At 39.0% G+C, this 72,089-nt stretch overlaps 3 protein-coding genes across 13 annotated transcripts in view; 1 reads left to right on the top strand and 2 right to left on the bottom strand.

Annotated features, from left to right (window-relative positions):
* The window catches only part of ddx27 (DEAD (Asp-Glu-Ala-Asp) box polypeptide 27), a 16,578-nt gene extending 8,272 nt beyond the window's left edge, over window positions 1-8,306 (bottom strand). Inside the window, exons 1-12 of one of the 2 annotated variants that reach the window (XM_044182169.1) lie at window positions 8,061-8,306; window positions 7,212-7,361; window positions 5,478-5,537; window positions 5,203-5,395; window positions 4,900-4,952; window positions 4,729-4,815; window positions 4,331-4,436; window positions 4,060-4,233; window positions 3,787-3,937; window positions 3,573-3,672; window positions 3,031-3,172; window positions 2,757-2,910 (exon numbers count right to left, since the gene is read on the bottom strand). In XM_044182169.1, the coding sequence (XP_044038104.1) occupies window positions 2,757-2,910; window positions 3,031-3,172; window positions 3,573-3,672; window positions 3,787-3,937; window positions 4,060-4,233; window positions 4,331-4,436; window positions 4,729-4,815; window positions 4,900-4,952; window positions 5,203-5,395; window positions 5,478-5,537; window positions 7,212-7,361; window positions 8,061-8,144 (1,454 nt within the window). In that variant the 5' untranslated portion in view covers window positions 8,145-8,306. The remainder of the gene's footprint in view (window positions 1-2,756; window positions 2,911-3,030; window positions 3,173-3,572; window positions 3,673-3,786; window positions 3,938-4,059; window positions 4,234-4,330; window positions 4,437-4,728; window positions 4,816-4,899; window positions 4,953-5,202; window positions 5,396-5,477; window positions 5,538-7,211; window positions 7,362-8,060) is intronic. The other variant, XM_044182158.1, reaches the window with a different exon arrangement.
* A 25,407-nt stretch (window positions 8,307-33,713) lies between these two features.
* On the top strand, window positions 33,714-55,610 carry LOC122862904 (phospholipid transfer protein). 5 transcript variants are annotated; one of them, XM_044168793.1, is made up of 15 exons: window positions 33,714-33,838; window positions 39,518-39,656; window positions 43,824-43,923; window positions 44,012-44,140; window positions 45,866-46,021; window positions 46,456-46,519; window positions 47,867-48,022; window positions 48,101-48,277; window positions 48,547-48,606; window positions 49,684-49,848; window positions 50,480-50,547; window positions 50,924-50,966; window positions 51,131-51,194; window positions 51,427-51,503; window positions 51,652-55,610. In XM_044168793.1, the coding sequence occupies exons 2-15, from the start codon at window positions 39,524-39,526 to the stop codon at window positions 51,748-51,750; spliced, it is 1,491 nt and encodes a 496-aa protein (XP_044024728.1). In that variant the 5' UTR covers window positions 33,714-33,838; window positions 39,518-39,523; the 3' UTR covers window positions 51,751-55,610. The 5 variants fall into 5 exon arrangements, with proteins under 5 accessions (XP_044024728.1, XP_044024732.1, XP_044024723.1 ...); XM_044168788.1 differs by lacking the exon at window positions 45,866-46,021 and adding an exon at window positions 44,974-45,129 and having other exon boundaries at window positions 33,739-33,838; XM_044168770.1 differs by lacking the exon at window positions 33,714-33,838 and adding an exon at window positions 33,845-33,962.
* A 2,306-nt stretch (window positions 55,611-57,916) lies between these two features.
* Window positions 57,917-69,907, bottom strand: khk (ketohexokinase). 6 transcript variants are annotated; one of them, XM_044168804.1, is made up of 9 exons: window positions 69,693-69,907; window positions 68,899-69,015; window positions 68,341-68,475; window positions 68,000-68,134; window positions 65,288-65,360; window positions 64,949-65,095; window positions 64,763-64,851; window positions 59,197-59,354; window positions 57,917-58,526 (listed from the first exon to the last, which is right to left on the bottom strand). In XM_044168804.1, exons 1-9 carry the CDS (start codon window positions 69,791-69,793, stop codon window positions 58,423-58,425), a joined length of 1,059 nt encoding a protein of 352 aa, XP_044024739.1. In that variant the 5' UTR covers window positions 69,794-69,907; the 3' UTR covers window positions 57,917-58,422. The 6 variants fall into 6 exon arrangements, with proteins under 6 accessions (XP_044024739.1, XP_044024778.1, XP_044024748.1 ...); XM_044168843.1 differs by having other exon boundaries at window positions 69,658-69,791; XM_044168813.1 differs by lacking the exon at window positions 69,693-69,907 and adding an exon at window positions 69,116-69,199.
* Between the last annotated feature and the right edge of the window lie 2,182 nt (window positions 69,908-72,089).

The following is a 72,089-nucleotide window of genomic DNA, read 5'->3' as shown; positions in this document are numbered from 1 at the left end:
AGGTTCTCCAGTCTCTGTTACTGTGTGTGTACCTGAGGTTCTCCAGTCTCTGTTACTGTGTGTGTACCTGAGGTTCTCCAGTCTCTGTTACTGTGTGTGTACCTGAGGTTCTCCAGTCTCTGTTACTGTGTGTGTGTGTGTACCTGAGGTTCTCCAGTCTCTGTTACTGTGTGTGTACCTGAGGTTCTCCAGTCTCTGGTTCTGTGTGTGTGTGTGTACCTGAGGTTCTCCAGTCTCTGTTACTGTGTGTGTACCTGAGGTTCTCCAGTCTCTGGTTCTGTGTGTGTGTGTGTACCTGAGGTTCTCCAGTCTCTGTTACTGTGTGTGTACCTGAGGTTCTCCAGTCTCTGGTTCTGTGTGTGTACCTGAGGTTCTCCAGTCTCTGTTACTGTGTGTGTACCTGAGGTTCTCCAGTCTCTGGTTCTGTGTGTGTGTGTGTACCTGAGGTTCTCCAGTCTCTGGTTCTGTGTGTGTGTGTGTACCTGAGGTTCTCCAGTCTCTGTTACTGTGTGTGTACCTGAGGTTCTCCAGTCTCTGGTTCTGTGTGTGTGTGTGTACCTGAGGTTCTCCAGTCTCTGTTACTGTGTGTGTACCTGAGGTTCTCCAGTCTCTGTTACTGTGTGTGTGTGTGTACCTGAGGTTCTCCAGTCTCTGTTACTGTGTGTGTACCTGAGGTTCTCCAGTCTCTGTTTCTGTGTGTGTGTGTGTGTACTGAGGTTCTCCAGTCTCTGTTACTGTGTGTGTACCTGAGGTTCTCCAGTCTCTGTTACTGTGTGTGTGTGTGTACCTGAGGTTCTCCAGTCTCTGTTACTGTGTGTGTACCTGAGGTTCTCCAGTCTCTGGTTGTGTGTGTGTGTGTGTACCTGAGGTTCTCCAGTCTCTGTTACTGTGTGTGTACCTGAGGTTCTCCAGTCTCTGGTTCTGTGTGTGTGTGTACCTGAGGTTCTCCAGTCTCTGTTACTGTGTGTGTACCTGAGGTTCTCCAGTCTCTGTTACTGTGTGTCTGTGTGTGTGTGTACCTGAGGTTCTCCAGTCTCTGTTCTCCAGTCTCTGTTTGTGTGTGTGTGTGTGTGTACCTGAGGTTCTCCAGTCTCTGTTACTGTGTGTGTACCTGAGGTTCTCCAGTCTCTCTGTTGTGTGTGTGTGTGTGTGTGTACCTGAGGTTCTCCAGTCTCTGTTACTGTGTGTGTACCTGTGTGTGTGTGTGTGTACCTGAGGTTCTCCAGTCTCTGTTACTGTGTGTGTGTGTGTGTGTGTACCTGAGGTTCTCCAGTCTCTGTTACTGTGTGTGTAGTCTCTGAGTGTGTACTGAGGTTCTCCAGTCTCTGTTACTGTGTGTGTGTGTGTGGTGTCTCTGTTACTGTGTGTGTACCTGAGGTTCTCCAGTCTCTGGTTCTGTGTGTACCTGAGGTTCTCCAGTCTCTGTTACTGTGTGTGTACCTGAGGTTCTCCAGTCTCTGGTTCTGTGTGTGTGTGTGTGTACCTGAGGTTCTCCAGTCTCTGGTTCTGTGTGTGTGTGTGTACCTGAGGTTCTCCAGTCTCTGTTACTGTGTGTGTGTGTACCTGAGGTTCTCCAGTCTCTGGTTCTGTGTGTGTGTGTGTACCTGAGGTTCTCCAGTCTCTGTTACTGTGTGTGTACCTGAGGTTCTCCAGTCTCTGTTACTGTGTGTGTGTGTACCTGAGGTTCTCCAGTCTCTGTTACTGTGTGTGTACCTGAGGTTCTCCAGTCTCTGTTACTGTGTGTGTGTGTGTGTACCTGAGGTTCTCCAGTCTCTGTTACTGTGTGTGTCTGTGTGTGTGTGTGTACCTGAGGTTCTCCAGTCTCTGTTACTGTGTGTGTACCTGAGGTTCTCCAGTCTCTGTTACTGTGTGTGTACCTGAGGTTCTCCAGTCTCTGTTACTGTGTGTGTACCTGAGGTTCTCCAGTCTCTGTTACTGTGTGTGTGTGTGTGTGTGAGGTTCTCCAGTCTCTGTTACTGTGTTGTGTGTACTGAGGTTCTCCAGTCTCTGTTACTGTGTGTGTGTGTGTGTGTGAGGTTCTCCAGTCTCTGTTACTGTGTGTGTGTGTGTGAGGTTCTCCAGTCTCTGTTACTGTGTGTGTGTGTGTACCTGAGGTTCTCCAGTCTCTGTTACTGTACCTGAGGTTCTCCAGTCTGTGTGTGTGTGTGTGTACCTGAGGTTCTCCAGTCTCTGTGTTACTGAGTGTGTCTGTGTGTGTGTGTGTGTACCTGAGGTTCTCCAGTCTCTGTTACTGTGTGTGTGTGTGTGTGTGTGTACCTGAGGTTCTCCAGTCTCTGTTACTGTGTGTGTACCTGAGGTTCTCCAGTCTCTGTTACTGTGTGTGTACCTGAGGTTCTCCAGTCTCTGTTACTGTGTGTGTGTGTACCTGAGGTTCTCCAGTCTCTGTTACTGTGTGTGTGTGTGTGTACCTGAGGTTCTCCAGTCTCTGTTACTGTGTGTGTGTGTGTGTGTACCTGAGGTTCTCCAGTCTCTGTTACTGTGTGTGTGTGTGTGTGTGTACCTGAGGTTCTCCAGTCTCTGTTACTGTGTGTGTGTGGGTTCTCCAGTCTCTGGTTCTATGTGTGTGTACTTGAGGTTCTCCAGTCTCTGGTTCTGTGTGCGTACCTGAGGTTCTCCAGTCTCTGTTACTGTGTGTGTGTGTGTGTGTGTGTGTGTGTGTGTACCTGAGGTTCTCCAGTCTCTGTTACTATGTGTGTGTACTTGAGGTTCTCCAGTCTCTGGTTCTGTGTGCGTACCTGAGGTTCTCCAGTCTCTGGTTCTGGCTCAGTTCTCCGTGCAGTTCTCCAACGTTCAGTCCCATCAGTCCCAGCAGGATGTGCAGTCTGTGAGCCTGTTTCCTCGTCTGAGTGAAACACATCACGTGATCCTGGAACGTCCGAGTCAGCAGAGCTAACACAACACACAACAGCCAGTGTTGGTACTGCAGCATAAGTAGTCCGTTATTAGTACGTTATTAGTACGTTATTAGTACTGGCACTGCAGTGGTACTGCAGTATTATCAGTACCTACCGGCCACCACGGCCTCTCTGTCTCCCTCTCTGTTTGGTCGGATTCGGACGAACTCTTGTCGCAGAAACGGAGCCACGTCAGTGTTGCTGTTAACGAAGATTCTGATTGGTTGCTTCAACGAGACTGCCGCCAGGTCCTTTACCTGGAGACAGAAGTCACATGACCCACAGTGAAACACCTGGAGACACAGGTCACATGAGAAACACTGAAACACCTGGAGACAGAAGTCACATGACCCACAGTGAAACACCTGGAGACACAGGTCACATGAGAAACACTGAAACACCTGGAGACAGAAGTCACATGACCCACAGTGAAACACCTGGAGACACAGGTCACATGAGAAACACTGAAACACCTGGAGACAGAAGTCACATGACCCACAGTGAAACACCTGGAGACACAGGTCACATGAGAAACACTGAAACACCTGGAGACAGAAGTCACATGACCCACACTGAAACACCTGGAGACACAGGTCACATGACCCACACTGAAACACCTGGAGACACAGGTCACATGACACAGGTATGTGCGTATACCTCCTCTGTCATGGTGGCGGAGAACAACATGGTCTGTCTGTTGTAAGAACACAACCTGATGATCTCCTTCATCTGTTCCTCAAAGTACTCGTCCAACATCCTAAGAAACAAACAGAGACACAAAATAGAACCAAACAGGTGAGTTTCCCCGGCTGTGTTTATTGGCAGCTTGTAGTTTTTCTGTGACGCCTCCTCCTCAAATACAGGTGTTTACCTGTCAGCCTCGTCCAGGATCAGGATCTCGATGTGAGTCAGCTCAAAGCTCGGCGTGTTGTGAAGGTGATCGATCAGTCGGCCAGGTGTAGCTATCAGAACGTCTGGCCCCGCCCTCAACGCCACCTCCTGAGACTTCAGGTCCAACCCACCTGGAGACACGAGACAGATTAGCTGAGGTCCAGAGTCAGACTGAGTCCAGAGTCCAGCATGTTTCTACTATATTCTACATTTTTACAAACACAGACAGTAAACAGTCAGTAAGCAGTCATACCAACAGCCAGGCAGGTGGTGATGGAGGTGAACTGGGCGAGCTGACGGGCCACGGAGTGAACCTGGATCCCCAACTCCCTGGTAGGAACCAGAACCAAGACCCGGGTCACCTGGGACGCCCTGGGCTTATAAACCAAACGCTCCAACACAGGCAACATGAAGGCTGCCGTCTTCCCTGAGGAGAAGAGAGGAATTATTTAATTAATCTACCTGGTTCCAGTATTTTAAATTGGTCCCAGTATGATGAACTGGTCCCAGTATATCAGTGTTACCTGTCCCAGTAGCAGCGCAGGCGCACAGGTCTTTGCCCAGCAGGCCGACAGGAACACAGGCCTTCTGGATGGGAGTCGGCTGCTTGAAGCCCAGAGCCGTGATGGCCTGCAGGAACACAACAGGAGGTTACAAACAACAACCAATCCAGGGCCCCTCCTGGAGCTGGGGCTGGGGCTGGGAGGGGGGCCCACTGGGGAGCACTTGGTGGCGGGGCCTTCAGGTTCAGCCCAAAAAAGCAACATAGAAACAGCGGCATGAGGGCCAACCAGCTGCAAGGGCAGGAACAGATCTCAGGTTTGCTGGAGCAGGTGTAGTGATACTCACCATCAGTCAGCTGAACTCCAGTCATTTTCCTTCTGATTTAAGAGACACTCAAAAGGTCAGAGGTCGTGGTTACCTTCAGGATGGGTCGGGACAGGTTCATGTCATCAAAGGTCAGCTGATCATTGTACTGAGAGGCATCTTCATAGAACGACTCTGGAGCCTGAAAACACACACACACTGTTACCATGGTAACCCCGTACAAACTGTGCATGAACCTGCATCGTCATCAACTCTTCTTCCTCACCTCCTCTCCCGCCTTCCTCTTCCTCCGCCGTCGTTCTTTGTCTCTCAGGGTGTCTGACAGGAAACAGGAAGTCAGTCCACAGAAGTCAACAAAACAAAAACACTGAAGTCATACCGTGAAAATGTTTTACATGTTAAAGTTTAGTCTTTATTAAGTTTTCTGTTCAGAGATGCAGTTTGTTTTATTTTCATTTTCACTTAGTTTACTGAGTCTCTTGTTATTTAAACATCAGAATCCATCAAAATAATTTAAATGTTTCTGCTTCCTGTCAGAAATCAAAATAAAAGCCTCTGCTGGACTCACCTGATTTGGTCAGAATCTCCTCATCACCCGAGTCAAACTCATCTTCATCTTCTTCATCCTCCTCCTCCACCTCATCATCATCACCTCCATCAGCCTCTCCTGCATGAGGCTTCACATCCTCCTCTTCATCATGTTCATCCTCCTGGTTCGTCCCTGCAAAACCTTCAGCAGCGTCGCTCTCAGCTGATTTCTCCTGCAGATCAAAACAAACTCCACCTTGAACACAGGAAGTAGAACCTGACCAGACAGGAAGTAGAAAGTTAAAGTGGACTCACCTCAGCTTTCCTCTTCTTCCTGACTTTCTCTATTTTCTGGTCCAGAGTAGTCGCAGTTCTCTGCAGACACAGAACACAGTTAAAAAAACACTGCAGGAGAAAGTCAGAGAACCAAAAAACTTCAGAGAACCAAACCACTGCAGGAGAACGTCAGAGAACTAAAAAACTTCAGGAGAACGTCAGAGAACTAAAAAACTTCAGGAGAACTTCAGAGAACTAAAAAACTTCAGGAGAACTTCAGAGAACCAAAACACTGCAGGAGAACGTCAGAGAACCAAAACACTGCAGGAGAACCTTCAGAGAACCAAAAAACTTCAGGAGAACTTCAGAGAACCAAAAAACTTCAGGAGAACGTCAGAGAACCAAAACACTGCAGGAGAACGGCAGAGAACTAAAACACTGCAGGAGAACGGCAGAGAACTAAAACACTGCAGGAGAACGGCAGAGAACCAAAACACTGCAGGAGAACGTCAGAGAACTAAAACACTGCAGGAGAACGGCAGAGAACTAAAACACTGCAGGAGAACGTTCGAGAACCAAAACACTGCAGGAGAACCTTCAGAGAACCAAAACACTTCAGGAGAACTTCAGAGAACCAAAAAACTTCAGGAGAACGTCAGAGAACCAAAACACTGCAGGAGAACGTCAGAGAACCAAAACACTGCAGGAGAACGTTCGAGAACCAAAACACTGCAGGAGAACGTCCGAGAACCAAACCACTGCAGGAGAACGTCAGAGAACCAAAACACTGCAGGAGAACGTCAGAGAACTAAAACACTGCAGGAGAACGTCAGAGAACCAAAACACTGCAGGAGAACGTCCGAGAACCAAACCACTGCAGGAGAACGTCAGAGAACTAAAACACTGCAGGAGAACGTTCGAGAACCAAAACACTGCAGGAGAATGTTCGAGAACCAAAACACTGCAGGAGAACGTCAGAGAACTAAAACACTGCAGGAGAACGGCAGAGAACTAAAACACTGCAGGAGAACGGCAGAGAACCAAAACACTGCAGGAGAACGTCAGAGAACTAAAACACTGCAGGAGAACGTTCGAGAACCAAAACACTGCAGGAGAACGTTCGAGAACCAAAACACTGCAGGAGAACGTCCGAGAACCAAACCACTGCAGGAGAACGTCAGAGAACTAAAACACTGCAGGAGAACGTTCGAGAACCAAAACACTGCAGGAGAATGTTCGAGAACCAAAAAACTTCAGGAGAACGTCAGAGAACCAAAACACTGCAGGAGAACGTCCGAGAACCAAACCGCTGCAGGAGAACGTCAGAGAACTAAAACACTGCAGGAGAACGTCAGAGAACCAAAACACTCCTGCGTCATTCCGTGTCAAATCAGATGCTATTTGAGACAAACAAATAAGTTCTGTAAAATATTTTGGCAGAATTTAGAGAACTGCAAGTTTTTTTGCACCATCTAAGGCCGGAAGCCATTTTTAGGGTCAATATCTTCAGAGTGTTACAGACTTCATGCAGACTTCGTGCTCACTTATTGCTCACATACGAAACTAAAACAATTAATATCAGCGAGCTGCTGCAAGTTCACAAACCAGCAAGTTACAAGCCCCGAAGCTTCAATACGGCTCCATCCGTCCAACTAACTAACCAGCCAGCCAACTAACCAGCCAACCAACTAACCAGCCAACTAACCAGCTAACTAAGCAACCATCACACTGCAGTGGAAACAGGGTTCTGCTGCAGGTTCTGCTGAGTTCTACCTTGTTCTTGAGCTGTTTCATGATGTCGGCCATCACCCAGTCGTCGTCATGGTTCAGCCCGTCTCTCTCTCCAAACTCAAAGTCGGTGTTAAAGTCTCTCGCCCCCCGACTCCCAAACTTCTTCTTCCTGTTCAGGACGATGGGCTCGTCCTGAAACACACACACAAGAATTAATAAACAACAACAACAACACCACACACCAGCCCCCCCAGCTTACAGGTAGCAGATCTGGGGTTTGGAGGACTGAATATACTGACCGTGACGCGGGTTAGGGGAGAGTTTTATGAACATCCTGTAATGTTGTTCTGTGGCAGATCTGTCAAATATAACTTTATTTAAACCTCCACGTGACGCTTTAATCACAGTAACATGAAATTAAAAACAGTTTATATTTTAGATCACTGATGTCAGATCAGCTCTTTGTGTCAGCAGATATATAACAATATACTAAACATCAGATTATTGTGCATTTTGTTATTGATCCCCTCAGACTGCCGTCCTGATAATTATGTCATTTTATATTTCGGAAACAATTCAGTGAGAAATGTTGTCGACTGTTTATTTCTAATCCTATAATGTGATTGTGTGAATACAGACTTACAGGTAAAGCTCTTCCTCGTGGTTTTCACAGAGGAGGGCGAACAGGAGGCTGGTTCTCTGTTCACTTTATAACTTTATGGACTCTGTTTGTAAAAACCGGGTGAATTTGTTCGTTTACTTAAAGAGTTAAAAACCTTCTGGATCAAACTGCGGTTAATCTGCTGTTTTGCAGCCGGGCTCTGGTTCACCTCCGCCTGGCAGTGTCGTTTCTCCGGGGAGAGTTTCTGCTGTGTGGCCGGAGAGACTCACCTCCTGGTCGGACTCGGTGTCGGGTTCCTCGGGGCTCTCCTCCTCGTCCCGGATCGTCCCGATCAGACCCAGCTGCTCCAACATGGCGGACTGCGCTCCGGTACCGGAACACCGGACGCTAGACGGACTGTGGACCGGTTCTAAACGGGTTCTGTAAAGGTCTTCTGCCGCTTTCTCTTCACACGTGTATTGACGGTAACAGGAAGTGGGAGCGGTGTGCTTCCGGTTTACGGACCTTTAAAAAAACAACAACTTTATTTACACAGTTGAAGTTACAACAGCGCCATCCAGCACAGGGAAACAATGCATACAGAGAAAGAGACGAACAGAAACTAAACTTCAGATTGAATTCATTACGTAAAGCTCCAGTTTCCACAGCTTCACTTTGTGCTGTACAGTGTGTCCAGCAATTTAAGTAGGACATGAAGACTGTAAGGTGTGTATATGGATTTGTTCTAATAAAGAAATAAGATTAATAACATACATTGACAGATATTAATCAGCAAAAAACAAACAAATAAAATAAATTCTATTTTGAGTTGAGTATCTAATTTTCTGTTTAAAAAAAGATGAAGGTCACTGAAGGTTCAAAAAGATGCGTTGTCATTTCATCTTTGTGGTGGTAGAAGGAAAGAAGAGGGTCAACATTTATCACATTTTACAGTAATTAATTCATTAACATTAATTAACACCTGTGCAATATTTTCAGAGACACATCTTGCAGCTTATTTGAAACAAAACAAATCCTGGGTAACAACCATATTCAGATTCTTCCAAACAAACACAGACGCATGTTTAGCTAATTGTGCCCCTGTGGATTATTTCCCTTTTACATTTATTATGAGTTTTTATACTGAAAAAATGTATAATTCTAGTGATGGATAATATCTCTGGTTGCAGATGACAACAAAATAGCAAATTCTCTAGGGAGTACAGGAATGTTATATTCTGATAAGAATCCATTATATATTACATTATATTATATTAAGTAATATAATTATATATAAGTAAACATATGACATATATGTCTGTTAAACAATTGATAGACAAGTAGTATGCCATTATCAACCTGCTCATGTACTAAGGACCAGCATAAGACTAGCTGTTTATGAGTTTTACAGGAAGCTTTTCAATATTGTAATTACATTTTATTAAAAAATGCAATCCTAAGGCTTCAAATACATGTTGAAATAAACTTCCACGAGTACCTTTTGATCCACTTAATTTTAAAAGCGTGAAAGTTTAAGACAGTAAGCTTGTTAATCATTAAATCTTTCCGAATGAGATGAGGTTTCCTTTTCCAGATAAAATCTTGTCAATTTTTGTGCAGCCGTCTTTTGAGACATCAAGAGCTGAGCTCGTCACAAGCGGAGATGGGCCCTCAGCGTTGGAGAGCAAGACTTGACCAGTTATGGTGCAAACTTTCAGCAGTAGTGAAAGAATTAGTGGAGTAAAGTTTTCACTCGTTATTGAAATTTGGTCTTTATCTGTGGTTTGATGAGTTTTTTTCTGGCAACTAGGCTGCTTATAAATGTGTGTTTTCCCCACTAAGTACCACTATACTGTTGAAGCCACCAGTGTATTTACTGGGTTCATTTAGTCTGTCAGTCTGTCATGATTTGGTACCGTGAACGGTTTCAATTCAGCATCAAAGAGAAGAAGAAGAAGAAGAAGCGGTCAAAGGTTCCAATCATCATTTCTGGTAAGTGCACAACAGCTGATCTGACACTACCCGGTGCAAATAAGTACACAGTGAACACATGGAAGTGTACTGACTGAAGAACCTGAGACAGCATGGGGCTGGGCTGCCAGGTGAATGAGGGGAACTGGAACAGAACACAGCGCCCCCTGCTGACCGGAAGAACTAATACAACCAAATGCACTGAAGACGGCAGCTGCTGTTACCATGGAGACGGTCTGTCTGTCTGTCTTTTTTGCTCAGAATCAGTTTCATTATGTACACACACATACAAGGAATCAGTTACAACGACAACAAAGCTGAAAGAAGCAAACAAACATGGAACTATCGTGTTTATACAAGTAGGTGAGAAAATACACTGTACCCAGATGTGTGTACAGATGTGTGTACAGATGTGTACTCAGATGTGTGTACCCAGATGTGTGTACAGATGTGTACTCAGATGTGTGTACCCAGATGTGTGTACAGATGTGTACTCAGATGTGTACCCAGATGTGTGTACAGATGTGTGTACAGATGTGTACCCAGATGTGTGTACAGATGTGTACTCAGATGTGTGTACAGATGTGTGTACAGATGTGTACTCAGATGTGTGTACAGATGTGTGTACCCAGATGTGTGTACAGATGTGTACCCAGATGTGTGTACAGATGTGTACTCAGATGTGTGTACAGATGTGTACCCAGATGTGTGTACAGATGTGTGTACAGATGTGTACTCAGATGTGTGTACAGATGTGTACCCAGATGTGTGTACAGATGTGTACTCAGATGTGTGTACAGATGTGTACTCAGATGTGTGTACAGATGTGTACCCAGATGTGTGTACAGATGTGTACTCAGATGTGTGTACAGATGTGTACCCAGATGTGTGTACAGATGTGTGTACAGATGTGTGTACCCAGATGTGTGTACAGATGTGTACTCAGATGTGTGTACAGATGTGTACTCAGATGTGTACCCAGATGTGTGTACAGATGTGTGTACAGATGTGTGTACCCAGATGTGTGTACAGATGTGTGTACAGATGTGTGTACAGATGTGTGTACAGATGTGTGTACAGATGTGTGTACCCAGATGTGTGTACAGATGTGTACTCAGATGTGTGTACAGATGTGTGTACAGATATGTACTCAGATGTGTACCCAGATGTGTGTACAGATGTGTACCCAGATGTGTGTACAGATGTGTACCCAGATGTGTGTACAGATGTGTGTACAGATGTGTGTACAGATGTGTGTACAGATGTGTGTACCCAGATGTGTGTACAGATGTGTACTCAGATGTGTGTACAGATGTGTGTACAGATATGTACTCAGATGTGTACCCAGATGTGTGTACAGATGTGTGTACAGATGTGTGTACCCAGATGTGTGTACAGATGTGTGTACAGATGTGTGTACAGATGTGTGTACAGATGTGTGTACAGATGTGTACCCAGATGTGGTCATGTAGAAAGATCAATGTTAGGAATAAACTAAAACAGTAGAGAAAAGTAAATATAGCTGTAAAATTATAGTTCCAAATATGAATTAAAAATCAACAGTAAAACTTTCCACATGAACAGTGATGTTTCCGTCCATCTGCACTTTGGGCTTTTAGCCTCCTGGAGGCGCTACAGGCGAGTACGAGCCATTAAAACTGTTCAGAAAGTCTTTCAGTCAAATGTAATTATGATGCTGAATGCAGTTTATTTTAATTATCTTATTTATTATTATATTCACTGTTTTTATGTATTTAAATCCTGCTGTTTGTCCTGTTTTGTTTTTAACACTGGGGTGAAGCTAAGTGTGTGTGTGTGTTTCTGATTCAGCCTGATAGCTAACAGCTGGAACAAACAGTTACTGTGCATGTGAGGACTTTCAGGCTGACCCTTAAACACTGGAACTTCCTGGAAAGCATCTTTTTCCAGGAAGTGGCTTCACAGTGACCTCACAGCGACCTGACGAGGTCATCAAACAGGAAACATGATGTATAAGGATGTTTACATACAAAAATCCTGCAGATGCAGACACAGAGTATCAGCTCACACAGACCTCAGATCGCCTGATTTATACAGCCATATGAGGAGATAAACTTCAGACTGAATCTGAATAATTAATTGTTTGTGGTCAGTTTTTTGTTACACATTTGTCTATAAAATCTCACATTGTTGAGTTGTGTACTTACATTATCCCAGATGTTTCTAGCGATGTTCAATCCCAGAGAAATCTGTAATTTAAAAGGTAACTGTGCATTTCATATGGTCCCCTTTACCCCCTCTAGTTGGTTTAACTTCTGTGGGAAACACGGGAAACACCAGATGATAGAGTGAGGAAGGAATTCGGCAACCGTGAATAAAACGTTAATACATTACCTCATCTGCGATATTGTTTTGATGTGAGAGACCCCCCCATACTGTGTGTTCTGACAAACAAACAAAACAATAAAACTGTCCTGTTTGATCAGTTTTATCAGTCACGTGATTAACAGTGAAGAGGTCTTTCTATTTTTCTGTTAATTTGATTGTTTACTGTGAAGCGGAAGTCTGTTTCAACGCTATAAATCATTGATTATCTCTATGTGTTACGGACAGACAGGCAGGGGACACTGAGATGGAGATAGATGGTTCTTTATTGGATTACAGCCAGAGAGTACAGGTGTACAGGTATGGAGATGGGGAAGTCAGTAGGAGGGAAGATTCTCTGGTGTGGAGAAGGCACTAGGCGTAATGCAGAGTAGCACGGGAGTCCTAGTTGCAAACGAGGTCGGACACTGGCTGAGGTGAGTGCAGGGCTTTTATGCAGGCTGTGATTGGGAGCTAATGTGGAGCAGGAGTGGATGATTAGTAGATGGTGGAGCCTGGTGTATCCGTGACACTATGATGTTCAATAATAATGATTAAGCTGTGACTGCTGAAGATGTTCAACAGCTACATGTGATAGATAGATAGATCAATAGACAGATGGCATTTATAAAAACCACACGCCATGTTTGATTGATTTGACGCATATTCCAGTGGGAGGCGTCTGTAAACCTAACTACATGAACCATTTTCCATCCAAAGCCATCAGCAGAGTCCTGCACTGAAACTCTATACACATAAAACTGATGAGCAAAGTATTGATCACACTCTGACAAACATCTGCACATTTCGTTTAAACAGCCTTAAACCCACAGTAACAGTGTAAAAATATCCACCACCTCATTAAAATCCAGGTCTCTGAGCAGCTCACTAGATGCTAACAGCTAATTCTGCCCTCTGAGCTAACAGGCAGGTTTCCTTCTTGAAATAATGAACCTTTTTTCATTTGTTACTTCTGTGATTCGTTCAGTTTAAGGAACAAAAACAACTTCACATGTTGATCCTCTCATAAACTCTCTTTAAAGTATGGACATAATTCAGAAGAAGATTTAAACTTACAGACTTGTCAATGCAAAGCCACATCTGCAATAATCACCTATTTGCTGCAAAACGGATCATACATTTAAAAGGGTAAAGAGTTGGTCTCAGCAACTTTGAGGATATTTACATTGATGGTCTATTTGCCAGTTTCAGTTCCCTCTCAAAAAAGTTTAAACTGAAACAATCAGATCCATTCTGATACTTCCAAGTCTGTCACTTTATCCAAACCTTGAGTCCAACTTTTGCCACCTTGCCGTCAGCCTCTGGCTGAGACAGTATTTATCTCGGTGCAACGAATAGGCAAAATTTCAAACATATCAAATATAATAATCTCCCTTAAAAAAGGGTCACTACATAAGATCGGAATGGAAGGGGATGAAGAACTTGGAATAGAAATATCTGACCTGGCCTGGGAATGTGCACAGAGTAGAGTCGATGGAACCAATTCAATTGAATTCAGTTTTATTTATATAGCGCCAATTCATAACAGAAGTTATCTCATTGCGCTTTTCCTATAGAGCAGGTCTAGGGGATAGGGTTGGCACAATGCAAAGACCACGTAGAATTTATTTATTTATTTTTGTATAGTAGAATAGTAATTATAGTGTTAATATTAATAAATGAGTAATAATAGGAATGACAGCTATAGAAATAATAATGACAGTATTAGTAACAGAGCCAATAACAACAACTGTAGCAGCCGTTGTCGAGCAGGAACACGAGGGCAGCAAGTGGCCCACAACCACAGATCCAGACTCTGCAGGAACACGAGGGCAGCAAGTGGCCCACAACCACAGATCCAGACTCTGCAGGAACACGGGGGCAGCAGGTGGCCCACAACCACAGATCCAGACTCTGCAGGAACACTGGGGCAGCAGGTGGCCCACAACCACAGATCCAGACTCTGCAGGAACACGGGGCAGCAGGCGGCCCACAACCACAGATCCAGACTCTGCAGCTCCGGAGGCAGAAATACCTGCTGAAAGCGACAGAAGGAGAGAGGAGAGAGACGAAAAAGCACAGAACTACGGGGCCGAGCGCAACTCAAAAGTTCCATATATTGTGTATTAATGTCTGTATGCCCACTGTGTGAACAGGTGCACTGTGACTTATGGAAATGTTGATGAGAAGAGTTGTCACACTGCTAAAGCAGACATGGCCCATATGTTTTGGAATTGGAGAGACTTCTAGTCATCCATTTGTGAAATTTTGAATGAAGCGTTCAATACATAATATTTTACATATATTATGTATTGAACACTTCAATTCTGAACTAAACTTAACAGCCCTTTCTGCGCTGCGTCAAGCGCAGAAAGGGCTGTTTAGTTCAGGAGGTGGACCCAAGAGCAGACAACACACAGCGACTGGTAAAAAAAAACAAAAGATGACTTTACTTACAGAAACAGAATATAACACAACAGAGGGTGGCTGACAATCCAGGTAAAAATCCAACAAAGTAAAATCCATAAAAGAATGCAAGAACAATGGGCTAACGCAGGAACATGTGGAGAAACAGAGGCACGACGGGATCCAACGCAGACGGCCTGCCAACTGAAAAAGGGAAGACACATGGACTAAATACTCTAATGAGGGAGATAAGAAGACAAAAGGTGAAACATAAATAGACACAGATGCAACTAATCAGGACAGAGCAGACAATCAAAACTAGAGGGAAAAAGAAATGAAAGACAGGAAAATTATTAGACACGAGGGGAGGAGAGTATTTCGAAATAAAACAGGAAATAACTATACACAAACCCAAAACCATAACAAGGGCAATCTTTTTGGTACACAAGTTGTTCTTATTAAGCTATAAGAAAGAAGCTTTCGCCGACTTCTTAGCTCATAGAAGAATATTGTTAGATTGGAAATCTCCTAAGTCACCAGAGGCATCACTTTGGGAGATAGGGATATGATAGAAAAAGGTATTTATATTAAAGGCTGGGAAAAGGGAATGCAAGCTTGGGCTGGTAGATGAGAAACTGGGGTTGGGGCGAGGGCTGGAGGCTGGGAACAGGGAGGGTCCAGGGCAGGGCTGAGGAGACGAAACGGGGGGCTGGGGACAGAGCAGACAGGACTGTGGGGAAACAGGACATGGGTTAGGCTCATCACATATCATACATCATACATCACATATCATACATCAAATATCATACATCATACATCACATATCATACATCATACATCACATATCATACATCACACATCACATATCATACATCATACATCACATATCATACATCATACATCACATATCATACATCACATATCATACATCATACATCACATATCATACATCACATATCATACATCATACATCACACATCATATATCATACATCGCATATCATACATCACACATCACATATCATACATCACATATCATACATCGTACATCACATATCATACATCACCCTAACCCTAACCCTAACCCATACATCATACATCACATATCATACATCGTACATCACATATCATACATCACCCTAACCCTAACCCTAACCCATACATCATACATCACATATCATATATCATACATCACATATCATACATCATACATCACATTTCATACATCACATATCATACATCACACATCATATATCATACATAATACATCAAATATCATACATCATACATCACATATCATACATCACATATCATACATCATACATCACATATCATACATCACATATCATATATCATACATCATATCATACATCATACATCACATATCATACATCATACATCACATCACACATCATACATCACATATCATACATCATACATCACATATCATACATCATACATCACATATCATACATCATACATCACATATCATACATCATACATCATATATCATACATCATACATAACATCATATCATACATCACATATCATACATCACACATCATATATCATATCATCATCACATATCATATATCATCATACATCATATCATACATCATCATATCACATATCATACATACATATCATACATCATACATCATACATCATATCATACATCACATATCATACATACATCATATATCATACATCACATATCATCATATCATCACATCACATACATCATACATCATACATATCATCACATATCATATATCATACATCATACATCATACATCATACATCACATATCATACATCATACATCATACATCATACATCATACATCATATATCATACATCACATATCATACATCATACATCATACATCACATATCATACATCATACATCATACATCATATCATACATCATACATACATATACATCACATATCATCATACATCATCATATCATACATCATATCATACATCATACATACATCATATCATACATCATACATCACATCATACATCATATCATATCATATCATATCATCATATCATATCATACATCACATATCATACATCATCATATCATATATCATACATATCATATCATCATACATCATCATATCACATCATACATCACATATCATATCATATATCATATATCATATCATCATATATCATATCATCATACATCATATATCATATATCATACATCACATATCATATATCATACATCACATATCATACATCATCACATCATCATATCATACATCACATATCATACATCATATCATCATATATCATACATCACATATACATCATATATCATACATACATCATCATATCATACATCATACATCATATATCATACATCACATCACATATCATACATCATCATATCATACATCATATCATACATCATATCATACATCATATCATATATCATACATACATCATATATCATATATCATACATCATATCATACATCATATATCATATCATACATCATACATCATATATCATACATCATATATCATATCATACATCATACATCATATATCATACATCATACATCATATATCATATATCATACATCATATATCACATCATACATACATATCATATCATATATCATATCATACATCATATCATATATCATACATCACATATCATATCATCACATATCATATCATATCATATATCATACATCACATATCATATATCATACATCACATATCATATATCATACATCATATATCATACATCACATCACATATCATACATCACATATCATATCATATATACATCATATATCATACATCATACATCACATATCATACATCATACATATCATACATCATATATCATACATCATATCATCATATCATACATCATACATCATCATATCATACATCATATATCATATCATACATCATATATCATATACATCATACATCATATATCATATCATATATCATATCATACATCACACATCATATATCATATCACATATCATACATCATACATCACACATCATATATCATACATCATCATATCATACATCATACATCATATCATATACATCATACATCATCATATCATATATCATCATCATATCATACATCACATATCATATATCATACATCACATATCATACATCATACATCACATATCATACATCATACATCACATATCATACATCATATATCATACATCATACATCATACATCATACATCACATATCATACATCATACATCACATCATACATCATACATCATACATCATCATCATATCATACATACATATCATACATCATATATCATATATCATCATCACATATCATATATCATACATCATATATCATACATCATACATCATATATCATACATCATACATCATATATCATATATCATATACATCATACATCATACATCACATATCATACATCATACATCACATATCATACATCACATATCATACATCATACATCACATATCATACATCATACATCACATATCATACATCATACATACATCATATATCATACATCACACATCACATATCATACATCACATATCATACATACATCATATCATATCATATCACATATCATACATCATACATCATACATCATATCATCATCATATCATACATCACATCATCATATACATACATCACATATCATATATCATACATCACATATCATACATCATACATCACATATCATATACATCATCATATCATCACATATCATCATCATATCATACATATCATATCATATATCATATCATATATCATATCATATCATACATCATATATCATACATCATATCATACATCATATCATATATCATATCATCATCATACATCATATATCATACATCATATCATCATCATACATCACATATCATACATCATATCATCATCACATATCATACATCATATCACATATCATATATCATATCACATATCATACATCATACATCATATCATATCATACATCACATATCATACATCATACATCACATATCATACATCATACATCATACATCACATATCATACATCATACATCATATCATACATCATACATCACATATCATACATCACATATCATACATCATACATCACATATCATACATCACACATCATACATCACATATCATATATCATACATCACATATCATACATCATACATCACATATCATACATCACACATCATCATCATACATCACATATCATATCATCATATATCATACATCATATCATATATCATCATACATCATATATCATATATCATATCACATATCATCATCATACATCATATACATCACATATCATATATCACATATCATACATATCATATCATCATATACATCACATATCATATATCATATCATCACATATCATATATCATATATCATATATCATACATCATATATCATATCATCATATCATATCATACATATCATATATCATATATCATACATCATATATCACATATCATACATCATACATCATATATCACATCATATCATACATCACATCATATATCATACATCATCATACATACATCATACATCATACATCATATATCATATATCATATATCATATCATATCATATCATATATCATCACATATCATACATCATACATCATATATCATACATCACATATCATATCATCATATATCATACATCACATATCATACATCATACATCACATATCATATCATACATCACACATCACATATCATATCATACATCACATATCATACATCACATATCATATATCATATATCATCACATATCATACATCATACATCACATATCATACATCATCATATCATACATCACATATCATACATCACATATCATATATCATATCATAGATCATACATCATATATCATATATCATATCATACATCACATATCATACATCACATATCATACATCATACATCACATATCATACATCATACATCATACATCATACATCATATCATACATCATATCATCACATCACATATCATACATCATACATCACATATCATACATCACATATCATATATCATACATCACATATCATCACATCATATATCATATATCATATATCATATATCATATATCATATCACATATCATCATATATCATATCATATCATACATCATACATCATATCATACATCATACATCACATATCATACATCATCATATCATATATCATACATCACATATCATACATCATCATATCATATATACATCATACATCATACATCATACATCATCATATCATCATACATCATATATCATATATCATACATCACATATCATATATCATACATCACATATCATATCATCACATCATCATATCATCATATCATCATATCACATATCATACATCATATATCATACATCATACATCATATATCATACATCATACATCACATCATATCATATATCATACATCATATCATATCATATATCATATATCATCACATCATATATCATCATATCATACATCATCATACATCATACATCACATCATCACATCATACATCATATATCATACATCATACATCATATCATACATCACATCATACATCATACATCACATATCATACATCATACATCATATCATACATCACATATCATACATCATACATCACATATCATACATCACATATCATACATCACATATCATATATCATACATCACATATCATACATCACATATACATCATACATCACATATCATACATCATACATCACATATCATACATCATACATCACATATCATAGATCACATATCATACATCATACATCATACATCATACATCATACATCATATCATACATCACATATCATATATCATACATCACATATCATACATCATACATCATACATCACATATCATATATCATACATCACATATCATACATCACATATACATCATACATCATACATCATACATCACATATCATACATCACATATCATACATCATACATCACATATCATACATCATATATCATACATCACATATCATACATCATATATCACACATCATATATCATATATCATACATCACATATCATACATCATATATCATATCATACATCACATCATACATCATACATCATATATCATACATCATACATCATATATCATATATCATATCATACATCACATATCATACATCACATATCATATATCATACATCACATATCATACATCACATATCATATATCATACATCACATATCATATATCATACATCACACATCACGTATCATACATCATACATCACATATCATACATCACATATCATATATCATACATCATATACATCACATATACATCACATCATACATCATATCATCATACATCATATATCATACATCACATATCATATATCATCACATATCATACATCACATCATATCATCATACATCATATATATCATACATCATACATCATATATCATACATCATATCATCATATATCATACATCACATATCATATCATCATATATCATACATCATATCATACATCACATATCATACATCATACATCACATATCATATATCATATCATACATCATACATCACATCATCATACATCATATCACATCATATCATACATCACATATCATACATCATACATCACATATCATATATCATACATATCATATCATACATCATACATCATACATCATATATCATATCATCATATCACATATCATACATCATACATCATATATCATATCATCACATCATATCATATCATATATATCACATATCATCACATCATACATCATATCATCATATCATCATATCATCATCATATCATACATCATACATCACATATCATACATCATATATCATACATCATATATCATACATCATATATCATACATATCATATCATACATCACATATCATATATCATACATCATATCATACATCATACATCATACATATCATATCATACATCATATATCATACATCACATATCATACATCATACATCATATATCATACATCACATATCATACATCATATATCATATCATCACATCATATATCATATATCATCATATATCACATATCATACATCATACATCATATATATATCATACATCATATATCATATATCATACATATCATACATCATATCATCATATATCATACATCATATCATCACATATCATCATACATCACATATCATATCATATATCATATATCATACATCATATCATATCATATATCACATCACATCATATATACATCACATATCATACATCATACATCATACATCATCATACATCATACATCATACATCACATATCATACATATCATATACATCATATATCATATATCATCATATCATACATCATACATCATATATCATACATCACATATCATACATCATACATCATATATCATATCATATATCATATCATCACATCATACATCATATCATATCATACATCATATATCATACATCATACACATATCATATCACATCATATATCATACATCATCACATATCATACATCATACATCACATATCATACATCATACATCATCATATATCATACATCATACATCATATATCATACATCATACATCACATATCATATCATACATCACACATCACATATCATATCATATCATATCATATCATATCATACATCATACATCATATATCATACATCATACATCACATATCATACATCATACATCATACATCACATATCATATATCATACATCACATATCATACATCATACATCACACATCACGTATCATTCATCATACATCACATATCATACATCACATATCATTAATCATACATCATACATCACATATCATACATCACATATCATGCATCATAGATCATACATCACATATCATACATCATACATCATATCATATCATCATATCATACATCACATATCATAGATCATACATCACATATCATAGATCATACATCACATATCATATATCATACATCATATATCATATCATCATCATATCATCATCATATCATATATCATATCATATCACATATCATATCATACATCATCATATCATACATCATACATCATACATCATATATCATATATCATATCATCATACATCATATCATATATCATACATCATATCATACATCACACATCACACATCATATCACATATCATACATCATATATCATATATCATATATCATATATCATATATCATACATCACATATCATATATCATACATCATATCATATATCATATCATATATCACATATACATCACATATCATACATCACATATCATATATCATATATCATATCATCATACATCACATATCATACATCACATATCATATATCATACATCACATATCATATATCATACATCACATATCACGTATCATACATCATACATCACATATCATACATCACATATCATATATCATACATCACATATCATACATCATACATCACATATCATACATCACATATCACATCATACATCACATATCATACATCATATATCGCTATCATACATCATATACATCACATCATACATCATACATCATACATATATCATATCACATACATCATATCATATATCATACATCATCATATCATACATCATACATCACATATCATACATCATATATCATACATCATATATCATACATCACACATATCATACATCATACATCATATCACATATCATATATCATATATCACATATCATACATCACATATCATACATCATACATCACATATCATACATCATACATATATCATATATCATATATCATATCACATATCATCACATATCATACATCACATATCATCACATATCATACATCATATATCATCATACATCATCATCACATACATCATATATCATATCATACATCATCATACATCATACATCATACATCATATCATACATCATCATCATATCATACATCATATCACATATCATCATATCATATCATATCATCATATCATACATCATATCATATATCATACATCACATATCATACATCATATCATACATCATATCACATATCATCACATCATACATCATATATCATATCATATCATATATCATACATCACATATCATATATCATATCATACATCATCATCATACATCATACATCATATCATATCATATATCATATATCATACATCATATATCATATCATATCATATATCATCATACATCATATATCATACATCACATCATACATCATACATCATATCATACATCATATCATATATCACATATCATACATCATACATCACATATCATATCATACATCATACATCACATATCATACATCATACATCATATCATATATCATACATCATATCATCATCATCATATCATACATCATCATACATCATATATCATCATATATCATATATCATATATCATACATCATATATCATACATCATATATCATACATCACATCATACATCATATATCATATATCATATCATATATCACATATCATACATCATACATCATACATCATACATCATACATCATATCATATATCATACATCATATCATACATCACATATCATACATCATATATCATATATCACATCATACATATCATCATATCATATCATATCATATATCATACATCATATCATATATCATATCATCATATCATATATCATACATCACATCATACATCACATATCATCATACATATCATACATCACACATCATACATCATACATCATATATCATACATCATATATCATATATCATATCACATCATATATCATACATCATCACATCATATATCATACATCACATATCATACATCACATATCATCATACATCACATATCATACATCATATATCATCATACATATCATACATCATACATCACATATCATACATCATATCATATATCATATCATCATATCATCATATACATCACATCATCATACATCACACATCATATATCATACATCATATATCATCATACATCATACATCACATATCATACATCATATATCACATATCATACATCATATATCACATACATCACATATCATACATCATATCATATATCATCATATCATCATATCATACATCATCACATATCATATATCATACATCATACATCACATATCATACATCATACATCATATATCATATCATATCATCACATATCATACATCATATATCATACATCATATATCATACATCACATATCATATCATACATCATATATCACATATCATACATCATCATATCATCATATATCATACATCATATATCATATATCATACATCACATATCATATATCATACATATCATATCATACATCATACATCATCACATATCATATCATCATATCATACATCATATATCATACATCATATATCATATCATCATATATCACATATCATATATCATATATCATACATCATACATCACATATCATACATCATACATCATATATCATCATACATCACATCATCATATACATCACATATCATATCATATATCATATATCATACATCACATATCATCATCATATCATATCATACATCACATATCATATATCATACATCACATCATACATCATACATCATACATCATATCATCATACATCATACATCATCATATCATACATCATACATCATATCATACATCATATATCATATATCATACATCATCATATCATATATCATACATACATCATATATCACATCATCATCATACATCATCATATCACATATCATACATCATATATCATATCATACATCATATCATATCATATATCATACATCATCATATCATACATCACATATCATATCATCACATCATCATATCATACATCACATATCATATATCATACATATCATATCATATATCATATATCACATATCATACATCATACATCACATATCATACATCATACATCATATATCATATCATCATATCATATATCATACATCATACATCATACATCACATCATACATCACATATCATACATCATACATCATCATATCATATCATCATATATCATATCATCATCATATATCATACATCATACATCACATATCATACATCATATATCATATATCATACATCACATATATCATACATCATACATCATATATCATATATCATACATCATATATCATACATCATATATCATATCATACATCATACATCATATCATCACATATCATATCATACATCATACATCACATATCATATATCATACATCATCATATCATATATCATACATCATATATCATATATCATATCATCATATCATATATCATACATCATCACATATCATACATCATACATCACATATCATCATACATCACATATCATATCATATCATACATCATACATCATATCATACATCACATATCATATATCATATATCATACATCATACATCATATATCATATCATACATATATCATACATCATATCACATATCATACATCATATCATACATCATCATATCATCACATATCATATCACATCATATCATATATCATATATCATATCATCACATATCATACATCACATATACATCATATCATACATCATACATCATATCATCATCATATATCATATATCATACATCATCATCATACATCATACATCATACATCATATATCATATCATCATCATATCATATATCATACATCATACATCATATATCATATATCACATCATACATCATACATCATACATCATACATCACACATCACATATCATACATCACATATCATACATCACATATCATACATCATCATACATCACATATCATACATCACATATCATACATCACACATCATACATCACATATCATACATCATACATCATACATCATACATCACACATCATACATCACATATCATACATCATACATCACATATCACATATCATACATCACATATCATAGATCATACATCACATATCATAGATCATACATCACATATCATAGATCATATCATATCATATCATCATATCATATCATATATCATATATCATACATCATATATCATATCATCACATATCATACATCACATATCATACATCATATATCATATATCATATCATCATAATATCATACATCACATCATACATCATACATCATACATCATATATCATATCATATCATATCATACATCATATATCATACATCATACATCACATATCATACATCATATCATACATCATATATCATCATATCATATATCATATCATCATCATATCATCACATATCATACATCACATATCATATATCATACATCATATATCATATATCATATCATACATCATATCATATATCATACATCACATATCATACATCATATATCATATATCATACATCATACATCATATCATATATCATACATCATACATCATATATCATCATATCATCATATCATACATCATACATCATATATCATACATCATCATATCATATATATCATACATCACATATCATATCATCACATCACATATCATACATACATCATATATCATATATCATATCACATATCATACATCATATCATCATCATATCATATACATCATACATCACATATCATATCATATCATATCATATATCATACATCACATATCATATCATATATATCATATATCATATATCATATATCATACATCATATATCATCATCATATCATCATACATCATACATCATATATCATATCATCACATATCATACATATATCATATATCATACATCATATCATCACATATCATACATATCATACATCATATATCATATATCATACATCATATCATATATCATATATATCATCATATCACATATCATACATCATATCATACATATACATATATCATACATCATATCATACATATATCATATACATCACATATCATATCATCATATATCATACATATATACATATCATCATATATCATCATATCATACATCATATATCACATATCATACATCATATATCATACATCATATATCATACATCATATATCATACATCACATATCATACATCATATATCATATATCATACATCACATATCATACATCATACATCATATATCATACATCATACATCACATATACATCATACATCATATATCATATATCATATATCATACATCATATCACATATCATATCATCATCACATCATATATCATATATCATATATCATACATCATACATCACATATCATATCATCATATCATACATCACATATCATACATCATACATCATATATCATATCATACATCATACATCACATCATACATCATACATCATATATCATACATCATATATCATATATCATACATCATACATCATATATCATACATATCATCATATATCATACATCATATCATACATCATATCACATATCATACATCATATATCATATATCATACATCATATCATATCATACATCATACATCACATATCATCATCATATCATATATCATATATCATATATCATACATCATATCACATATCATATATATCATATTATCATATATCATACATCATATATCATATATCATATATCATACATCATATATACATCATATCATTCATCATACATCACATATCATACATCACATATCATATATCATACATCATATATCATACATCATACATCACATATCATACATCACATATCATACATCATATATCATATATCATACATCACATATCATATATCATACATCACATATCATACATCACATATCATATCATCATATATCATACATACATCATATATCATATATCATACATCATATATCATACATCATCATATCATATCATACATCATATCATATCATCATCATATCATCATATATCATATATCATACATCATATATCATACATCATACATACATACATCATACATCATACATCACATCATCATATCATATATCATATATCACATCATATATCATACATCATATATCATACATCATATATTCATATATCATATATCATATATCATATATCATATATCATATCATATCATCATCATATCATATATCATATCATATATCATACATCATACATCATATATATCATATATCATATCATACATCATACATCATATCATACATCATACATCATATCATATCATACATCATATCATCATATCATCATCATCATATCATATCATATCATCATATATCATATATCATATCATCATACATCATACATCATATCATCATCATACATCATACATCATACATCATATCATATATCATATATCATACATCATATATCATATATCATATATCATATATCATCATATATCATACATCATATATCATACATCACATATCATACATCATATATCATCATATCATACATCACATATCATATATCATATATCATATCATATATCATATATCATATCATACATCATACATCATACATCACATATCATACATCATATATCATACATCATATATCATATATCATACATCATACATCACATATCATACATCATATATCATATCATATCATACATCATATATCATATATCATACATCATACATATCATACATCATACATCATATATCATATCATCATATCATACATCATATATCATATATCATACATCACATATCATATATCATATCATACATCATATATCATACATCATATCATATATCATCATATCATCATCATATCATACATCATATATCATATCATCATACATCATATATCATACATCACATCATATATCATACATCACATATCATACATCATACATCACATATCATATCATATATCATATATCATATATCATATCATACATCACATATATCATACATCATACATATCATACATCATACATCATATATCATACATCATATATCATATATCATACATCACATATCATATCATATATCATACATCATATATCATATATCATATATCATACATCATATCATACATCACATCATATATCATACATCATATATCATACATCATACATCATATATCATATATCATACATCATACATCATATATCATACATCATATATCATATATCATACATCATACATCACATATCATCATATCATACATCATATCATCATATCATATCATACATCACATATCATATATCATATCATCATATCATACATCACATATCATATCATATCATCATCATATATCATATCATATATCATATATCATATCATATCATATCATACATCATATATCATACATCATACATATCATCATATCATACATCACATCATACATCATATATCATACATCATACATCACATATCATACATCATCATCATATCATACATCATCATCATCACATATCATATCACATATCATACATCATATATCATATCATCATATCATCATATATCATACATCATACATCATATATCATATCATCACATATCATACATCACATATCATACATCATACATACATATCATATATCATATATCATATCACATATCATATCATACATCACATATCATACATCATATCATACATCATATATCACATATCATATATCATACATCACATATCATACATCACACATCATCATACATCATCATATACATCATATCATACATCATATCATATCATATATCATATCATATCATATCATATATCATACATCATATATCATATCATATATCATACATCATATCATACATCATCATATATCATACATCATCATCATATATCATACATCATCATACATACATCATATCATCATATATCATACATCATATCACATATCATATATATCATACATCATCATACATCATATCATACATCATATCATCATATCATATCATCACATCATACATCATATCATACATCATCATCATATCATATCATCATATCATCATATCATACATCATATCATATCATACATCATATCATACATCACATATCATATCATATCATATATCATACATCATATCATACATCACATATCATACATCATACATCACATATCATATATCATACATCATATATCATATCATATACATACATCATCACATATCATATCATATCATATCACATACATCATATCATCATCATACATCATATATCATATATCATATATCATATCATATATCATATCATATCATATATCATATCATATATATCATCATATCATATATCATATATCACATATCATATCACATCATACATCACATATCATACATCATATATCATATATCACATATATCATACATCATATCATCATCATCATACATCACATATCATATCATATCATCACATCATATCATACATCATACATCATATATCATATATCATATATCATATCATACATCATATATCATATATCATACATCATACATCATCATCATATCATATCATACATACATCATATCATCATATCATACATCATACATCATATATCATATATCATACATCATATCATACATCATACATCATCATATATCACATCACATATATCACATATCATCACATATCATACATCATATCATACATACATATCATACATCATATCATCATCATATATCATATCATCATATATCATACATCATCATACATACATATCATACATCATATCATATCATACATCATACATCATACATCATACATCGTATCATATCATCATCATATCATCATACATCACATATCATATCATCATCATATCATATCATACATCATATCATACATCATATCATATATCATACATCATATATCATATATCATATCACATATCATACATCATATATCATACATCATATCATATATCATACATCACATATCATATCATATACATATATCATATATCACATATCATATCATATCATCATATCATATCATATCATATCATATCATACATCATATATCATATATCATCACATATATCATACATCATACATCACATATCATACATCATACATCATACATCATCATCATCATATATCATATCATCATATCATATATCATATATCATACATCATATATCATATATCATATACATATCATACATACATCATACATCATCATACATCATACATCACATATCATATATCATACATATCATACATCATCATCATACATCATATATCATACATCATATCATACATCACATCACATATCATACATATCATATATCATATCATCATATATCATATATCATATATCATATCATCATATACATCATACATCATATATCATACATCATATATCATATATCATATCATCATACATCATATATCATATATCATACATCATATATCATATCATATCATCATCATATCATCATATCATACATCACATATCATATATCATATATCATACATCATATATCATACATCACATATCATACATCATACATCATATCATCATATCATACATCATATCATATATCATATCATATATCATATATCATACATCATACATCATACATATCATATCATCATATATCAGACATCATCATCATATCATATCACATATCATATCATATATCATACATCATACATCATATCATATCATACATCATACATCATATATCATATATCATATATCATACATCATATCATACATCATCATCATACATCATACATCATATATCATACATCATATCATCATCATACATCATATATCATCATCACATCATACATCACATATCATACATCATATCATACATATATCATATCATACATCATACATCATATCATACATCACATATCATACATCATCATCATATCACATATCATACATCATACATCATATATCATATATCATACATCATATATCATACATCATCATCATATCATCATATATCATACATCATATATCATATCATACATCATATATCATACATCATATATCATATCATATCATCATATCATACATCATATCATACATATCATACATCATATATCATACATCATATCACATATCATATATCATATCATCATACATACATCACATATCATATATCATATATCATACATCATATCATATCATATCATATCATATCATCACATATCATACATCATACATCACATATCATACATCATATCATACATCATATCATATATCATATCATATCATCATCATATCATACATCATATCATACATCATACATCATATATCATATCATCACACATCACATATCATCATCATCATATATCATACATCATACATCATATATCATACATCATCATATCATATCATCATACATATCATATCATACATCATATATCATATATCATACATCACATATCATATCATCATATATCATACATCATATACATCATATATCATACATCATACATCATATCATACATCACATATCATACATCATATATCATCATATCATCATCATACATCATACATCACATATCATACATCATATATCATATCATCATATATCATACATCATATATCATATATCATATATCATCATATATCATACATCATACATCACACATCATCACATATCATCATATCATCATACATCACATCATATCATACATCACATATCATACATACATCATCATACATCACATATCATATCATACATCATACATCATATCATATATCATACATCATATATCATATATCATACATCACATCATACATACACATCATATCATATATCATCATATCATACATACATCACATATCATACATCATACATCACATATCATACATCACATATCATACATCATACATCATACATCACATATCATACATCATACATCACATATCATACAACACATATCATACATCATACATCACACATCACATATCATACATCACATATATATCACATATCATATATCACGTATCATACATCATACATCACATATCACATATCACATATCATATCATACATCATACATCACATATGACATATCATCAGTGAAGTTAGTGCTTTTAATACCATTACCAAGGAAACCAGTAGCCAGTTTCATCATATATACTCATTTGCTAGATTGACACACACACACACACATACAAATATACTGTTTGTGTGTGTGTGTGTGTGTGTATGTGTGAGTCCATATATATATTTGTTTGTGTCTCCCTCACTTCTGAAAGAAAACCTACACTCTTTCTCACAAAGGACAAGAAATCCCAGGGGGATGGGGAAGGGGAAGGGGGGAGGAGTCAGGTCCTCAGGATAAAAGTCTGCACTCAGAGAGAGACAGTCAGTGTGAACAGAGACAGAACAACTACAGACATCAACTACAGAACCAACAGAACCTGAACTGCTGGAACCATCTGATCTAAGCGCCTCCTCTTTCAGCCTGCTGATCTGTGAGTTTCATCATTCAGACATTCAGAGTTCAACTGTTACTGAAACCAGACAGTCAGACAGTCAGATAGACAGGCAGACAGACAGATAGACAGGCAGACAGACAGAGCGTCTCATCATGGACAGGTGAGTAGTATGTTAGAGTCTATTAAAGTATATTAGGGTATATTACAGTATATAAAGTATATTGCAGTATACTCAGTAATAATTACAGCCACCATGGCCTCCATTTTCTCTGTGAACTGGCTGCTCCTCCTGTCATTTAAATCCCATACTTGTATTTTAAAGTGGATCTCTGAGTTTTTTCCTTCTGCTGCATTTTATCAGCTCAGTGTGAAATTTGACTTGTGTGAAAATGGTGGAAGTCAGAAATATTGTTGCTAATCTGATGGATGGAAACATGCTGACACCAACACATAGGCCTGTTTGGGAACCAACATGATAACAGCTCATCAGATGGTCTGCTGTGATGTCAGCTGCAGGTCGGTGCTGCTGTTCTCTACAGACACGTTACTTGTTCACATGTAGTCAGACTGTCCCATCAGAGCAGCCGAACCAGCTGTCAGCAGCTCCTGTCTGCAGTGGACCCGTGGACGGACAGACAGCTGTCTCTGGATCACTGTGAGACTGAAGGAAACTTAGAAACAGCAGGATTCTCAGGCAGGTTCTGCAGCTGCTTTCTTCTCTGGCGTCTCAGTGGATTCATGAGGTTTATTCTGGACGGACGTCAGAGACGATGACGTCCTCTGGACGTGTGAGTCGCACTGAACGACTCGATGTGCGTTTCATGTCTGTGAGTTCAGACCTGACGGAGTTAGGACTCTGAGGAGGAGCAGGTTTCTGACTCAGATCCACCTCCTGCAGTATCTTTGCCTCCCTTCAGCTGTCACTTTATTTAGAAGTATTTTCATGTTTTGATACTTCATGACTGATTAGATTACTGTGTGTCCGCAGTGAAAGAAGTACTCAGATCGTTTACTGTATCCACAAGTAAAGGTATCCACAGTGTATGGATACTTTATATAGTGCTATTATATAGTATAATATTGTCAGCTAAATGTACTTAAATGATCAAAAGTAAAAAGTACTCACTATACAGAATGATATAATATTTAATATGATACTGAATTATTGTCACTGAAGAATGAACATGTCACAGTACTTTATTGTTGTATATGGTGGAGCTGATTTAAATGGCTTTATAGAGTTACTGTTTCAAGTCAAGTCAAGTCAATTTTTATTTATACAGTCCAATCTCACAAATCACAAATTTGCCTCAAGGAGCTTTATAATCTGTACAGCATACGACCCCCTCTGTCCTTCGATTCAGATAAAGAAAATCTCTTTAACAGGGAAAAAATGGCAGGAACGTGAGGAAGAGCAACCGAGGAGGGATCCCTCTCCCAGGACTGACACGCAGGAATAGACCAGCATTGTAAAGTTACAGTATGGACAATCAGGATTAATTATAGAAAGACTGTAACATACAGTATATGAAGAATATACATCTGGGAGGAAGGTTGAGCAGCTTCAGATGTTTCAAACAGACCTGAGACATATATTATATACTTCATTTAATGAAACACTTTGCAGTTTAAAGTATAAACTCAGTGCTGAATAATGTAGTTTTGTCTCTCTGACAGACCTGAGGTCAGAGGTCAGAGGTCAGACTGGGTGTGGAGTCTAAATCTTCTTCTCTTTGAACTGAAGCTTTTTAATTAAAGTTTAGCAGTTAGCAGTTAGTGGTTAACCAGATGTGGGTGCTGCAGCAGCTGGATGGTGATTGGCTGTCGTCACTGAGCCGTAATTAAACGCACAAATTACAGACTAAGTGTGTGTGTGGTTCTGTATGTCTGTATTTGTGAGGACCTTCTGCTATTCAAAGGCTGTTTGAAGCTTCAGACCTGATAATTCATGCGTGCGCGTGTGTTTCAGGTCCAACCGTCAGACTGACGATCTCATTTGTTTATTCAGACCAACCTGTTCAATTATCATCAGATTAAGATAAAGGGGTTCATGTCAGAAACAGGCTACAGTCCTCTTCATGTGTCCTGTTTGATCTTTCAGGTCCTGTAAAAATAAATCTTAATGCTACAGTGATATTTTAGTCAGCAGTGTTCCTCTGACCTCTATGACACTGAATCCTTAAAATCTCATTCAATTCAATTTTATTTATATAGCACCAATTCATAACACAAGTTATCTCATTAATTCACCCATCAATTAATCTAATTGAGATATCTTTAATAGGATGTTAAAACCATAATTAATGGATAAGTTAGTGGGAACTAATATAGTATTATTAATGGTTTAGCTGTGTGGTTTAAGGGTAAAAAGACATTAAAAGTGACCAAATAACATGAAAGCCATCCCTTAATTTACAGTGTATAATGAGAGACCTGCCACACACATTATTTTCAGGGTTAAAGACAGGAATGACTTTCATGTTGTTTGGAACTTTTTATAGCAGGGCTCAAAAAGTGACAGCAAGTGATGGCCCTTAAGCTCCAGCTGCCACAGTAACTGCCACGGTAACTGCCACGCTGTTAGCAGCACCTGACTCGCCCACTGGCGAGCTGCCACGGTAACTGCCACGCTGTTAGCAGCACCTGACTCGCCCACTGGCGAGTTGCCACGGTAACTGCCACGCTGTTAGCAGCACCTGACTCGCCCACTGGCGAGCTGCCACGGTAACTGCCACACTGGTTTTGCCAGTAGGATGCCGGTGAGATGTGGCACATATAGTGTCACTGTGTCATTCGCACTGGAAAAATATCAGCAGCATTCGGGATTTGATCCAATAATTAACATAAAAGAATTGTTACTAACCAAACGTTCTTAATCACTTCCCCACTATGTACTCTGGACTGTTTTCTGTGTATTCTGTGTGTTCAGGTCGCCCGGCCACCTGGTTAGTACAGTCTGAATAATACCAACAAGTTAACTTGTGACACTGCATCTACACTGTTTCAGCGGTTTCTCTTAACAATAAACAAAGAGATGAGGCTAATTTCGGAGAGGATTACATCGCAATATAAGGGAAAGCTGCCTGAAAGCGTGGCATCTCACTAACACATCACCGGCAGCTAGCAAAAACAGCAGCAGTTATGTGGCATTACATGGGTTCCAGCAAAAAAAACAAAACAACTCAGGGCAAATAAGTCGAACCAGGCTTAACTTTTGCTGCAACACAACGTGATGTCATCTGCTAAGACACTGCATTACCCAATCACCTACATGGAAGCTCACATTCCCAGTAGATTATTTTGTAACACGAACACCCTATTTCAGCTGTATCTTTACCTCGCGATTGTCATGATGAAAGTAGTTGCCACTGTTATAACTTGCCAAAGCTGTAAAACCTGTCTGAGTATTATAAACCTCTGTACAGAGTTTTTCTGTCTGATAAACCTTCAAACTCATGGATCTGTTACTTAAACTGAGCAAAGTGGACATACAGGAGTTTCAGCCCATTACACCTTCGACAGTCTCGCCCTGCTCTCTCTGATCACTGTGTTTTAATGCAGCCGAATTCAACATAAAGTTGTTCTCATTTACATATTTTTCTGATTCTGCTGAATGAGGATGAAACAGTGATTTAAACATGACACATTAACCAGCAGTCATTAACAAGCTGCTGTAGATGAAATCATTAGTTTAGTAATTGTAATGTCATCTCACTAAATTAACATAAATTCAGGTTAATGACAGTAGCTCTGCTGTGTATTCAAATATACTAACATTTAAAATAATTGATCATAATCAATGCTCAAGTCTGTGAGGGTCTGCATGGACCGCTGTGCAGAAATGTAAATGGTGAAAGCAGTTAAAGTGTCAGAGACAGTGTAAGTTAATGAGACAGTGAAATGGCTCCTCTTGATGCTTTGAAGAGCAAAGTTGAAGTTTGTAAAACAGTTCAGATATAAAATAAAGACTTTTTCCTAAAAGAAACCAGTAAAAATCACTTTCCACTATAATCACTAATAAAATCCCAGTGAGAGATTTACAGATGAGTTTAAACAGAAAGTAAACCGAGTTCTCGGTCACTCAGCTTCTCTTCCTGTCTGACTGTTTTTGCTCAGATTTATCAGTTCAGTTTGTTTTACAGAGAAAAAACAAGGTCAGGAGGGTTGGGAGGCTGCTGAGAGAGTAAAGAGACAGAGAGGAGGGGGAGAAGGGGGAGGATGGAGTGTTGTAATAGAGGTTACTGCAGTTCAAGTTGCAGTTCACTATTTATATGGACGACACAGTCTGAGAATGTGTTCAGCTGTGATCTGTGGAACAACAGGAGGAACCAAAACCCTTAGATCTGTTCATTGTGACCTCTGACCTCAGTACACTGCTGCAGCTTCCTCTTTACACCAGCGAACAGTTTGTCTCTGAACAGGTTCAGATTGTGAGGGAGACTGTGAGTCACTGCTCAGGGTCCAAACAACCCATTATGTGCTCTGCTGTGTGTTATGAGACAGGGAATTCCTGGAAGACGAAACTAAGAGTAAATTTAAACCTTCAGCAGTGTGTGACAGAGGAGGCGTTGGTTAGTGAGCTCAATCTTAAGACCTCCGATTGTTGTGGTTTTGAGGGTTATTTCCTGTTTTATTTTGAAATATTATCCTTCCCTCATGTGTTGTAGTTTTACTTCCTGTCTTTCATTTCTTTTCCCTCCAGTTTTGATTGTCTGCCCTGTCCTGATTAGTTTCACCTGTGTCTAGTTGTCCTTCCCTGTCTGACCATTATGGACCCAGCAGACTATTCTGAAGAAGAACACGTCATCATTTGTGACCTGACATGCCTCAGGGACATGTGGAGTAAGGCTATCAATGTCTTCCACAGAGAGGCAATCATTGCTCTGGCACGTGGGAAATTGTCGGCCATACCTAGTCTGAAGGAAGCCATTCCTGAGTGGATCACAGATTTCCTTTTCACTTTTGTTGCCGGCCTCCTGAGTTGCTTTACTCGTCTGGTCATCCTCCAGGGGGTGTCCAGCCCTCGGGCCGCCCGCCTGAGGTTTCCTGCTCTGCCCCTTTCCAGCCCTCCGTTCTTCTGATCACTGGTCACTTGTCCCAGTATAGAATTTCGATTATTTGCTGTTCGCTGGATTCTACGTTTGCCTGTTTGGACTGCTCCCCTGGTTTTGTCCGCTTCCTTCCTGTATCCCATGTAAGCCTTTTTTACTGTTAAATCATTGAAATCATCCTGTCTGCGTTTGGGTCCTTTCCCTGTTCCCTGCTTGACACACTGCAACACCAATGTTACACAGGAAGTCTTAAGAACTGCAGAAGAAGACGTCCTCAAATGGTGCTTTATTCACTACTACACACTTATAATGAATACATCTGATGTAGTGAACTATCATACTTCCCAAATGGAAACAGAGAAAGTAGCTGCAGAGCTGGATGATGAGGTTATCGGTGTCCTTCCCTGATTGGCTGAGGTCTTAATTGATAGTTACCACTACGTAATGAATGGCAATTCATCTGTTTTATTTGTCCACAAGAAGGCTCTCCAGGATTATTTAAAGGCCACAATGCTGAACGTTAGAACGCACAGAGCAGATGATCTGACAAAGACCTAACCTAGAACCTCAGAACCAACCTGAAAACACAGAGACAAAACACCAACTGAGTCCAGCCTCTAATCCAGGATTTTAAACTGCTGCTGCTGCTTCTTCTGTGTTTCAGGTTGGCATGTTCTGGCTCAGGATGACTTCCTGTCAGTTGTCCCTCCTCTTCCTTTTGCCTTTGGTGTCCTCCATCATGGCTGTTGCTGCCCAACCCGCTGGCTGCAAAATCCGCATCACTGACAAAGGACTGGAGATGTGTAAGTATATGATTATGTAATTATAATCCAGAAGTAAACTAAGACCTGAACAGATTTATGATCCAGATCTAAACTATAATCCATATTAAACCTGTGTAAACATAAAGCAGTTCCTCTGTTCTCCTGCAGTTCTCAGTTTTTGCTCGTTAGTCTAAAACCTGTGATTTACTAAACCGGTCGGTTTAATAAACATTTGATTGGAACTAGTTAAGACTTCAGGAAGGCTAAATGACATCAGTGACAGCGTTTAAACAACATTTAAATGTCGTCAGGCAGAAGTATTGAATCTCTGTTGACACCCGACATTGAAACCAAATTGAAAACGCTCGTTATGATTGATGTTTAATAAACATCAGATTTTCAACCATAACTGACAAAGAATCAATACTGATTCAACCGTGACTTAGAAGTCCGTCTGCAGCTGCATTTAACTACATGTGGCCCTTTGCTGCATTCTCTCTCTCTCGACGTCTCACACACAAACATTTGAAATTCAGAAATACAACATCCTTGTACTCTATATGAAGTGGTCCAAAACTAAAAACAAACACTAAACCATGTCTTGTTGGCAGATATAAATTAGCTTGTTCAAAATTACCTTTGCACATGTTTCAAAATAAATAAACAAATGAAACTATGTTAAAACACATTTTAAATCACTGAAAAATCTGACAGAAAACATACTTTTAATATTCAGATTTAATTTTGAATATTAAATTCAAAACAACACTACCAAGCAATAATGTTATATTAAAGATCTGGCCACACCAGTTGAAGGGTTTCCATGTGAACTACCAGCAGTAGGATATGTTCGGTTAAAAAACTTAATACACCTGTGATACGGCTGTGTGAACAAAAAGCAGTGAGGCTCATATCAATTGGATAAACTTACCAAGAGTAACACTGAATTACACGCTGCATTATTGGCGCTATATCAATAAAATTGAATTTCCCTCATTAGAATCCAGTGTGGGATGACAGCTGTTGCTGACAAAAATGCAGATATTAAAAGTTTTGATTTCATGAAAATCTTGCCACCTGGTGGCAAATTCTGTACAAATGGAGGGTTAGTGTTAGGGGGGTTAATTCTGGCAAATTCACCATTCTGTACAGTGATAATAAACATCCAACTTTAGGAACAACAACACATTTTTGAGTGTGTGTATGTGTGTGTGTGTGTGTGTGTGTGTGTGTGTGATGCCACCTTCCCGCTCTGGAGCGTAACATAGCCACTTGTTCACTGTCACTGAAGGCCAGGTGGCCATCTTCCGGTCAAATCGCCAAGCGGCAGCTAAAAAACTAAACAGATAAAAAAAATTAAACAGAATGATTAAGGTAAAAAATGAAAACACAACGATAATGTTGGGCAGAGGTCAGACCTGGGCAGCGGTCAGTGGCAACTCTGTTTTGGTTTATTTTTATTTGAGCATGTACTCTTCCATCTAAGTTAAAAGTGGAGTATACGATTCTGGAGAAATCCAATACCATGATATGGAGCGAACAACGTACACACTGAACGCTTCATGAACATACAGAGCAACTGATGTTTGTACAAACCCAGATATTCCAGCTGAATCAAGTTCACTCCAGTCAGAAGTTTAAAAGGCAGTAACTGCATTTTGCTCCAAAATGTACCAGCAGTCTGGTTTTGGTCATTTATTTTTGAAATGGCTGTAAAATTATATTGAAAGGGCTGCTACCCATTTTATCTATGCAACCCTATTTACCTATTTAGTTTATACTGTGCTGTGATATACAGAAACTGTGTGTATGAGGAAATGTGAGCAGGTCTGCATATTATTATAATATATATAAATTACCATCTTTTGACAGACTGAGGTGGAATCATTACTTAAGAATGAATCAAAGTCCTCTTCATTCATAATTGGCAGCTGGATGGGGGACATCTGAAAAGGTAGTGGCTGGTACTGGTCCCTGAGGACCACCCAGGGTCACTGGGGCATCTGCCAATTCATTGTTGACTAACTGTATGTCTCTTGACCCAGCTTTACCAACGCTAGTACTTCAGCAAGCACTGAAGTCATTTTCTGGATGGCAAGGTCTTAGGGAAAAAACTGAATTGTTAGTAAGTGAGAAATGAAATTACTACCGCAGAATTACACAATTTGAAATAGACTCTTGCCTTTCAAAAGCTGCCTGGTGCCTTTGCCTTGGCATTGCATCGGTGTGGTTACATCTATAAAATACAAACATTCATGCACCTTAATCACTGCACACATTTTGAAAGGCATGAATGAAAAACCACTCAGCATTTTACCCAACAGGATTAATATCAAAACAGAATTTTATAAACATGCAGTAATCGGACTGTGACACCGCTAGGTGATGTACTGACGTCCAAATTAAATTAGCATTTCATAAGAGAGATTCGTGAGGAGATGGGCATATTGCTTCGTCAATGTGAATTTGATGGTCCTCAGAAATTGTGTACTTATCTAACACAGACGACATCTGTCTTACCGTTACAACCCTGATCAAGCACTGACTTTCACATGATCATACTGGTGGTAGTTCCCTCTAAAGAAGTCTAGAGGTAGGGAAAATGCTGTAACTTGTACACAAAGCATTAGACTAGTGTGATTTCATTTGCTTGTTGTGGGGGACAAAGAGGGTTGTGTCGCTCTGCGCTGGATCTCGATGTACCTGTTGAAACAAAAAGCTATAATTGTATTTCAGTATAGTTTGGAAGCATGTGCCACTGTAACCAGCTTCTTATAGGAATATATTTGCAGAGAGATGTAACCTGAGCCGCAAATTTGAGTCTTGCTTGACTATATTTTGACTTTTTTTTAATCTAGGGATGTCTGTTTTAACATGTATATACCTTGCTCTACTTTGAATAATAATCTGATATGTTCTTTTCACAAAAGTTCAATTATCTTGTTAAAATCTCTGAAACAACATCTACTCCTTCTCCTTCATTAATAATCCAGAAACTACAAATATAAGTAACTGCTGGACAACATTTTTTTGAGTGGAAGGGATCTTTAAAAATCTAACATTTGAAATGACTTGATTTATTAAATATTTCACTTACGTGTCAACATCATTCAATATACAATATTTAGATTTACATTACATACAGTACTATACAAACCAATGTTGATGTCTGAGTCACTATGTGATATGTACATTTGTAAAAATCGGTCAGTAATGTATCCTCTGAAGTGTGTTCTTTCATTTGGTAGAGGAATTTCTTTATCAAAGGTCATACACGTAGATGCAGGATGTTGAGTTTTAGTGTGCTTCTCCGTGCATCTCCCATAGGCTTCAATGGAACTGGCCCCGAGCAGAGCATTAGACTGTTGGTATGATGATGAAATGACCCTTCCTTCTTTTTTAGTCCCCTTCAGGGAAAAAGCGCCAGAGCAGGGGGAGCTGGTGTTGTGACGAAGTCGGTCCCTCACGTTAACCTGGACCCTACCTTGAGCTCCAGCCACACTTGTTCATCTTCTGTGATGCTTAACATCCACTGTATTTTAGACAAGCCCAGACAGTTGAGTGACTTTGACGCCTGCTCATAATTTTACTTAAACCCTTTCGTTACTCCAACTGCAAAGTGTTACGTTAGTACTAAGGGAAACAAGACATTAACCTGTCTGCGGACATCTGTTCCAGCTGAGAACTATACCCAAAATACAACATAACTAATGTTACATCTATGTTGACTAGCCAACAAAGGAAATAATCAAAGTAATGCTAGGTGCTGCCATTTTTATCACTGGCACATATTAAAACCAAAGAATCTCACAAATTAATTTTGGCTCTAGCCATTGCTGCTTTTTTTATTAGTTAGCTACATTAGCTAAGTTAGCAAAGTTTCATGTAAGCTAAACCCCTATAAGCCTTTATAAATATTTAGCTTAATGTTAGCTGGTGCCCTGTTTAAGCTAACATTATCTTACCTCCACATTCACACACACACCTTAAGAAGATTTGCACATAATAAAAAAATCACGATGCACTGTCCACAGCAAAGTGTGCTGGATTTAGAATGAATGACACCTCGTGTGTCTCACCCAGTTCTCTACTTTTGAAAAAATGCATGCACATATTGAGACAGTATTGATTAAATGTTGGAATTTCAATCGTCAAATTTAACCATAGTACAATGTTGATTCAATGTTTTGTGTTTTGTTTTTTCAGTGAAGTCTGAGACCCAGAGGTTTGTTGAAGAGGAGCTCGGTAACATCAGTATGCCAGAGATGAACGGCAAAGAAGGACGCTTCCAATACACCATCACTGAGTACTAATATTACATTATATTTAAAGTAATACTTTAATACTACTCAACATGTGTATTAATACTTTCTCTTTCTCTCGTCTGTCATCAGTGTGAAGATAACAGAGTTGAATCTGACTCACGCTGACCTGCAATTCATCCCTGAAGTTGGTTTGTTGTTCGATGTTCAGAACTCATCGATCTCGCTGAGTTTCCACCGACGGATCCTCTACTGGTTCTTGTTAGTTCTCCTACACACACTGACTTAACTCTAATCGTTCTCCCACAGAAACCTAATAAAACTGTAATCCTTCTCCTAAAGAACAACATAAAGGTAACTGTTGGGATTCAGGTAGGGCAGGTTTGGTTATTAGCAAAATAGTAAGATATTTATGAATATTAGTACAATTATTATTATCAATATGGATGAATAATTACGGGGCCGCAGCCTGGAATCAGGACCAATAACCAAACGTGAAACGTCTCAAAGGTGGCTCCACCTAAAAATGCTGATATTTAAGGCCCTATACATTAAAAAGTGGGGGCTTGGCGCCGATCTGTCTGTCCTTTGTTTCTCAGTCGAGCCTCTTAGCGAAGGCTTCAGCTTCTCAGGTCGGCCGGTTTGTTTCTCACGCAAGGCGGCGTGGCGGCGCGGCGGGCGTGGCGAGCGTGGCGGGCGTGGCGTGGCGTGGCGTGGCGAGGCGGCGGGCGTGGCGTGGCGTGGCGTGGCGTGGCGAGGCGCGGCGTGGCGGGCGTGGCGTGGCGTGGCGGGCGTGGCGCGGCGTGCGTGGCGGCGTGGCGGGCGGCGGCGTGGCGGCGTGGCGAGGTGTGGCGTAATGTGGCGTGGCGTGGCAGGCGGGCGTGGCGTGGCGTGGCAGGCGAGGCGTGGCGAGGTGAGGCGTGGCGAGGTGAGGCGTGGCGAGGCGTGGCAAGGCGAGGCGAAGCGTGGCGAGGCCCAACATAACTCTGATCTGACCTATTTACAGTCATCGGATTTAATTATAGTAATGATGATGAAGATGACAGTAGGAATACAACTGTCAGTGATGAAGCTGAAGTGTTGTTGTATCTTAGTTATGACACAGGAAGCATCAATGCGTTGGCTGAAGGAGTGAACATCAACACGGTTCTGAATCTGATCAGAGATGATGAAGGACGACTGAAGATCAATAACATCACCTGTGATGCCAAAATAGCCAAAATGAGGGCAAAGTTCAGCGGAACGCTCGGGTAAAGCACACTGATATACTGATCGATAACCCTCTCTCTCACTGACCTGTCTCTCTCTCTGACCTGTCATTCTTTCTCTGACCTGTCTCTCTCTCTGACCTGTCTGTCTCTATTTCTGACCTGTCTCTTTCTCTCTCTGACCTGTCTGTCTGTCTGACCTGTCTGTCTCTCTCTCTGACCTGTCTGTCTCTCTGACCTGTCTGCCTCTCTCTCTGACCAGTCTGTCTCTATTTCTGACCTGTCTCTCTCTCTGACCTGTCTCTCTCTCTCTGACCTGTCTGTCTCTATTTCTGACCTGTCTCTCTCTCTGACCTGTCTCTCTCTCTCTCTGACCAGTCTTTCTCTCTGACCTGTCTGTCTGTCTCTCTGACCTGTCTCTCTCTCTCTGACCTATCATTCTCTCTCTGACCTATCATTCTCTCTCTGACCTATCATTCTCTCTCTGACCTGTCTCTCTGTCTGACCTGTCTGTCTCCCTCTGGCGAGGCGAGGCGTGGCGTGGCGTGGCGTGGCGTGGCGAGGCGTGGCGAGGTGTGGCGTAGTGTGGCGAGCCGTGGCGAGGCGTGGCAGGCGAGGCGTGGCGAGGCGAGGCGTGGCGAGGCGAAGCGTGGCGAGGCCCAACATAACTCTGATCTGACCTATTTACAGTCATCGGATTTAATTATAGTAATGATGATGAAGATGACAGTAGGAATACAACTGTCAGTGATGAAGCTGAAGTGTTGTTGTATCTTAGTTATGACACAGGAAGCATCAATGCGTCGGCTGAAGGAGTGAACATCAACACGGTTCTGAATCTGATCAGAGATGATGAAGGACGACTGAAGATCAATAACATCACCTGTGATGCCAAAATAGCCAAAATGAGGGCAAAGTTCAGCGGAACGCTCGGGTAAAGCACACTGATATACTGATCGATAATGATTAATGATTACTGTTAATAGGACTGACGTAGTGATCAGTTACAAATAATGATTACTGTTAATAGGATTGGTTTGGTAATCAATAATGATTAATGATTACTGTTAATAGGATTGGTTTGGTAATCAATGATTAATGATTACTGTTAATAGGATTGGTTTGGTAATCAATAATGATTACTGTAAAGATAGAAATTGTAATAACTAACCCAATAACAATTAATGATTACTGTTAATAAGTCAGATGTAGTAATCAATGATGATAATGAATCAGTAATCACTGATCAATAATTACGTATCAATATCTAATCACTGATTAATACTCACTGATGTTTCACCACACTGTCATGTGACCTCAGTTTCAACCAATCAGGTACTGTCTGTCATCACGTTTGTTTTTTTTCAGGAGAGTTTATGACTTCCTGGCCAGCTTTCTGACAACAGGCATGCGCTTCCTCCTCAACCAAAAGGTCTGTCACCTGTCTGTCTCTCTGACCTGTCTGTCTCTATTTCTGACCTGTCTCTCTCTCTCTGACCTGTCTATTTGTCTCTCTGACCTGTCTCTTTCTCTGATCTGTCTGTCTCTATTTCTGACCTGTCTCTCTCTCTCTGACCTGTCTGTCTGTCTGACCTGCCTGTCTCTCTGACCTGTCTGTCTCTATTTCTGACCTGTCATTCTCTCTCTGACCTGTCATTCTCTCTCTGACCTGTCTGTCTCTCTCAGACCTGTCTGTCTCTATTTCTGACCTGTCTCTCTCTCTCTGACCTGTCTGTCTCTCTGACCTGTCTGTCTCTATTTCTGACCTGTCTCTCTCTCTGACCTGTCATTCTCTCGGTCTGACCTGTCTGTCTCTCTGACCTGTCTGTCTCTATTTCTGACCTGTCTCTCTCTGACCTGACCTGTCATTCTCTCTCTGACCTGTCTCTCGTCTGACCTGTCTGTCTCTATTTCTGACCTGTCTCTCTCTCTGACCTGCCTGTCTGTGTGACCTGTCATTCTCTCTCTGACCTGTATCTATTTCCGACCTGTCTGTCTCTATTTCTGACCTGTCTGTCTCTCTCTGACCTGTCTCTCACTCTGACCAGTCTGTCTCTCTGACCTGTCTCTCTCACTGACCTGTCATTCTCTCTCTGACCAGTCTGTCTCTCTCTGACCTGTCTCTCTCTCTGACCTGTCATTCTTTCTCTGACCTGTCTCTCTCTCTGACCTGTCTGGCTCTATTTCTGACCTGTCTCTCTCTCTGACCTGTCATTCTCTCTCTGACCTGTCTGTCTCTATCCGACCTGTCTCTCTGTCTGACCTGTCTGTCTCTATTTCTGACCTGTCATTCTCTCTCTGACCTGTATCTATTTCCGACCTGTCTGTCTCTATTTCTGACCTGTCTGTCTCTCTCTGACCTGTCTCTCACTCTGACCAGTCTGTCTCTCTGACCTGTCTCTCTCACTGACCTGTCATTCTCTCTCTGACCAGTCTGTCTCTCTCTGACCTGTCTCTCTCTCTCTGACCTGACCTGTCTCTCTCTCTGACCTGTCATTCTTTCTCTGACCTGTCTCTCTCTCTCTCTGACCTGTCTGTCTCTATTTCTGACCTGTCTCTTTGTCCCTCTCTCTCTCTCTGACCTGTCTGTCTCTATTTCTGACCTGTCTGACCTGTCTCTCTCTCTCTGACCTGTCTGTCTCTATTTCTGACCTGTCTCTCTCTCTCTCTGACCAGTCTTTCTCTCTGACCTGTCTGTCTGTCTCTCTGACCTGTCTCTCTCTCTGACCTGTCTCTCTGTCTGACCTGTCTGTCTCTCTCTGACCTGTCTCTCTCTCAGATCTGTCCCGCTCTGGATCACGCTGCTCTGGTTCATGTGAACTCGATGTTGGAGACGATCCCTGTGAGGACGGAGGTTGATCAGTTTATTGGGATAGATTATTCTCTGATTGATGATCCAGTGGTGACGTCCAGGAGCCTTGACATGCACTTCAGGGTGAGACTCTGACACTGATTAGATTGTATAATCTTATCCGAGCAATATGATAGTAACAGTGTGTGTGTTTGTCTGTAGGGGATGTTTTTCGACCTGTCTGATCAGAATGACACGTTGGTGAACTACGCCGTCGACCCGGTCATCAGAGAGTATGACAGGATGGTTTATCTCGCTCTCTCCGAGTTCTTCTTCGACAGTGGAATGTTTTCTTATTACAGAGCAGGAATCTTCCAGATGCACATCGTTAACGAGAAGGTCAAAACCACCACAGACCCTCAAACCCACTACAGACATCCAAACCTCCACAGACCCCCAAAACAACCACAGACCCTGCAGACCACCACAGACTACCCAAACCAACAAAGACCCCGAAAACAACCACAGACCCTCAAAACCACTACAGACCCCCTTGTAACCCTGAAACCACCAAAGAAAATAGAATAGAGAATGGAAGATTACTCCTCAGAGCTGAACTGATCCTGTCTGATCTTGACTGTTTCTGTTTATGTCGTCTCATCCTTCAGATGCCCAAAGACATGGAGATGTTGTTGAGAACCACCTACTTTGGAGCCATCATGATGCTGGTGAGCAGAAACACCATGGAAACAGGCACACAGTGAAGTCACCGTATAAAAATAATAGAGACACAGCAAAAACAGTAGAGACACAGTAGACATTAAGTAGAGACATAGAGGACACAGTAGAAAAACAGCAGAAACAAAGTACAGACACAGTAGGGACGCAGTAGAAATGCAGAAGAAGCACAATGGAGACACAATGGAGACGCAGATGAGACATAGTAAAGACACAGTAGAAACAAAGTAGATACACAATCGAGACAATCTAGACACAGCAGAGATACAGTGGAGAAACAGTAGAGACAAAGTAGAGACAAAGTAGAGAGAAGAGACACAGTAGAAACATAATAGATACACAGCATAAATGCATTAGAGACACAGTTGATACCATAGGAACACCAAAAAAACACAGTAGAGACACAGCAGCAGGACAGCTGAGATGGTAAAAACACAGTAGAGACAGTGGAAACACAATAGACACAGCAGGGACACACTAGAAACACAGTAGAATGACAAAGACACGAGAGATGCAGGAGAGACACACTTAAGACAGTAGAAACAGAGAAGAAACACAATAGAGATGCTGCAGAAACACAGAGACACCATCAAAGAACAGAGGAGACACAGTAGAAACACAATACAAACACAGCAGAGACACAGCACAAAGACAATTGAGACACAGTAGAGACACCGTAGAAGCACAGAGGAGACAGTAGAGACACGTAAAGATATAGTCGAGTCGTAATGTTTATTATTCATTAGAAATCACCTGACAGACTTACTGTTATCTACTGATACTTATTGATCAGCACTGATCATAAACCACCAGGAGGCAGGTTGGCTCGAGGTCTATGAGACGAGTCAGACCAGTTTAATATTTACATTTCTAGGACTGTGTACTATTTAACTCTGCATTGAACTGCAGCACTATAGTACTGTATATTACTGAAGTACTGCGTAGGACTGTTGTACTGTATTATTGTAGTACTATACTTCCTGTGTTTTCTGGATAGAACCCAGTGTAGTACTGCAGTACTCTGTGTTATTACTGTACTTCATGTTCTCCCTGTGTGTTCTGGGTAGAACCCGGCTCTGGTGGATGCTCCGTTCTCTCTGGAGCTCGCTGTAAACTCGGCTCCAAAAACCTCCATCAAGACGTCTGGGGCGACGGTTGTCATGACAGCCATCGTGAGGGTGATGCTGCTGCCTCCAGGTCAGCCTCCAGTCCAGCTCAGCAGCATGACCATGGTACACACATAAACACACAATCACACACACTTGTACTTCTATACTTGTGAGGACCCTCATTGACATAATGCATTCCCTAGCCCCCCACCCAAACCTTAACCATCACAACTATAACCTAAACCTAATTCTACCCTAACCCCAATAACCAAGTCTTAATCTTCAGCCCTTTGAGGTTGTGAGGACCGGCCAAAATGTCCTCACTCTGTTGGTTAAAGCTTGTTCCGGTCCTCACTATGTGGGAAGTACAAGTGTACACACACAGTTCAACACACTGTAAACCACAGGAAATCCTCTGATTGGACGGCAGCTGTCTGTTTAGAGATCAGTCTCTCACCTGTCGTGTGCACCTGCTGCTCTTACAGTTTTAATAACAGGTGATGGTTCTGGAGGAGTTCCCCATCCTCCAGGTGAGAGGGGACATTTTTGGGATCTCAGTTGTTCCTGATTCAACTTTTATTTCAGTCCATGTTTCACATAACTACTGCTTTGATTCCAGTTTAACCTGTTCACACCAGTTTTAAACTAGATTGTATTTCCTTAAAGATTCAAAGTAAAACCAGATCAAATGTCCAACAGCTGTTTTCATTTTTCATAAATTTTTCATTTCTCTGACTGTTCTGTACTCCTGCAGGAAACAAAGTTTAACGCTAAAGTTTCTATGAAGGGAAAACGTCTGGCTGTTCATGCTGACCTCCGCAGGTACACATACACATACACGCAAACACAGTTTGGGCTGCATGTCTCTAAAGTCAGCTGGGTGTTAAGTGAAGGCCGAGGCCTGCTGGTTTTGGAAACTGGTTTCAAAATCTGGAGGAACAATGTGCTCTGGTTGTGGAGCAGCTCTTTATAAGTAGCCTGTTTTCATCACAGGCAGCCCAGGAACAATTTTACCAAATGACTTGAGATGATGGAAGTCTTTAATTATACTGGCCACAGTCTGGTGTCTCTGCGTTGTCCCACATGTTCTCAGTCATTTACCATCTGAATCACAAACTGAATGAAAGGATGTAAATATAATTTATTTTGTCTTAACTGATCGCATCACAGTCAGACTGCAACCATTTTCTTCTTTCAGGTTTAAAATCTTCTCCAATCAATCTGCACTGGAATCTCTGGCAGTAAGTGTTGTGTCTTTTTGTGTATTACTTCATCTTATACCACCAATTACAACAATAGCTAGACAGATATGTGAGCATTTACTCTGACTGACAACAGGGGGCAGTAAGAGACAATCAATCACAATACATAACAGTAAGAACCTGTCTGTTTGTCTGTCTGTCAGTTGATTCCTCTGCAGGTTCCTCTAAAGACGATATTGCAGATGTCTGTGGTTCCTTTAATCAACAGTAAGAATCTGTTTCATCAACTTGTGGTGATCTGCCATTAATATTGCATTTACTCATGAGGGAAAAACTGAACTGAACATTTATAAATCGAAAAAAAACCCAATTTATGGCAGATCACCACAAACTTTAAAACATCAACACACAATTACTAGTTTTTTTTTTACCTTAACACACTGTGACACTGACTACTGTAATGATGTTTTACTGAATGTGTGTGTGTGTGTGTGTTCAGACTGGACAAAGAGAGGTGTTCAGATTCCTCTGGCTGATGGGATGGATTTCATTGAGGAGGTGGTTGAATATCACAACGTAAGTCTCTTTACACATTAGACATTAACCTGTATATGTTTATACATGATGCTGTATTCTGATTGATCATTGGTCTGTGTATTATTGTTATATAAAATCACTCAGTGCTGCCCCCTGGTTTTGACAGCAGTTGTGTTAATCTGTGCAGGGTTTCATCGTGATCGGAGCAAATCTTCACTTCAGCAAAGGACTGAGAGAAATGATTGCAGGGAACACCCAGAAAGAGCCAGAGACCAACACCGTCTAAAGATATATATGTAGAATATACAGTATATACAGCCGGGTGACAAATTTAGTAAAATGTTGGGCCCCCACGGGCCGCCAGAACAGCTTCAATGCACCCTGGCATTGGTTCTAGAAGTCTCTGGAACTCTACTGGAGGGATGGACACCTTCCAGAAGATATTCCCTCTTTTGGTGTTTTGATGGTGGTGGTGGAGAGCGCTGTCTAACACGTTGGTCCAAAATCTCCCATAGGAGTTTAATTGGGTTGAGATCTGGTGACTGCAAAGGCCACAGCGTATGATCCACATAATTTTCATCCTTATCAAACCATTCAGTGAGCCCTTGTTCCCTATGGATGGGGGCACTGTCATCCTGGAAGAGACTATTCCCATTGGGATAGAAATGTTTCACCATAGGATAAAGGTGATCACTCAGAACAACTTTGTACTGATCCCCAGTGATCCTTCCCTTTAAGGGGACAAGTGGATCCAAACCATGCCCTCACAGCATAACAGAGCCCCCGGATCGCCTCACTGTAGGGGTCCAGCATTCAGGCCTGTACCGTTCTCTCGGTGTACGCCACACATGCATTTGCCCACCTGTGGAGAACATGTGAAGGATGACTCATCTGACCAGATCACCTTTTTCCACATCTCTGTAGACCAGTGCCGATGGTTTCCACTGAACTCTCAAATGTGCATTCATCTTTGAGATGAGGGGTTTCTGCACTGCAACCCTACTACAATATCCCTCTATATGTGATTGTCAATGGACTGTTCTTGTTGACAGTCTGATCATGTCCTGCACTGACATTCTCAGTCACCTGATGAAGAGTTGCTCTTTTGGTTTTCCTTACGTATCGCACTAATGAACGAGTATCATGCTCATGAAATGTGCGCTGTCGACCACAATTTCCGACCCTATTTACTGATGTCTTTCCCATCGATCTAAATGCAGATGTCACTTTAGTCACTGTTCCTATGGAAACAGCCAGTTGAGCAGTCTTTGTGACTGAAGCTTCTGCCATCCATGCCTCAACAATGAACCCTCTGTCAAAGTCACTTAGATCTTTTCCTCTTGCCATCTTGACATAAAATCTGAATCAGTGCAGCAGGGCTCACTGTACGGTTTGGTGAGGATGGAAATGATGTGAATAAAATGCTGAAGCCTTTACAGTCACCTGATCTCAACCCAGTTTCATACCTATGTAAGATTTTGGATCAACGTGTAACACAGCGCTCTCCACCACCATCTCCATAAGACCAGATGATATAATATAAACTTTCATCTTCACATCTATGTAGTGACGTCCGTGACTGTCTCTGATGCTGTCTGTCCTTTAGCTTGTGTGTCTCTCTACCCGCTGTACTCAGGTCTGTCTGATCTCAGTGAGACGACCTGATTAAATAAAGGTTGTATATATAACTGAGGGAGCATCTAGTGGAGGAGGTGTTCATCCCTCCAATAGAGTTCCACAGACTTGGCAAGCAGCACTAAAGCTGATCTGGAGGTCTTGTGGTGTCCTGACTCCATACTAACACACTTCATTTTGCTTTCTCCATTTATTTGTCACCCATCTGTGTATACAACACTGTCAGAATCTATATATGACAGACTGTGTCAATATACATTATAACATTATGTAGGTAAACAAACATATGACAACACTGACACAGTGCCTGTGTGCTAACTTAGGCTCCACCCATCAGAGGGACATTTCCTAATTATTTGAGTCCTTCAGTGAACTGAGACTGTCAACAGAAAACTGATGGTGCGTTCAGGGGGTCCAACATAAATCAGACATCTGCCAGTATACCAACAGGTAGTTTTTCAGAGGCCTGTACTATGTAGCAGGATTTGGGGTTAGAGAGGTAAGTTCTGGCTTAACCCGGGGTTTTTATTCTTATGACGGTGGTTCACTTTTTACCGGGGTACATCGCCATGGTAACTTAGGCTACACACCTAACCTGCTCCAGAGCAGGTTATGTTCGAGATATCAGATCAACGCTATAAAAGCACAGTTTACTGACCAATCAGTTATCTTGGAAAATGGCATCATTTGTAGAAGATCCCGTGGATATATTAATTATTAAGATCTAAGTTCTAATAATACACCCATGAGAGGAGTCCGTGGAGTGGTGCACGGATCGTCAGAGGGTCTCTTAGGAGAGAGAGTGTTCAAGAGCAGGTGTTGTGAAGAAGATGTTGAGTTAGTAACATGCAATAATGGGAAAAAATGCATACAGATGGAGAGGGAGAGGACGAGAGAGGAAACAGGTGCATCATGGGAAGTCTCCCGGCAGTCTAGACCTATAGCAACATAACTAAAGGATGGCTCCCAAGCCAGCCTACTCTTAAATGTGGAGATGGTGTCTGCCTCCCGAACCCAAACTGGGACCTGATTCCACGGGAGAGGAGCTTGATACCTGAAGGCTCTGGCTCCCGGTCTACTTTTGGAGACTCTAGGAACCACAAGTAACCCTGCATCCTGGGAGCGCAGTGTTCTAGTCGGGTAATAAGGTATTATGAGATCTTTGAGATACGATGGTGCCAGACCATTAAGAGCTTTGTAGGTGAGGAGAAGGATTTTAAATTCTATTCTGGATTTTACAGGAACCAGTGCAGATAAAGTAATATTGCAGAAATATGATCTCTTTTTCTAGTTCTTGTCAGTACACGTGCCGCAGCATTCTGGATCAACTGGAGAGTCTTAAGGGACTTATTCACGCAGCCTGATAATAAGGTATTGCAATAATCCAGACTAGAAGTAACAAATGCATGGACTAGTTTTTCGGCATCATTTTGAGACAGGATGTGCCTGATTTTTGCAATGTTGTGTAGGTGAAAGAAGGCAGTCCTTGATGTTTGTTTCATGTGGGAGTTAAAGGATAAATCCTGATCAAAGATAACTCTGAGGTTCCTTACGGTGCTGCTGGAGGCCAGGGCAATGCCATCTAGAGCAACTATGTCTTTAGATAATGTGTCTCAGAGGTGTTTGGGGCCAAGTACAATAACTTCATTTTTGTCAGAGTTTAACATCAGAAAATTGCAGGTCATCCAGGTTTTTATGTCTTTAAGGCATGCTTGAAGTTTAGCTAATTGATTAGTTTAATCTGGCTTGATCGATAGATATAATTGGGTATCATCCGCATAACAATGAAAGTTTATGGAGTGTTTCCTAATAATATTGCCTAGAGGAAGCATATATAAGGTGAATAGAATTGATCCAAGCACAGAACCTTGTGGAACTCCGTGACTAACTTGTGCAAACTGCGAGACTACATCTAAGCAACACATTCATTTAATGGAATACATAAGCGTAAACATAGATGTAGTCATGGCCTAATGATGGGGCAGTGTTATTATAAGCCTATTAATTTATACATGGGAATCCATTCCCATCCCATTTCTTCACAATTGAGAATGACTTCCGGATGGGAGCCGAAACGTCTTGATTCTGAAAACAGTGTCCAGATGACTACAACTGAAACCTTTTCTATGATATCCTGGGTATGTTGAACTTGCTTCGTAGTACAGGCCTCTGGAGCACAGAGTTTAATCCCAGTGTTAAACTGGGACCAGTATGATGAATACTGACTTTGGTTGTGATGTTTGACCTGAATTCATGATGGACAGCTGTCAATCAGTGCTGCAGGGTAAAGGTCATATTTACTCTGAAACAAAAACTCTTGGTACTGAACCTCATGGACAAATGACAACATGTCTGTGCAATTTTCTTTCATACAAAGTTTCTGTTTACATTCAGTTTCTTATTAAAACTCATTGTGTGAATCTCTGAGCTCTAACAAACATGCTGACTGTACTTCCTTACTCAAAACATTCATAGAGCTGAATTTTTACTATAAATTCTTGTTTACATACATTTTTACTTGCTACCAGTCTTCTTCTATGCCTTTTCTTGAGCATTGCTGTGTTTCTTTTACCTTTAACCACCTGTAGATCAGTGCATTAGTGTGAAACCTGTCACCTATGTGGTTACGTGTGTTACGTGTTCGTCCTCTTATTTGACATGAACAAAACAGAAACTCAGGGCCACTCATAAAGAAATGTCGCTCTATGGCTCTACTCCACAGGCAACCTTTAAGTGGTAAATGTCTCTGTAGAAAACTTCCACCTGTGTTTTAATGTAACTCTGGGTTAAAACCAGGTTAATGAATAACGTTGTGTCGCAACTGTACTGTTTCAGTGTTGATGTTACAGAAACGCAGCAGTTTGATCTCATTCATTCCTCAGATCAGCTCATAACTCTTCTGTCACTACGATCAACACTGGATTACATTTAAAGGACAAAGATAGCTATTTTAAAATTCTCCCTTTCTACAATATTCAATTCAATTCAATTTTATTTATATAGTGCCAATTCATAACAGAGGGTATCTCATTGCACTTTTCCTATAGAGCAGGTCTAGACCGTACTCTTTATAATATTATTTACAGAGACCCAACAGATCTGCTCATGTTAACCTCAGTGTGGTTAATGCTAGAGAAAGATGGTGCTTATGGCACATTAACTATGGTTATGTACAGTGAGGGTCAGGCAACTGAAAAATTAGGTTAATGGTGGGGAAAGATGGTGTCAAAGATGTGTGTGTGTTGGCTGTTACACTTCAGACAGAATCATAACAGGAAATATGAAATTCTATAATATAATCTTGAACATGTATGATACATCAGTTTAGCATGGTGAAATCTAAACCAGAATTTAACCAGTGTAAACCAGAACTAAGCCAGTGCAAACCAGTGAAAAACAGTGTCAGTGTAAATCACTGTAAACGGGCATAAACCAGAACTATGTCACAGTGTAAGTGAGTGTAAACCAGAATAAACCAATGTAAACCATAGTAAACTAGTGTAACTCAGACTTAAACCAGTGCAAACCAGTGTAATCCTGTGTGAACAAGAGTAAACCAGTGTGAACCGGTATAAACCAGTGTAAACCAGAGTTAACCACTGTGAACCAGACTGTGTTAGTGAGACTTAAACGTATGGTTTATGAGAAAACATTTCTTCATGTTCATTTCCTTTTAAGCTGGACTGTAACATGTGTTACTGTAGTGATACTGCAGTTTCTGATGATGGTTGACATGAAAAACCAGATAAAGATGAGTGTGTCGTTGGAGTCTGACCTGCAGGTGACGCTCTCTTCAATCTGTCCACATCAGCAGCAGCTCACCTGTCTGATTAAAACACCTGAGAACTTTTCATGCTGTGTTCACACCAAACGCAAAGCGCTTTGTGTTAACACAACCGGCGAATATTCGCCCCAAAATAAACCGATATTGCTGTGTTTTAATTGCAATAAATGGATCAAAAGGTTGCTGAAATAACTACATCATGATGCTGATTTGTAAAAAGTCTGAATTCATGCAGGTCTGTCCACAAGACCACAAGCAAACAACTTTTTAAATGCTTGTTTTCTGAATGGAGTTCAGATCGATCAGGGCTACGCTATGCCAACTTGGTTCATAGTAAAGTACAATCGATAGTTTTCAGAAATTACCAGGTAGTCCAACTTCTTCACTTACTTTTCTGCAAGCAATCTCCTTTTTGTCTATGAAGCTGTCTCATAGAGCTCTGGGTGTCCACAGATGGCTACAACAACGACAGTGGAGGTCGGCACCTCCGTGGCTCGCTGCTGCAGACAGGTTGAGAAGCGAGAGTGAAGATAAATCCATTTTTTTAATCCCAAAAGTAAAAAAATTAACTCTGAGCTCTCCTCCCGTTGGTAAACGGCTCCGGATCAGAGCAGAATCCGGTGTGACTCCGGGTGTTTATTCCTCCAGAAGCTCCTTCAGAGCTCCCCAGCACTCAGCAGCTGTCTGTCGGCGAGCAGCGGCTCTGTCCCTCCGCTCCGCCCGGTCCTCCACACACAACAGTCTTTATTTTCGACTCTGGCGAATAACCCCATTCGTCACGCCCAATTTGTGTCTATTCGCGTCTTTCCATCATGCCGTGCAAAAAATTTGCTTCGCTTTCTGCCTCAAAACTCTCAGAAGACATAAAAATGCAAAATGCAAAAATGAGACTAAAATGTTTTTAGTTTTTGTTACTAAAACTAACAAATCAAAATACCAAAATCTGACTAAAACATTTTTGTCAAAAGACTAAAACTAATGAACATTAACACAAATGTTTTGATCATTGAATGAATCGATGAACATCGTCATGTTTCATTTCAGTCATTTATTGATCAGTTTGATGGATTTCATTCTCATCAGGTAAAAAAACTACAGCAATAACCCTAACAAGATGTTCTTCATTTAAACTCACAGCATCACGCAGCTAACTAGCAGTTAATTAACATGATCAATGCTCATTTTGTTAATTTAGCTTGTTAATTGTTAATTATCAAGTAATATCAGGTAATTATCAAACAGTAAACTATCAGTTATTTCTCAGGTAACTATCAGTTACATATCATTGATTATCAGTTAACAAATAGTTATATATCAGTTAATAATTGAAACATGCAGCTCTGACACAGATTGGTCAGTTTTTTTTATGAAGCTTCACCTCTCAAACTGCTAATTATTTAAATAGAAATCATCAGTTTCTTTGTCTTTAGAAATCAAAATTTCTTCTGAGTGTCAGTTCTTTTTAACTTCACTCAACATTTTCTACAGTGTGAGGAAACAGACAGTTCTCTGAATCCGTCACTGTTTTTAACTCTTCGGTCAGTCAACTGTGAACTTTCCGGAAATGCCGTCGTAACCATGGAAACCACATTTCTTGCCGGCAACTCTGCAGCCAAAGGTCAGAGCGTCCTGCAAACTTCCACCTACAGGCGGAAAATGTATTTCTTTATTTCAGTAAAATACAGACAGAAATATTATGGAAGAAACACAAAACAAAAAAAAACCTGATCTCTGTTCAGTCTGCAGGTCGACATCTGAACAGATTTAAACGATCAGAATCTGATCTGAGAGCAGTGAAGACAGAACGATGACGAGTGATGAAGAGTGTAAGAGATGTTTGAAAGATGATTTAATGTGAAACTACTTCAGCAGAGATTCTGAGGACAAAATATGTTTACTTTGACCCGGAAGTTTCTTTTAAAATAAAAGTCATGACAGTGGCCCTTTTCAACCAGAGACAGATAATATTTAGTGTCTGTATTATTTACAATAAATCAAATACCTTATGTTATTATTTCAAAAACTGATTCCGTGTGTTGTCCTCTCTCTTTCTTGCCATCACAAATTCCTGTTTGCATCTCTAATACAGTAAAAAGGGCCAAAACAGATCTTTAAAAAATCTAAATGTGTTGACACTGAATATCTAAAATCACATTCAATATGTTGGCAAATTAGCTAGTTTTGAAGGGAGGAGGGCAGAATCCTTTACAGAGATAAAATCATTTTAAAGTTTAGTTTCCTGTGGTCAGGATCACTCCTCACATCACTTAAAACATTTTTAAAGTCTCACAATTGGACAGTATAATGTCTCACCGTTTGACAGTGTGTAGATGACGGCGGAGTTGAAAGTGTCTCCGGCTCCGAGAGTATCAACGAGAGTTTCAGGAGGAAAAGCGTCTGAATGAACGATCAAACCGTCTGGACCCAAAGCATCTGCTCCTTTTTCTGCCCAGGCACATACCAGGACAGCCCTGAGAGAGAGACAGGTCAAAGAGAGAGAGACAGGTCAGAGAGAGAGAGACAGCCCTGAGAGAGAGACAGGTCAAAGAGAGAGAGACAGGTCAGAGAGAGACAGACAGCCCTGAGAGAGAGACAGGTCAGAGAGAGAGACAGGTAAGAGAAAGAGAGACAGGTCAGAGAGACAGACAGCCCTGAGAGAGAGACAGGTCAGAGAGAGACAGCCAGTCCTAAGAGAGAGACAGGTCAGAGAGAGAGAGAAAGGTCAGAGAGAGACAGACAGCCCTGAGAGAGAGACAGGTCAGAGAGAGAGAGACAGCCCTGACAGAGAGACAGGTCAGAGAGAGAGAGACAGGTCAGAGAGAGACAGACAGCCCTGAGAGAGAGACAGGTCAGAGAGAGAGACAGACAGGTCAGAGAGACAGACAGACAGGTCAGAGAGAGACAGACGGGTCAGAGAGAGAGAGACAGGTCAGAGAGAGACAGACAGCCCAGAGAGAGACAGACAGGTCAGAGAGAGTGACAGACAGGTCAGAGAGACAGACAGACAGCCCTGAGAGAGAGACAGCCCTGAGAGAGAGACAGGTCAGAGAGAGAGACAGACAGGTCAGAGAGACAGACAGACAGGTCAGAGAGAGACAGACGGGTCAGAGAGAGAGAGACAGGTCAGAGAGAGACAGACAGCCCTGAGAGAGAGACAGGTCAAAGAGAGAGAGACAGGTCAGAGAGAGACAGACAGCCCTGAGAGAGAGACAGGTCAGAGAGAGAGACAGGTAAGAGAAAGAGAGACAGGTCAGAGAGACAGACAGCCCTGAGAGAGAGACAGGTCAGAGAGAGACAGCCAGTCCTAAGAGAGAGACAGGTCAGAGAGAGAGAGAAAGGTCAGAGAGAGACAGACAGCCCTGAGAGAGAGACAGGTCAGAGAGACAGGTCAGAGAGAGAGAGACAGCCCTGACAGAGAGACAGGTCAGAGAGAGAGAGACAGGTCAGAGAGAGACAGACAGCCCTGAGAGAGAGACAGGTCAGAGAGAGAGACAGACAGGTCAGAGAGACAGACAGACAGGTCAGAGAGAGACAGACGGGTCAGAGAGAGAGAGACAGGTCAGAGAGAGACAGACAGGTCAGAGAGAGACAGACGGGTCAGAGAGAGAGAGACAGGTCAGAGAGAGACAGACAGCCCTGAGAGACAGACAGGTCAGAGAGAGTGACAGACAGGTCAGAGAGACAGACAGACAGCCCTGAGAGAGAGACAGCCCTGAGAGAGAGACAGGTCAGAGAAAGAGAGACAGGTCAGAGAGACAGACAGCCCTGAGAGAGAGACAGGTCAGAGAGAGACAGGTCAGAGAGAGAGAAAGACAGGTCAGAGAGAGACAGACAGCCCTGAGAGAGAGACAGCCCTGAGAGAGAGACAGCCAGGAGAGAGAGACAGGTCAGAGAGGACAGGTCAGAGAGACAGACAGCCCTGAGAGAGAGACAGGTCAGAGAGAGACAGACAGTCCTGAGAGAGAGACAGGTCAGAGAGAGAATGACAGCCCTGAGAGAGAGACAGGTCAGAGAGACAGGTCAGAGAGAGAGAGACAGCCCTGAGAGAGAGACAGGTCAGAGAGAGAGAGACAGGTCAGAGAGAGAGAGACAGGTCAGAGAGAGACAGACAGCCCTGAGAGAGAGACAGGTCAGAGAGAGAGACAGACAGCCCTGAGAGAGAGACCGGTCAGAGAGACAGGTCAGAGAGAGACAGACAGGTCAGAGAGAGACAGACGGGTCAGAGAGAGACAGACGGGTCAGAGAGAGAGAGAGACAGGTCAGAGAGAGACAGACAGCCCTGAGAGACAGACAGGTCAGAGAGAGTGACAGACAGGTCAGAGAGACAGACAGACAGCCCTGAGAGAGAGACAGCCCTGAGAGAGAGACAGGTCAGAGAAAGAGAGACAGGTCAGAGAGACAGACAGCCCTGAGAGAGAGACAGGTCAGAGAGAGACAGGTCAGAGAGAGAGAAAGACAGGTCAGAGAGAGACAGACAGCCCTGAGAGAGAGACAGCCCTGAGAGAGAGACAGCCCTGAGAGAGAGACAGGTCAGAGAAAGAGAGACAGGTCAGAGAGACAGACAGCCCTGAGAGAGAGACAGGTCAGAGAGAGACAGACAGTCCTGAGAGAGAGACAGGTCAGAGAGAGAATGACAGCCCTGAGAGAGAGACAGGTCAGAGAGACAGGTCAGAGAGAGAGAGACAGCCCTGAGAGAGAGACAGGTCAGAGAGAGAGAGACAGGTCAGAGAGAGAGAGACAGGTCAGAGAGAGACAGACAGCCCTGAGAGAGAGACAGGTCAGAGAGAGAGACAGACAGCCCTGAGAGAGAGAGACCGGTCAGAGAGACAGGTCAGAGAGAGAGAGACAGGTCAGAGAGAGACAGACAGCCCTGAGAGAGAGACAGGTCAGAGAGAGTGACAGACAGGTCAGAGAGACAGACAGACAGGTCAGAGAGAGACAGACGGGTCAGAGAGAGAGAGACAGGTCAGAGAGAGACAGACGGGTCAGAGAGAGAGAGACAGGTCAGAGAGAGACAGACAGCCCTGAGAGAGAGACAGGTCAGAGAGAGAGACAGACAGCCAGAGGAGAGAGAGAGAGACAGACAGCCCTGAGAGAGAGACAGCCCTGAGAGAGAGACAGACAGAGAGAGAGACAGACAGGTCAGAGAGACAGACAGACAGGTCAGAGAGAGAGACAGACGGGTCAGAGAGAGAGAGACAGGTCAGAGAGAGACAGACAGCCCTGAGAGAGAGACTGGTCAAAGAGAGAGAGACAGGTCAGAGAGAGACAGACAGCCCTGAGAGAGAGACAGGTCAGAGAGAGAGACAGGTAAGAGAAAGAGAGACAGGTCAGAGAGACAGACAGCCCTGAGAGAGAGACAGGTCAGAGAGAGACAGCCAGTCCTAAGAGAGAGACAGGTCAGAGAGAGAGAGAAAGGTCAGAGAGAGACAGACAGCCCTGAGAGAGAGAGACAGGTCAGAGAGACAGGTCAGAGAGAGAGAGACAGCCCTGACAGAGAGACAGGTCAGAGAGAGAGAGACAGGTCAGAGAGAGACAGACAGCCCTGAGAGAGAGACAGGTCAGAGAGAGAGACAGACAGGTCAGAGACAGAGAGAGAGAGACAGACAGGTCAGAGAGAGAGAGAGACAGGTCAGAGAGAGAGACAGACAGGTCAGAGAGAGACAGACAGGTCAGAGAGAGAGAGACAGGTCAGAGAGAGACAGACAGGTCAGAGAGAGAGACAGGTCAGAGAGAGAGACAGACAGGTCAGAGAGAGAGACAGACAGCCCTGAGAGAGAGACAGCCCTGAGAGAGAGACAGGTCAGAGAAAGAGAGACAGGTCAGAGAGACAGACAGCCCTGAGAGAGAGACAGGTCAGAGAGAGACAGGTCAGAGAGAGAGAGACAGGTCAGAGAGAGACAGACAGCCCTGAGAGAGAGACAGCCCTGAGAGAGAGACAGCCCTGAGAGAGACAGGTCAGAGAAAGAGAGACAGGTCAGAGAGACAGACAGCCCTGAGAGAGAGACAGGTCAGAGAGAGACAGACAGTCAGAGAGAGAGGTCAGAGAGAGAATGACAGCCCTGAGAGAGAGACAGGTCAGAGAGACAGGTCAGAGAGAGAGAGACAGCCCTGAGAGAGAGACAGGTCAGAGAGAGACAGGTCAGAGAGAGAGAGACAGGTCAGAGAGAGACAGACAGCCCTGAGAGAGAGACAGGTCAGAGAGAGAGACAGACAGCCCTGAGAGAGAGACCGGTCAGAGAGACAGGTCAGAGAGAGACAGACAGGTCAGAGAGAGACAGACAGGTCAGAGAGAGACAGACGGGTCAGAGAGAGAGAGACAGGTCAGAGAGAGACAGACAGCCCTGAGAGACAGACAGGTCAGAGAGAGTGACAGACAGGTCAGAGAGACAGACAGACAGCCCTGAGAGAGAGACAGCCCTGAGAGAGAGACAGGTCAGAGAAAGAGAGACAGGTCAGAGAGACAGACAGCCCTGAGAGAGAGACAGGTCAGAGAGAGACAGGTCAGAGAGAGAGAAAGACAGGTCAGAGAGAGACAGACAGCCCTGAGAGAGAGACAGCCCTGAGAGAGAGACAGGTCAGAGAAAGAGAGACAGGTCAGAGAGACAGACAGCCCTGAGAGAGAGACAGGTCAGAGAGAGACAGACAGTCCTGAGAGAGAGACAGGTCAGAGAGAGAATGACAGCCCTGAGAGAGAGACAGGTCAGAGAGACAGGTCAGAGAGAGAGAGACAGCCCTGAGAGAGAGACAGGTCAGAGAGAGAGAGACAGGTCAGAGAGAGAGAGACAGGTCAGAGAGAGACAGACAGCCCTGAGAGAGAGACAGGTCAGAGAGAGAGACAGACAGCCCTGAGAGAGAGACCGGTCAGAGAGACAGGTCAGAGAGAGAGAGACAGGTCAGAGAGAGACAGACAGCCCTGAGAGAGAGACAGGTCAGAGAGAGTGACAGACAGGTCAGAGAGACAGACAGACAGCCCTGAGAGAGAGACAGACGGGTCAGAGAGAGAGATAGACAGACAGGTCAGACAGAGACAGGTCAGAGAGAGACAGACGGGTCAGAGAGAGAGACAGACAGCCCTGCGAGAGAGACAGTTCAGAGAGCGACAGAGAGGGAGAGACAGACAGGTCAGAGAGAGAGAGACAGGTCAGAGAGAGACAGACGGATCAGAGAGAGAGACGGGTCAGAGAGAGAGAGACAGGTCAGAGAGACAGGTCAGAGAGAGACAGACAGGTCAGAGAGACAGGTCAGACAGACGGGTCAGAGAGAGAGAGACAGATGGGTCAGAGAGAGAGAGAGAGACAGGTCAGAGAGAGAGAGACAGGTCAGAGAGAGACAGACGGGTCAGAGAGAGAGAGACAGGTCAGACAGACGGGTCAGAGAGAGAGAGACAGACAGCCCTGAGAGAGAGACAGGTCAGAGAGAGAGACAGACAGGTCAGAGAGAGAGAGACAGACAGGTCAGAGAGAGACAGACAGGTCAGAGAGAGAGAGACAGGTCAGAGAGAGACAGACAGGTCAGACAGACAGGTCAGAGAGACAGGTCAGAGAGAGAGACAGACGGGTCAGAGAGAGAGAGACAGGTCAGAGAGAGCCGGCCGGTCAGAGAGAGAGAGACAGACAGGTCAGAGAGAGACAGACGGGTCAGAGAGAGAGACAGACAGACCTGAGAGACAGACGGGTCAGAGAGAGACAGACGGGTCAGAGAGAGACAGACGGGTCAGAGAGAGAGACAGACAGACCTGAGAGACAGACGGGTCAGAGAGAGACAGACAGGTCAGACAGACAGGTCAGAGAGACGGGTCAGAGAGAGACAGACAGGTCAGGGAGAGAGACAGAGGACACAGAGACAGGTTAGCCTTTGACCTTTGACCTCCACTCACCCCTGTTTGACCCGACTGTAGAGTCCTTTCAGAGCAGCTTCAGCTGACAGGAAGCCGAAGTGGCGAGCGACGTCTTTACTGACAAACACCTGAAGACACGAGATCAGCTGACAGACGCTACGCTTTCTTTGTTAACACGCGTTAAAGCTTCACCGGCATAAAAACGGTACTCTTAAAGACCCGTACCACATCACCGTGAGGAAACAGCTGATACAGCGGTTCTCTGGTCTTTTCGATCTCTACGGAGACGGTGATCCTCTGTTGCTGTGGCAACGTGCTGTTATACATCACTACCTGCTGGATCATCTTCACCTGCTCCTCGGCATTTCGGCCCTGCAGGAGTTAAAAAACCATGACAGTAAAACTCCAGATAATCTAGGTCTAGTCTAGACGTTCAAGTCATTCAGATGACTTTGGTTTAGCTGGACTACTCAGGTAAGTCTGGTTTAGTCAGATTAGTCTGGTTTAGCCGGACTACTCAGGTAAGTCTGGCTGTCAGTTTCTCGGACTCGGAGCGTCGCTCACCTCCCAGTGAATCCACTTGAATTGATGGAGGTCGGCTTTGGAGAAATCCTCCGCTGTGACATCAGGAAGGTTCCTGACGGACAGGAAGTGAGGTCAGAGTTAATATTCCTCATATATCGACACAGGAGGAGAATCCAGAAACACCTCCGTCCTTCATCACACCATCACATGTCAAAGTTATGTCTATCGACCATTTACACCTCACAGCCTGATGACGTCACTATGACATCATCAGGTCACATAAGACTTTCCACAGGCCAAGGGGGACTAACCAGGACCAGTGAACTGTTATCTGTAGTGGAATGACCCTTTAACATGTACATTTAAATACGTCTGAACTTCCTGTTTGACCTGCTCGGGGTGTTTCATGGAGGGGGAGGAGTTTCTTCTGCACACAGTAACTTCAACAATCATTTCAGGAATTAAAACTTTAATTAAACTTGATTGATTCACGTGTCTGCCAGGACTTTATGGAGTTGAAGACAGTTTGGAATAATCGGTTTGTACCACATCTCTGTGTCATGTGACCGACATCACAGTCACGCAACAGACATGTAGTCATGTGACAGTCATGTGACAGTCATGTGACAGCTGCGACAGTCACGTCAGTCACACAACACACATGCATCAGTCACGTGACTCTAATGTGACCGTCAATATAACGTTTGATCAGAAGAGAACATTTAGAAATGAGTCGTCTCTTTAAAGTCCAACAGTCACCAACTTTTTCACTTTACATACAAACGATTCACAGACTTTAACTGATGTGTTCACTTTCAAAATCATCAACAGAAAAAATAAACTTTCAGTATCTACACAAGACATTTTTATTGTTATTGAGATTAATAAAGTAATTGAAAACATTATTTTTGTCTTTAATCCTCTTCAGTATCTGAGAGGACTGAGGTGGTAACACCTGTACAGGTGTGTTTATTTAATTTGATGATTTTGGAAGGACAATCCTCACGGACGGCAGAAAACTGATTACTGAACATATTTCATCATATAAGTGTGAACGCGGTTGTATCAAACACCAGAGAAATTAAATTAATCAGTGACGATGAATTAACCCGAAACTCAAACTGACTGAAACTAAACTGACGAGTTAGCCTAGCTTAGCATAGAGACCGCATGGATAAAAAGCTATAACATGTTCAATCAGTGAGCTTTGGGCAGAGCCAAACCACCTCCTGATTCTGGCTCCGGACCGAACACACAAGTGACATCCGTCTGAAAATATCTTTAAGTGAACGAAGTGAAGGAGAGGAAGTGACGCTAAAGATATTTTTGAGCTGTAATTTGTAATTTGTGTAACATATCGTCTCTTCAGCTCAGAGAGAAACAACCTCTTAAACATAGAACAAACTGTCAGGAGGATTTTAAATCTCCATCAAATGAGTTCAGGAGCAATTCAATTCAACTTTATTTATATAGCGCCAATTCATAACAGAAGTTCTCTCTTTGCACAGTTTTCACATCTCATCCTGAACAGAACCTGATAAACCTGCAGAGAAACTCTTAATAAAAACACACAAACAGGTTTCCAGTTTTCTGTAAACACACTCACATAAAACTGATCAGCACTCCTCAGTAAACAAACATCTCGTCAAAACATCCGCTTGTTTGGATTTTTTTAGTTTTAGTGACTTCCTCTCTTCACACAGACAAAGCTAAAGGTCAACGGACTTCTGCTTAATCTGAATGGTGGATCCATTCAGGTGCAGGACCTCAACGCCTCGCTCTGCAGTAGATCCAGCGACAAGCTGTCATTACACCAGGATCGTGATCAGATTAGATCAGGTACTCATGCTTCCTTCAGGCGGGTCAAACAGCGTTCACAAAACACCTCGGTGCTTTTGTTTTATCTGTTGATAAAAATGAAATCCACCCGCTCACAGTTGTCACAAACGGGGAAATTAGCTTTCGAGACCAAACCGTTTTTTGTACCAGGCTGAAGACGTGTTTACTTCTGCTGTGAACTTGGCTCTGTGGCGACTGACTCGCTTTCCGAGCCTCAAGTGGCCGTTTTTTTTGGCTTTACCTTTCAGCCCGGAGGTTGCCGCTTGGTTCACATACATGAGAAGGAAAAGTTCTTGTGTTTGTCAATGATGCAGAACATAATTTAAAAATGTACAACTTTAACTAATGAGCAGAAACTCGCTGCTGCGGCGTCGAGTCTGATGGAAACAAAGAGCAAACTGATTAAAAACAGCAGCTCTAACATTGAGTTTATTTGATGTCAAATTTACCAATATGTAATCAGATTAGTTAGTAACTGCAGCAGGTTAATTTGATTCCTATTGGTTCAATAAATAAACTGTAAAGTATTCCCAGCATCTATTAAAACAGCTCAGTTTACTTTGAATGGTCAACACGAACACAGAACCAACCAGCATATTTATCATTTTATCAGCTGACATGTTCAAATATAGAAACACATTAACATTAGCCACATCACACAACTTATTGTGACACAGGACACTACATAATTAGATAATTATCATTTCCTATAAACCTGTCGTTTAAAAGTATATTCAGCTCTAAACCAGCTGCTGTTCTCTTAAACGTGTTCATTTTTCAATACGTTTTTGAAGGTAAATATGGAGATCTTGGTGATCTATTGATTTTCTATCTGATTTACGGTAACAAGGTCTCATTAGAGGTATTTAGTGAACGTTGTGTGACGCCGGGCCGGTTGTCAGGTCGTCTTACGTGTCAGAGAGAATGACGGTTCGAGATCCGCTGGACGGACAAACCACACAACACGCACATGGAGTTTGACCTTCTATCTGCCAAACCACCGCAGAGACATCGACAGCACACCGTGAGAAGTCGGCCATGATGAAACTGACAGAGAGAGAGACAAGAAACTGCTTCATATCAACTCTGTCCTCCCAAATAAAACCACATACAGATGGGAAACTGTGTTCTGATTGGTGGAACAGGAGGGGGACAGAGCAGCTCCGTGACGACGATGATGATGATGATGGTGATGTTCCTGAAACAGAGGCAGTTAGTGAGACACACACACACACACACACACCTGCTCACACCTGTTCATGTGCAGGATGGTGCGGCTTCCTGTGCTGATGTTGCTGATGACCATAGAGGCTGGAAGGACACACTGAGCGTGCTCAGACACCAGAGACACATCGATGTGGAACTTCTGAAAATCCTCCAAAATAAAACTACAGACAGGAAACTGTTTACATCTCCTCTGTCCTCCAAAATAAAACTACAGACAGGAAACTGATTCTCTCACATCTCTATATGTTGCTCTGAGGACAGAAGACAGGAGGACGAAGGCGAGGAGAGGAGGAAACAAGAAGACAGAAAGGAGTCGAGGAAACATCAATGGAGGACTTGGGATTTCATGATCATATTGATCCTGTTATCAATCGAAATAAAGACTCTATGAGATGATGTTTTAAAAGAAATAATTTGTTCCTCTTTAAATTGATAAACATGTAAAACATGTAGTGTAAAACATTTATTAGAATTACATCGTCTTCTTCTTACTAATAAAAAGGTACATGAGGTATGGATGAATGTATTAATGAACCTATTGATTCATGCACTGATGAAGGTATGGATGATTGATCAGTACTCACTCGGCCACCGGTCCAGCAGACAGTGAGCCCATGAAGGCGCTGGACGCTCCGAGCAGCGACAGCACCGTGCAGGAGTTTGAAGCGTTTCCTCCTCGCTGCCAACGCTGCGACAAACACCTGCAGGTACGGAGAGTGATGACATCACTGTATCATCAGTCCATATCAATATGATATTTATTAATGTTCAAAATCAGAAACAGTCAAACTCATGACGTACATGAAGCATGTGCTTCCAGTGAAGAGACAAAACCATCAGATCTGTGTTTAGATGAAAATCTGGATGGAAACTTCTGTCTCCTGCAGTTTCAGACACATTTCATTTCCTCATTCATACAGTCAATATGGAGGATCAATAAGATCATTCATCTGTAGAGGTGCATGTTGGGAAATCATATTGTTCCCAGAGGAGTATGTTTACTGATGTAGCAACTTTTATGATCACTTAGTGTGATCTCTGCCCTCACATTCGAATACCACACATCGTAGATTCACCTTCAGAATAAAATCCAAACGTTCTTTATAACTGGGTGAACATTAACACAGCAGTCAGAACAGTTCTGTGTTCTGCAGCAGAACCAGGAAATAAATAAGCAGTTAAACAGTCAGTAGTTTGTGTTCTCTCATAATCAGTAAAAATGGCCGTTTTGGTTAGAAGACAGTCAATAACTACTACATCATGTGTGATAGAAATGTTGTATTGATCATTAGTCGAAGATAATCAACACCAACACAGTTTTATGTCACCTGATCACCTCTGACCTGCTGTCACTGTTAGCATTAGCCTGTGTGCTAACCTGCTGTCAGTGTCTTCTTCTGGGTATTTGTCAACCACGTTGATGATGTCGAGACACACCAGACCCACACACAGAATCTTCTTCTTCTTCTGTTCCTCCATGTTGATCCACACAAACTGACACACACACACACACAGCTGCAATCTGGACTCTGACACATAAAGGTCTCATTATCTCCACTGAGTCAAGTCACAACAATAAGATACACCACTTCCTGTCAGCTGAGATTATAAAATAAGAGCCTCGCAGACAGCAGCTGCTCATTACTGGTCTGTGAGCTGAGAGTCAATAAGATGCACTACTTCCTGTCATCATCTTCCTTCTTTTTAATGCCGGCTGTCACCAACATTTAGCTACATTACTGCCACCTGCTGTGCTGGAGTTTGGACCGGCGTTATTGATCCAGTAAAATAGAAAACTGGCGTCTGTCAGGTAAAGAAGTTAAAATGATAACTTCCAGCTCCAACATTAAATACAGGGTTCTTCTTCATTGTGTCTGCAGAGTTTTGCTAGATCTTAAAGATGACATCATCATCTGACTCAGGGTTTAACAGCTTTAACACAGACCAGCTGTCTGTTTAATAAAGTTTTATCGATCTGAAGTGACCTCAGTCTTCTGCTGTTTTGCAGAAACATTTTGGCCTGTAGTTGAAGTATCAGCAGTAAAAGTGCAGATAACATTTGAGATGATGTTTATAGGGAGTTAGAGTATTTGGGATCCCGATAACCTCCCCACGCGTCTTGATATAGTATTGTGTAGTGGTGATGGAGGTTAAAGGCCGTGCACGGGCCGGCGCATGTCACTGAAGGCCCTCCCGGCTGTATGCCACCGAACCCAATAAATGAAAGGGTTCTGTTAGGGGTAGTAGTCTATCTCGATGACGCTCCCTGTGCAGTCCGACGACGTACACGTTTGGAATAGAGAGCCAAAGGCAAGACACGGGCCGACGCGTGTCACTCAGAGCCCCCCAGACTGGGTTAGGGTTCGGGAAATGAGACTAGCACGATGACTCTCCCTGTGCAGCCAAAGGACAGGCGTTAGAGTAGGGGCGCAACTAGACTATGTATAGTACTCAGTTTTGATATCCAAATTCTCGCAGCTGTCTTTCCTTGAGCCGTATTCCACCTCGGGTTAGTTTGTATTACTGTGGCCTGAACAGAGTTCCACCCAGGTTCCAGGAAATGCTGGGGTTCCCATAAAGTTGTGTCTTAAAAACATTGTTGAAAATTTCCTTTTCACCTTTGGCTTTGACTGATTTGACTTTAGCTTAAATCAGGTAAGCTTGCAAATTTCTGTTTTTCCTGAAAGCTGCGATTATCCTGTGGTCCTATAATAGTTCAGTACCCCTTGTCATATTATTAAAATGATTTCTGACCACTCTGCCAGGTTTCACTGTTGATGGAGAATATGTAGTGACAAATGGAAGTAGACACCAATATGGGTCTGGTTTCCTGAAATGGTTTAAGAGGTTTTCTAAGAAAAGACCTAGAGTACCACCTAGTGGTCAAAACCAAAAACAACACCTTAGTGGCATGTCTGAAATCTTCCTGTTTAATAAATATCCTGTAAAATCAAAACAGTTGCGATTTAACCCTGAAATGGTCTTTGTCGATCCCGTTCAGGGGATCGACGACGTCTTTAGCCGTGGCGCACCACGGTCCATCCATCATCATGAGCAAAACTCACGATGGAGTTGTTATTTTTTAATCCCAATAAAATAAATGAAATTATCTAAAACAAAAGTCAAATTTTAACTCAAATTTCAAATTGTGAACTTAAACTTAAAATATATTTATTTTTTATATATTTTTAATTTTTTTTTTTAACAAACTAAATAATATATATTTTTTAATAGAGTGTGCCTATGCGCAACATTTCGACCTCTGTGGGTCTTCTTTAGGCAAAGGCACAACTGAAAAATAAAGATAAAGTGGCTTGCAGACTGGCAAAGATGCTGATTCTTCGATGTTTAAGCAAGAATGAAAGAAAAAAGCTCTGCGCTCTATTTATACCCTCCTTTGTAAGTTGCTTTAACTTTGGTTTGTGTTATAAGTTTGTACTTGTGTTTTATAATTTGAGTTTTATCCACTTGTTTTTAACCCCTTATATGTCAATGAATATATATTTTTTATATATAATTATGTCTTTTTGTAATTTTTAGTAGATTTTTTTAGTTTGATTATTTACTATAATGAATTAGGGATGACATCTGTTTTGCAAATAATGTATTAATATAATAATTGAACTCATGAAAATAAATATTTTTGTGCTTAAATCCTTCAAGTTATAATTAATATATTTAGGGATCAAATGAAAGGTCAAAGGTCAGAATAGGGTGGGATTTGGTAAAGGGTTAGGGTTAGGGTAGGGAATTGAACCATGGCACCACAGAGTGG

Source organism: Siniperca chuatsi, linkage group LG2 (assembly GCF_020085105.1).
Source record: "Siniperca chuatsi isolate FFG_IHB_CAS linkage group LG2, ASM2008510v1, whole genome shotgun sequence".
NCBI lineage: Eukaryota > Metazoa > Chordata > Actinopteri > Centrarchiformes > Sinipercidae > Siniperca > Siniperca chuatsi.
The sequence above is the reverse complement of the archived record's forward strand: the minus strand, read 5'-3'. Positions and strand labels throughout refer to the sequence as shown.

Bases quoted from the DNA above. Each gene is read 5' to 3' on its own strand.
- khk (XM_044168804.1), bottom strand. From the start codon at position 69,793: ATGGAGGAACAGAAGAAGAAGAAGATTCTGTGTGTGGGTCTGGTGTGT. The intron at 65,096-65,287 runs GTGAGCGACGCT...TAACTCCTGCAG, and splicing joins TCAAGTGGATTCACTGGGAG to GGCCGAAATGCCGAGGAGCA. The intron at 59,355-64,762 runs GTGAGTGGAGGT...TCTCTCTCTCAG, and splicing joins TACAGTCGGGTCAAACAGGG to GGCTGTCCTGGTATGTGCCT.
- LOC122862904 (XM_044168793.1), top strand. From the start codon at position 39,524: ATGTTCTGGCTCAGGATGACTTCCTGTCAGTTGTCCCTCCTCTTCCTT. The intron at 44,141-45,865 runs GTTAGTTCTCCT...GTTGTATCTTAG, and splicing joins CGGATCCTCTACTGGTTCTT to TTATGACACAGGAAGCATCA. The intron at 51,504-51,651 runs GTAAGTCTCTTT...TAATCTGTGCAG, and splicing joins AGGTGGTTGAATATCACAAC to GGTTTCATCGTGATCGGAGC.